At 37.6% G+C, this 72,089-nt stretch overlaps 3 protein-coding genes and 2 pseudogenes across 3 annotated transcripts; 4 read left to right on the forward strand and 1 right to left on the reverse strand.

Moving 5' to 3' along the window:
• Positions 1-8,529: 8,529 nt before the first annotated feature.
• On the forward strand, positions 8,530-9,460 carry LOC112663635 (olfactory receptor 4C46-like; annotated as a pseudogene).
• Positions 9,461-16,245: 6,785 nt separating this feature from the next.
• On the forward strand, positions 16,246-17,178 carry LOC112663115 (olfactory receptor 4C11-like). Its single transcript, XM_025451696.3, has one exon. The coding sequence runs from the start codon at positions 16,246-16,248 to the stop codon at positions 17,176-17,178; it is 933 nt and encodes a 310-aa protein (XP_025307481.1).
• Positions 17,179-26,021: 8,843 nt separating this feature from the next.
• Positions 26,022-26,954, forward strand: LOC112663634 (olfactory receptor 4C11-like). Its single transcript, XM_025452703.1, has one exon. The coding sequence runs from the start codon at positions 26,022-26,024 to the stop codon at positions 26,952-26,954; it is 933 nt and encodes a 310-aa protein (XP_025308488.1).
• A 17,230-nt stretch (positions 26,955-44,184) lies between these two features.
• Positions 44,185-45,114, forward strand: LOC112663633 (olfactory receptor 4C46-like). Its single transcript, XM_025452702.1, has one exon. It carries the CDS (start codon positions 44,185-44,187, stop codon positions 45,112-45,114), a length of 930 nt encoding a protein of 309 aa, XP_025308487.1.
• A 12,967-nt stretch (positions 45,115-58,081) lies between these two features.
• LOC112663114 (olfactory receptor 4P4-like) lies at positions 58,082-59,005 on the reverse strand (annotated as a pseudogene).
• Positions 59,006-72,089: the final 13,084 nt, after the last annotated feature.

Consider the following 72,089-nt stretch of genomic DNA (forward strand, 5'->3'; position numbering starts at 1 on the left):
ACCGTATTTCCTCCTATGTTGAATCAAACAGTTTTACTGAATACAGTGAGCCATCCATCACACACATCTCACCTACACTTACTGCATTCTGAGCTTTGTTTTTCTGTAACAAATAGAGATATCATTGATAATTCATCTTATTGCTTCATTGTCTTTTGCACAAATCTGATTATTCTAGTTACTGCCAATACTTGGGTAAGTCTTTATGGTAGAGTACGTGTGTGTCTGTATGTGTATATGTGTGTACAGTACATTTAAATATGTACATAGTCTTTGTTTTTTAAAAAAATATTTTATTTATTTATTCATGAGACACACACATACACAGAGAGAGAGAAGCAGAGACACAGGCAGAGGGAGAAGCAAGCTCTATGCAGGGACCTTGATGTGGGATTTGATCCCAGGACTCCAGGATCATGCCCTGAGCCAAAGGCAGGCCCTAAACTGCTTAGCCATCCAGGGATCCTCTGTACATAGTCTTTAAAAAGATTGTCTCTGGAGATGCCTGGGTGGCTCAGTGGTTGAGCATTTGCCTTCTGCTTGGGGCATGATCCTGGAGTCCCAGGATCCAGTCCCACGTTGGGCTCCCTGCATGGAGCCTGCTTCTCCCTCTGCCTGTGTCTCTATTTCTCTCTATCTCTCTCTGTGTCCCTCATGAATAAATAAGTAAAATCTTTAAAAAGAAACAAAAGATAATCTCTGATGTTGATGCATTCACAGATTTGAAGATAAGAAACAACAAAATCATGTTTGTTGTCCCAGCTTGGAATCTCAATGGACTCCTACTTACTCAATTTTTAACGATGGATAGTTTAGTGTTTCTCCAATTTCTTTGATCACTGGACTCATTTGGCCAGACTTTTAAACAGATAACAGTATCTGTGCTATGATTTTCTAATATGTTAGGCCATAGTTAAGGAGTATTAAAAAATCTGTATTTTTAACAAGTTCATCTTGTAATTGCTATACATTCAGTGGCACCTCTGAGCATTTGGACTTGGAAACAGCAGGACTGAATAATACCTGATGCTCTTAGAGCACAAAATGGCTATGAGTCAATGAAATCTAAGGAGCCCTACCTGTTCTACTAACTGATGCAAGGGAACTAAATTTGAACTAAGAAAACAGTGTAATAAATGAATATTATCCTTTTGTAAATTTCCTCCACAACATTTTTTTTAAAGATTTTATTTATTTATTCATGGGAGACACAGAAAGAGAGAGAGAGAGAGAGAGAAAGCCAGAGATACAGGCAAAGGTAGAAGCAGGCTCCATGTAGGGAGCCTGATACGGGACTGGATCCTGGTATTCCAGGATCATGCCCTGGGCTGAAGGCAGGCGCTAAACCGCTGAGCCACCCAGGTATCTCAGCATTTACAACATTCTTTCATTCATGTCTTTGCACTAAAGTCTTTCTAGCCAGAGATGTTATTCTGACATACCTAAGAAGGTAAAAGCTGAGAGATTCATTACTCTCAAAGACCAAGAACCAAGGCATATGAAATAGCATTCCTTTCTTTCAATGGCTTTGTACATTTATTTCATTCACAAAATGTCCTAATGGTCTAGCCCAGAAGAACTCAGAGATTCTACTCTTGGATCCTTGGAAAGAGATGACCAAGAATCATTAGAACCTAGACTCTCCCCAGTTTCAGTAGGAGTGAGACCTGTTTATACCATTCTATATCTACCTAATATGATCACATCATTGGCTATCAACCACTGAAGTTTTATAGTTCCTATATCTTTTCAACCTTTCTGTTGCAGAGGAATAGATATGACTTTGATTAGAGCCTTTGTTGATGAAAAAATAATGGCAAACCTTTTCATTTTCCAGATGAATATTCATTTATTTCATAATGGACAACAATAAAAATGTGTCTCTCTATGTCTTCCTACCACTGGTTACATTTCTGTCCTGGGAGTAGTGAAAACATTTTTAAACATGTTTCCTTGTATCACTCAAATTAACATATAAAAATAGTTTTCATGTTCCTCCATATCTCATCCTTAATAAAAGGGACAGTTCAATAACCATGCATTGCAAAGAATATAGATTTTTTTTTAATTTTTATTTATTTATGATAATCACAGAGAGAGAGAGAGAGAGGGGCAGAGACACAGGCAGAGAGAGAAGCAGGCTCCATGCACTGGGAGCCCGACGTGGGATTCCATCCCGGGTCTCCAGGATTGCGCCCTGGGCCAAAGGCAGGCGCCAAACCGCTGTGCCACCCAGGGATCCCAAGAATATAGATTTTAGAAAAATAATTTAGAAATATTACTAAACAAACAACCACAATCCACAAAATATTTCCCTCATAAAGTCAGAACAATACCAGGATGTTCACTCTCACTGCTTATATTTAATAGTTCACTAAATATTTTAGGCTGATACATTGAAAACCACAAGACATTAATGAAAAAGATGAAAGATTACACAAATAAATGGAAAGATATTCTATAGTCATGGATTAGAAAGATTAATATTGTGAAAATGTCTGTAAAACCCAAAGCTATCTATAGATTAAACCAATCATGATCAAAATTCCCATTGGCATTTTTTACAGGAAGAGAAAAAAACTATCCTTAGTCTCTTTGGAACCACAAAATACCCTGAATGACCAAAGCAATCCTGAGAAAGATTACTTGATTTTAAGCTGTATAACAAAGCTATAGTAAACAAACAGTATGATATTGGCATAAAAACAGCACATGGAACAGTGGCACAGAATGAAGAACTCAGACAATTGCATACACATATACACAGTCAACTGATTTTTGACAAGTGTCTAAAGCACACAATAGGGAAAGAACAGTATCTTCAAAAAGTAACTTTGAGAAAACGGTATATCCATGAAAAAGAATAAAATAGGACACGTATCTAACACCAGTCACAAAATTAACTTGGATTGAATCAAAGACTTAAACGTAGGACCTAATACCATAGAACTCCCCAAAGAAAACAGAAGGGGAAGGATTTTTGACATTAGTCTTGTAAATTTTTTCCTGGATTGGATAGAAAGAAAAAAAAGCAGACAAAAAAAAAATCCAAAATGAACAAATGGGACTACACTAAACCAAAGAATTCTGCACAGTAAGGAAATGACATTGAAAGGCAATCTACAGAATGAGAAAATATTCACAAAACTTATAACTGTTAAGAAGTAAAAAATAATAAAAGAGAAAAAATTATATTGAATTTATAGAACTTAATAAAAAGTAAGTAAATAAATAATCCAATTATAATTAGGCAAAAGGCCTAAATAGTCATTTTTTCAAAGAAGACATATAAAGGGAAAAAGATATGCAAAGGTACTCAACATTACTATCAGGGAAATGTAAGTTAAAATCGCAATTGAATGTCACCTCATATCTGTTCAGATTGTTATTTAAAACAAAGACAAAGGTAACAAATGTTAGCAAGAATGTGGCCAAAAGGAAACCCTTATACACTGTTGGTGGAAATGTAAAATGGCAAGGCCATTAGGGAAAACAATATGGTGAGACCAAAAATTTTAAAAATGTACCACCATAGATATGATTAACCAATCCTACTTCTTTTTAAAAATGAAAAGGCAATCCATGGACTAGGAAAAAAAACTATATAAGCACACACAATTAAAAGTCTGCTTCTCCCTCTGCCTATGTCTCTGCCTCTGTGTTTGTGTGTCTCTAATGAATAAATAAATAAAAGCTTTTAAAAAAAGTAAAGTATATTTAAATTCCAGTTAGGTAACATACAGTTTAATATTAGTTTCAGGTGTACAATATTGTGATTCAACGCTTCCATACAACACTCAGAGGTCATCACAAGTGCTCTCCTTAATCCCCATGATTATTTAACCCATCCCCACCACCTCCCTTCTGGTACCATCACATTGTTCTCTATAGTTAGAAGACTGTCTCTATTAAAAGGTTTGCCTCCTTCTTTATCCATTCATCAGTTGATGGATAGTTGGGTTGTTTCCATAATGTTGCTATTGTAGATAATGCTGATGAATGGATACAGAAGATGTGATAGATGTGACATAATTTTATATGTGTGTGTAGTGTGTTATATAAATGTATTATATGTGTATATATGTAAAATATATGTATGGTATATATATGTGTATATATATATATATATATATATATATATGACAGAATATTACTCAGCCTATAAAAGAATGAAATCTTGCCATTTGCAATGACATGGGTGGAGCTAAAGAATCATACTAAGCAAAATAAATCAATTAGAGAAACACAAATGCCATATAATTTCACTCATATGTGTTACTTAAGAAATAAAGCAAACCAGTATGGGGAGGGTGTGAGAAAGAGACAGAGAAGGAGGCAAACCAAGAAACAGTCTTCTAACTATAGAGAACAATGTGATGGTACCAGAAGGAGGGGGGGATGGGTTAAATACTCATGGGGATTAAGAAGAGCAGTTGTGATGACCTCTGAGTGTTGTATGGAAGCATCGAATCACAATATTGTACACTTAAAACTAATATTAAAGAAAATGTGGTTTATGTATACAATGGAATATTACTCAGCCATTAGAAACGACAAATACCCACCATTTGCTTCAACGTGGATGGAACTGGAGGGTATTATGCTGAGTGAAGTAAGTCAATCGGAGAAGGACAAACATTATATGTTCTCATTCATTTGGGGAATATAAATAATAGTGAAAGGGAATATAGGGGAAGGAAGAAGAAATGTGTGGGAAATATCAGAAAGGGAGACAGAACATAAAGACTCCTAACTCTGGGAAACGAACTGGGGATGGTGGAAGGGGAGCAGGGCGGGGGGTGGCAGTGAGTTGGTGACGGGCACTGAGGGGGACACTTGACGGGATGAGCACTGGGTGTTATTCTGTATGTTGGTAAGTTGAACACCAATAAAAATTATTTTATTAAAAAAATAAACTGCATGTTACCTAACTGGAATTTAAACATACTTTATTTTTTACGCTTTTATTTATTTATTCATGAGAGACAGAGAGAGAGAAGCAGAGACATAGGCAGAGGGAGAAGCAGGCTCCATGTAGGAAGCCCAATGTGGGACTCCATCCCGGGACTACAGAATCACACCCTAAGCCAAAGGCAGATGCTCAACCCCTGAACCACCCAGGCATCCCTAAACGTACTTTAAAAAACATACAAATGGCCAATGATAATATGAAAAAAAAATGCTCAAAATTATTAGTCATCAGGGAAAGCAAATTAAAACCACAATAATATATCACCACATACCTCCTCGGATGACTACATGGAAAATAACAATACCAAGTGACAAGAATATGGAACATTTCTTGTGGTTAAAATTAGAACTTTCTGTTTGTGTATTGATATCTCTCTACAATTTTAATGTTGCCTAGTATTCCTTATGAACCAGACCACGATACCAGAAATTGCTAATTGGGTCCCTATTAGAGCTTCTGTTTAATTTCATAGCCCTCTGATGAACATGAAAAACAACTTTTGGAGACAGGGACTTTAATGGCTACCATTCCACTAATATTAATCCCTCACTGCTCTAGCACTGACACAATCACTGACACAATCAATAGCAGGTTTCCAGAAATGTTTTTATATTGTTAGGGAGGTAGACATTCTCTCTGTGAACTGAGTCAACAGGTTAAAAACATCACAGGTCTCCATACCCAAATTATGTCATTTTCTTCTTCACATGATATTTAGCTTTCCGGAAACCAAAAGTTCACAAAAATAAAGGGGATTCTTGCATGGTTGTGTTCCAAGTAAAGGAAATGCAATTCCCTATTCAAAATTGGGTTTTTCTCAACCATGTCTCTTCAGCATACCTGCTTCTAAGACAAAGTCTTTGCATCACAGAAGATGATTCCAGAGAGAGAAAGCAGCAGCTCTAAGCCAAGGTCCTTGAACCTTTTTGGAAACCACTTTTAAATATCCATGCAGTGCCAGAGGAAAATATTGTGGGGGGTTTACATTTCCAGAGCAAGATTCATTATAGTAAAAATGATCCATTTATTTGAAAGTGTTTCCTCCACATTTCTTGCCTCTTGTCTATGGGACCAGAGCCATCTGGAGGTCATTTCATGATAGTGTTTCAAAATAATTCATTCCAAATTCAAATCCCAGATTCTCAATAAGGGATTTTGAGACTTTAGGCTAAAAGGGAAGATTTAGATTAGGAGAAACACCTTCTCAAGGGCCATAGATTTGTTATTGAATTACCTAAATAGTCTGTGTCTGTGTGTCCTGTGTTTCATACTGATAGTTTACTATCCAAGAAGAGGCCAGTTTGAAGATGGAATTATTTCTGAAAACCCCTAAACATCATGGAGATAATCTAATCTATTTAAGGTAATGTTTTCAGTAGCACTGAAGCATCTTAAACATTGGTATTTTCTCTTTTTAAAAAGATTTTATTTATTTATTCATGAGAGACACAGAGAGAAAGAGGCAGAGACATAGGCAGAGGGAGAAGCAGGCTCCATGCAGGAAGCCCTATGTGAGACTTGATCCTGGGATTCCAGGATCATGCCCTGAGCAGAAGGCAGATGCTCAACCGCTGAGCCATCCAGGCATCCCAAACACTGGTATTTTCTATATAGAATAATCATTATGTTTCAACAATTTCCAAACAAAGTAATATTATACCCTCATATCCATTAGTCAAAAGATAGTTGGTAAATGTCATTAACCTAAACTGACAAATGAAAACTTTGAGGCTCGTACAGATTATACAAGTTATGGAACCCAATTTTTGGACACAAGCACTTTCTTTTGACATAAGACACCTCCTTTAACATTCGAGGCTAATCATGAGCATGAAAATCAAATGTAAGTATGCTCCACACACAGTTACACATAAATATGTTTAATAGATGACATAAATCATCAGTCATTTAGTCTAAGCATGACCAGAGACTGTCTTTCCTGAGGTTAACTGCTATGCATAACGAGAGTCTTTCTGGCTTCTTGACAAGTAAAATTAGAGATAATTCTTCCAGAGATTATTGCATGTTTTCTGACTGAACTCAAATTACTAATTCTTCCTATCTCCAGTGGGCATACAGAGTAAAAAAATTAGGTGAAAGCTCTTTGTGTAACCACAGTAATGTGGTGGAGATGTTCATATATGTTTCCTCAATCAATTTTCATAACACCTGAGATGTGGATATTATCATTCTCATGTTAGAGATGAGAAAACAAGAATGTAAGTTGCCAAAAATTATACCCTGGAAAAAGAAGTTGCAAGTGGAAAAGGCAAGATTCCAATCAGTTTCTCTGATTTTCAAACCAATACAGTACACACTTAACCACTGTGGTAGTCATTTTCAACATTGTGCAGGAGACTCTGGAAAACCATGTTTGTAAGAGGATTGTAAAGAGAGGAAATGGGGCTGCATAAAAGGCTAAAGTAAAAGTGCTCTGCAATGAAACTAGCACCCCATTTTCATGAATATTTAGGGATTTCAGTGTGTGTGTGTGTGTGTGTGTGTGTGTGTGTTGATGAAATTGCTTCATATGCATTTGCCTCTGAAATAGCATCAAAGTGATTATGGTCATGTCAAAAGGAGATTACTAGCTCACATTATAAGCAAGGATTAAAAATTTGGAGGAATAAAAGGTCACAAGTAAAATTTATGTAATCTTGTCTCTCCCCATTTTCATCTGCTTGATCTATGGCAGGATTCTTAACTTCTCTACATTTATATCTCTTGCTGTGTAAAAGAAGTATAAAATAATAGTGATAATTATCTCATAGGTTTATAGTGAGGATTCAACAATCACATTTCTGCAAAACCAGAACAACAACCATCCAATATGTTTTAGTTGATATTATCATTATTATTATTCTGAACATCAGTCTCTGCAAATGTTTCTTCATTTGAAAATGGATGAAATAATGCTAACCACACAGGTTATTACCAAGTACATAGGAATCAATCATTAAAAAATACAATTATCAGTTGGCATAATATGTTGGGATTTTGAAAACTTGTATTATCTTATTTTATAATAGCTCCTGGAGACTTTTATTACATTCCCATAAGAAACACCCTATTCCACTTCTTGTCAACTATTAGAAATGGTCTGTGACTGGACTTTCTGTCTCTGGCTGACATCCCCTTACTGAAGCTCAGCCGACATCATCCAAGACACACAAAGGTCTTTCACAGAATTATATCCAAGAGCCACTCATCCTCCAACCCCTTATCATTCTTCCACTCCACTTCCAAAGGGTAAAGAAAGAATTCTAGCTTTCCATTCACAGCTTGGACATCCATTCTTTATCATTCTTTTGAAACTTAGCTTCCAGTATGTATGACTCCTTCAAGATAGTCTCTGTCATCTCAGATGATGAAGTGTGCCCAGACGATCTTCAAGAACTCAGAACTTACTTGCTATCTCACAAAACCTCATGAGAATCCACAACTCATTAGAATTCAGGCTGCTACATTTACTAGATGTGGAAGCTTACTAAATACAAGGTTACATTAACATAAGGGATTTCTTTTTCAAGTCATGTAATTAAGCATAATATGAAAAAATGGAGACTAGGAACAACGTGACAGAATTTGTGCTACTGGGGCTCACAGAGAATCCAAAGATGCAGAAAATCATATTAGTTGTGTTTCTGGTCATCTACATCGTCTCTATGGTAGGAAATGTGCTCACGTGGTCACTATCACTGCCAGCCCATTATCGGGGTCCCCCATGTACTTTTTTCTGGCCTATCTCTCCCTCATTGATGCCTGCTATTCTTTTGTCAATACCCCTACACTCATCATAGAGTCACTCCGTGAAAAGAAGACCATCCCATTCAATGCATGCATAATCCAAATCTTTGGGGAACATTTTTTGGAGGTGCTGATGTCATCCTGCTTACTGTGATGGCCTATGACAGCTATGTAGCTATCTGCAAGCCACTGCACTACATGACCATCATGAATTAGCAGGTATGTGGCCTGCTCATGGCAGTGGAGTGGGTGGGAGGCTTTCTTCATGCAGCCATACAGATCTTCTTTATCATCCCACTACCCTTCTGTGGCCCTAATGTCATAGATCACTTTATATGTGATCTGAATCCTTTGCTCAATCTTGCCTGCACTGATACCCACACTCTCAGATTCTTTGTTGCTGCCAACAGTGGTTTCATCTGTGTCTTAAACCTCCTCCTCCTCCTCATGGTCTCCTATGTGGTCATTCTGCACTCCTTAAGGAACCACAGCTTTGAGGCAAGGTGCAAAGCCCTCTCCATCTGTGTCTCCTACATCACAGTGGTCATCCTATACTTTGTGCCCTGCATATTTGTATACATGAGACCCGCAGCTACTTTATCAATTGATAAAGCTATTACAGTGTTCTATACTACAATAACTCCCATGTTAAATCCTTTAATCTATACCTTGAGAAATGACCAGATGAAAAATGCCATTAGGAAACTGTGTAGTAGGAATGCTAGTGTGGGTGACAAATAAATGTGCCTGGAGCTCAACAATGATTCAACTGAGGCAAAGGTCAAACAGACATGATGGATGATCTCAGCAAGGAATACCTACGACATAAAAAAAAAAAATTACTGCTTTGGATCATTTTTGTACTCAAAAGAGCAGAAATGGGTGCAAGAAAAGGAACAATAATCCTAGCTCAGGATCTTTCTTTGCATATTTGGACAATGCTACCAAGTTGGGGCTTAGTTTTACTAGTTGCATTCATGTATCTGGATTCAAAAGCTTTCACCCATATTTTAAAATTAAAAATATATTGGTATTGAGCAGCAGTCTCTATAACAATCCAAAATGTAGTCATTGAAGGGATCCTGGGTGGCTCAGCAGTTGAGCATCTGCATTTAACTCAAGGCATGATCCCAGTGTCCCGGGATAGAGTCCCACATCAGGCTTCCTGCATGGAGCCTGCTTCTCCCTCCGCCTATGTCTCTGCCTCTCTCTCTGTGTGTCTCTTGAATAAATAAATAAAATCTTTAAAAACAAAACAAAAATAACAAAATGTAGGCATTGCTAATATTCCCATTTTATAGGCAAGGAAAAAAAAGGGGGGGAAGTATCAAAATATTTATACTGAAGATTCACTAATTGGAACCTACCTGATTTCTCAGACCATGATCTTAAATGCTGTGATACAGTGCCAGATAATGATGACAGAAAGATGATTATAATTCTTACAATTTATTGAAAGAGGGATCATGCTGGAAAACATATATTTTATATATATATGTATGTATGTATATTATATTATGTATATTATAATATATCTTAGAATATTATATATAGAAAACATATACAAGTTAAATATTACATACATACATATATTAAATTTCATAATATAATTATTAAAATTGTTATATTTCTATTAATTAATTACCTATAACTAAATTCTAAGGAGATTTAATTAATAACTGTTCAATTTTAATTATCATATTTGTGGATAATATATCCACTGTAATATTGTGCTTCCTAACTACTTTAGGCATATAAAGGAAGGTGAATAAAAATAAAATGTAGAGAAGAAAAATATTCTAGAGTATAGAGAATACTCTTTCTATTTTTATTCAATTCAGAGTTTGAGATTTTGAGCAAGAACTCTTTGAGAAACCACTATTTGTTTTAACTTCTGCTTAAATTCTATAATGAGAAAGAAATTGAAACTGACATTCTCAATGAAAGAGCATATAATTTATATTGATAATCTCCCTATTTTCAGCAAGATTTCCACATATGAATGTGAGCTGTTCATGTTATTTATGTTAATTAGTTTACATTTGGATAACACTTCATGAGGAAAGGTATTTTGAAATATATTTGGCTCCATGTAAACACAAATCAACTTCAGGACAAATATATTCCATTTATTCCATCCATCCCTCACTCAAAATCAACAGAAATGTCTTGAGCCTAAAGAATAATATATCAGACACATTGATGGTTGCTGGTGCTTCAGTGGTAAATGGAGAGGAACCTGGTCTTTCCTTTAAAAAGCTTCTGATCCAGCGAGTCCACCGAGAGGGAAAAGTAAAAAGACAACATCCTGTTTTAAATGATAGAGAAGTGGCAGCTCAAGGTGCTATGAAAACATGTATGACGGACACACAAGAAAGACCCAGGGGTTCAGGAAAGCTTGCAAGAATGAAAGGCCATATGAAATGGAATTTCAAACTGGAAATCAAGTCAGCAGAATGAATACGTACACTTCAGTTGGAGTAGAATCATTCCTAAGAGAGAGAACACATAACAAAGGCCAGGGGGTGAAAATCAGTATGCAGGAATCCTGGTGAATACAGTGTGACTATTGGTATTAATAGATCTATAAGTTCAACATTATTTATTAAACTCTCACTATGTGCCAGGCAGTGTACTACACAATGAACCTATAAAGGGTAAATAGCAGGAACATGAACCTGGAGAGACTGGAATAGGGAAGATGCAGAAGGGTCTTATGATCTTGTTAAAGCCTACTGCACAATATCATGGGGCAAACATTGGAAGGCCTTTTGAACCAGTGAGTGATGCAGCTGGATTCGAGTTTGAGATGATAGGCGTATGAGCTATCAGTGTGAGAAATGGGCTGAAGGGAACAAGAGTAGCAGCAGGATGTTACTGTCATGATGTGGGTGTGAAAGGATGGAGCCTGAACTCTGGTGGTGGCAGTGAGTTTGTTGAAGGTGGTAGGCTCTGCTGAATCTGGCTCCACTTCCTTCACTCCTCCAATGTCCCAGCTGTTGTGTGTCTGGACTTGGAAGAGCTCAGAGCTCAGAGCCCCCACCTTCTCTGCACATTTGCACCAGAACAAAATTATAGGCTATGCCCACCATCCTGGAACACAGCAGCAGCCAATAGACATCAGGCTGGCCCCTTTGCCTTGAGGTGGAGCCAGTCCTGTATCATAGTGTATAACTTCAATTCCTGTGGCATCAAGCTGAGCCAATCCCCAGTTGAGACCATACACTTCTTCCTATGTTGTAGTAGCTTCTCTCAACCCTTCTTGTAAATCACTTTCATGAAAATCCCCATCTCAGAGTCTACATTTGAGAATCCAAACTAACACAGAGACATGGGAGACTTAAAGAAATATTTAAGTATATAAACAGAAGAACTTGACATGGGATGATGATTAGAGAAAGAAGTCAGGAACTTTTCGAAAACCCAGATTCTTCCTTCGATTACTAGGAGGATGAGGGAACAGGGAAGTTGTGTCTGCTTTGCCAGTTGAAGTGACTTTTCTGTCTTAGTCTGAAGGATTAACCCTGCATTGCCTAAGCACATGTAATATGCACCTCCTGAAGCAGCTGACATGAGAGAAGGGGCTGATTTTTCACAATATTCACCCCCAACTCCCTCTATGATCCTGCATCTATATATAACTAGACATGAACCTCAGCAGATTCCTAGAGGTGAAGTACAAAGTGTTTTCCATGAGGAGCAAACTACACACCAAAATAACTACATGTTTTCTAATTTGTAAAGATAGAAATTGGATAATCGCCCAAGAAAAATAAATTCAACCCAACCACATTTCTTGATACGGGTTCACTAAGCAGAGATTCTTCTTTTAATGTTGTGGCTGGGGGAATGAGGAAATGCTAACGGTATTTATGCTTAGTGGCTAAAGCATGAATCAACAGGTGGCCCAGTGTAAGCAAATGAGAAATGTCTGACTTGCTTTGGTTTAACATACAGGGTGATATTTAAAGCATGAAGAGATTGGAATGTTAGAATTCCAATTCTAGAATCCTAAATTTGTCATTTAGGGTTCAGAAGACATACTTTTCATCATGACCAAGAGAAAGAAATTTTCAGGCTAGTGCCAGCCTCCTTGAAAAACTCTCTGATCACTGTTGTCTGTAGGCTAGACCTTTAGTGTTGCTGAACTGGAAAATCCCAATGCAGTGGGAGTTATTTGAACCCAGATAACAGTGGCCAAGTGGTAGCCCTCAAACTCCTTAAAGGCAAGGTGGGCATGCTTGGCCAGACGAATCAAAAAGCAATCAGAATAATTGATACAAGTAGATTTACAGTGTTGGCTCTGTTATGTTGGTGCTCCTAGAAGTGAAATAGAGAGGAAGCCAATACAAGTCTTACTTGATCCATGTTAGCGAAAAAAAGGTCTAGGTTAAGTAAACTGAAGTAAACTTAATCATGAAAGCAGGGATTCATGGCCTTGCAATCAATTCCCCGATGGAACCAGTTTATAGACTCAAAATTCCTTGAATAAAGTAGAGATTGGATCCCCTTTAGGAAGGACCCTGGGACATTGCTAAAAATGTCTATTTTAACCTTCCCCAAATAGAGCTTATGTCTTTCTGTCAGTCAAATTGTGCATTAGAGATAAAAAAGTGAGCAAACCTTTCAGGAACATTCTGGACACTGTGGCCTAAAATGGATTCCAGGTCAACCAAAACAACAGTGTGGACCCATCAGCTAGAGCAGATGCTTACACAGGACAGGTGTTTTTGGAGTTTTAGCTCAAGCCTATATTGCAGTAGGTCGAGTAGGTCACTGAACCCATCCTGTGGTTACTTTCCAATTTCCAGAATACAAGAAGAGTGCTTTTTTCCTGGAAGGTCTTTCCATTTACTCTTGTGTCCCTTTGGCATATTCTTAGCACAGTGGGAACATATGTTCGTGTGCATATGTTAGTACTCCCTCACCTTCTAGTATTATAAGATATTTCTTGTACATTCATCTTGTATATTCTGCCCCTAGACCTAGAATCATACATTTCTTTAAGAAATCTTAATTCATTTTCTTGGACAAAAGTATCAGGAACCATGTCCTGGGTGCTAGATCACTAGATAATCACTTTTTTTTTTTTTTTGTCAGAAGATGTCACTTATGGTCCAAGTAAACACCTTTAATTGCAAGAAGAAATCACCATCTTCCCATAATCTATTCATACATATTGAAGTTTGAGTTCTTTATCACATCAAGCTCATGTATCTTAATTAAAAGGGGAGGAACACTTTAGGGAATGACAATCCCTGGACTCCTATATTTTGCATCATCCCTTTTTAAATACTACTGCAGGAAAGGCAAAAGAGAAGCATTTCCCAGTCAAAGTTCCATGTGAGAGTGACTTTCAGAAAGTGCGGGATGAATCCGGGACCAACTTTGTCTTCTGGCATGGGGAGAACCTGAGCTTCAGGGACATCAAAGAAATCAGAAATCACTTTAGAAATACTTTTTTTTAATTCTCATTTGAGCGAGAATTTAATTCTTCTCTTTCTTGAGCAGAAAATTGGGCAACTGAACATCCTAACCTTTGCATAAGCTCTTGTCAAAACTGGTGAGATCTGTGTTGGGGATTAACTTATGGATTTAATACTTTGAGCAAATTAATATGATCAATGCCACAGTGCACATCTAACACATTGAAAGCATTTGCTGAAGGATAAAAAGTTTAAGGAATTTTCTAGAAGTATTTTACAATTTAAGGTAAGAAGACAAAATAGTAATGCACAGCAAATAGATAAATAGGTAAAGAGATAAGCAAACAGAAATAATATCTATTTGAATGTTTCAGGAAGTGCTCTATGGAGTTGATTTATTTGGAAGAAGTAAGCTTCTCTTTTCAATGGTAACTGAGTACTGAATAGAACCAAACACTATTGGACTGTATCAATAAGATATTCTCTGAATTCTTTCATTCATTTTATGAATAGTTCCTATTAAATATGTATTTTTTTCTAAAAATCTTCAATGAACAAATAAAAATTACCTTCTTTATTATACTTCTTTAGAATACATGCCACTCTTCTATTATTATGTAAACTATACAAACGTCTCAAACTATATTTCTATAAGGTAGGTAGGTAGATGATAGATCAATAGGTAGACTGATAGAATGATTGACAGATAATCTTTTATAATACTTAATTGTTACAAACCACAAACAAATTTTCATTCCTCTTTCTGAAGAGTTGGACAAAGAACATATCTGGCAAACTTTTAAGTGTAGTGAATGGCATTGTGGTTGGAGCTTGAGGTGGTAAAGAGCTTTGAGTCCAGAACTGCCTCTACAGCTGAGTTGCCCACTTTCTCAAACACTTAAACCTTCCGCTGACCCTGGTAATCTTGCTTTTCCTGCAGCCCATGTCAGAAGACAGTTCTTATGAGCCAGTAATATGCCAATATGATTTACAACCCATATAGAAGGATGAGTTATTAAAAGCTTTATTTTTAATGCAGCATAATTATGACATATTTTGAAATACCAAAAGGAATTTATTATGGAGGTCATCCTCCTAACTTTGATTCCAGAATGCTATTTATAATATATATGATTACTATTATATATAATAATATTATATAATATTGTATGATTTTTAAAAGTACAAAATTTTAGGGGTGCATGGATGGCTCTGTGGGTTGAGCATGTGCCTTCAGCTCTGGCCATGAATTCAGGGCCCAGGGATTGAGCACTGCCTCAAGCTCCCTCTTCAGTGAAAAGTCTGCTTTTCCTTCTGCCCCACCCTCCACTACTGCTCTGTTTCTCTTGTTCTATATCTCTCTAAAAAATTAATGCCATCTTTAAAAAAACTAGATTTTTTTATGAGAGAAACTAAACTTAAAACTGTAAAAGACTAGAAATTATTGAGAGTTAAAGTAACAGGAAATAAACTTAGTCAAGGTAACAGGTTAAAGTAAGTTTCACAATGGACTGAACCAATTGACTGAATGTTCATTGCTAAAATATTGATTGTTTTTCTCTTGTCCTCTCTGTCTCTCTCTTTTAGGTTTCACTAAGGAAAACACTATCAAATGTTTCTACATCTTTCCTTGAATGTTCAGAATATTGGCTAGAACCTATTTTATAACTGAACTATCAGGTTGAAGTGGTGTGAATGCACATTATGCAAATCATGATGAGCTTTTCCCATTTTGCAACATGCTACTATAACAGGTCCTTGCTATCAAATAAAAATAGACATTCAGCTCATAAAAATACTGTCTCCTACCAAATCCTCTAAATTTACATTTATTTTGCCTAAATAATCAAATACGCTAATATTACTAATAAATTTGTTTCCATAAGCAACCAAGTGAATAAACTGTGAATAAAATATTATGACTTCCACATTATTCAGAAGAAACCAACAAGGATGGTGGGGATTATCCACTGGTAAGTGGCACTTCCACGGTCAAGCATATGGGTAAAACCTACATATAAGGATATTCATTTCATAGAATGAATGCTTCCTTGCAGATTAATTATTTCTAACCTACATTTTCTCCACTTGCCTGAAATAATGAAGCAAAATATCAGTATTACTGAGTTCATACTGTTAGGATTGACCCAAGATCCTATGAAAAAGAAAGTGGTATTTGTAATCTTCTTCATTTTATATGTGGGAACGCTGGCAGGAAATTTGCTAATTATTGTGACCATCAAGTCTAGCCGGACACTTGGGAGCCCCATGTACTATTTCTTATTTTATTTGTCCCTTGCTGATTCCTGCTTTTCAACTTCCACAGCCCCCAGACTAATTGTGGATTCACTCTCTGCAAAAAATATCATAACTTACAATGAGTGCATGACTCAAGTCTTTGCACTGCATTTCTTTGGCTGCATGGAGATCTTTGTCGTCATCTTCATGGCCGTTGACCGCTATGTGGCAATCTGTAAGCCCTTACGTTACCTAAACATCATGAACTGGCAGGTCTGCACCATCCTAATTGTTCTGGCATGGATTGGATCTTTTATCCATTCTATAGCCCAGATTATCCTGGCTTTGAGATTGCCCTTCTGTGGACCCAATTTGATTGATCATTACTGCTGTGATTTGCAGCCCTTGCTGAAACTTGCTTGCATGGACACTTATGTGATCAACCTACTGTTGGTGTCTAATAGCGGGGCCATTTGCTCAAGCAGTTTTGTGATTCTGATGATCTCCTACATTGTCATCTTGCATTCCCTGCGAAACCACAGTGCGGAAGGGAGGAAAAAAGCTCTCTCTACTTGCACTTCTCACATCATCGTAGTAGTCTTATGCTTTGGTCCATGCATATTCATATATACACGGCCTCCAACCACCTTCTTCATGGACAAGATGGTAACTGTATTTTATACTATTGGGACACCTTTTCTCAACCCACTGATTTATGCACTAAGGAATGCAGAAGTGAAAAATGCCATGAAAAAGCTATGGCATATCAAAATTACCTCAGAAAGCAGAAGATGAATTGAAGACTTTGGTTGATTTCTTAATCAACCTAATTACTCAGGATGTCTCTTTGCATATTTGTTTTTCTTTTTTTAACTTTTATTTATTTATGATAGGCACACAGTGAGAGAGAGAGAGGCAGAGACACAGGCAGAGGGAGAAGCAGGCTCCATGCACCGGGAGCCTGACGTGGGATTCGATCCCAGATATCCAGGACCGCGCCCTGGGCCAAAGGCAGGCGCCAAACCACTGCGCCACCCAGGGATCCCTCTCTTTGCATATTTGGACAGTGCTACCAAATTGGGGCTTAGTTTTACTAGTTTCATCTTAATGTTTAAAAAATTAAAAATATATTGGTATTGAGCAGCAGTCTCTATAACAATCCAAAATGTAGACATTGCTATTATCCTCATTTTATAGATGAGGAAATGGAAAGGGAGAAGTATCATAAAATTATACTGAGGGTCACATCAGAATCTTCATGATTTCTCAGACCACACTCTTAAACGTTGTGATACAGTGCCAGACAATGATAACAGAAAGAAGATTATAATAGCTACCATTTATTGAACTAGGTATTATGCTGGACCACATATAATATCTATCTATCATCTATCTATCTATCATCTATCTATCTATCTATCTATCTATCTATCTATCATCTATTTATCATCTATCTATTACAATATGTATATGGGTTATGTATTATAATATATATTAGTATATATATTAGAATACTATCTATGGCATACATATCCATGTTAAATTATTTTATATGTGTACTCTATATCATATATAGAGTTAGATATAATTTTATTTCTATTAATTCATTACCTACAACTAAATTCTAAGGAGGTTTCATTAATAACATTGCACAATCTTAATTATCATAGTTGAGGATAATATGTCCACTCTAATATTCTGGTATGTAACTACTTTAGGACATAAAAGTGATGTCCATTAACCACTAAGAGGTAGGTGAAGAATATAATACCTTGTTTAATTTCTTTCTTGTAGTCTTCAGGATCATTTTATTGCTCATGTCACTCATCTTATGTTGAAAAGCCATTAGACAATTTGATGACCCAGGACACCTGGGTGACTTAGTGATTGAGCATTTGCCTTGGCTCAGAGCATGATCCTCAGGTCCCAGGATGGAGTCCTACATTGGACATTCCGCATGGAGCCTGCTTCTCCCTCCCTTTGTCTCTGCCTCTGTCTCTCATGAATAAATAAATAAAATCTTTAAAAGAGAAGAAAATCCATGACTCAAATCAAAGATTATTTTAAAGTCAGACATGAATCTCTACTTTTTAATATACATTTATACTCCATAAAGATCTTGCCTGCTACCTAGGATAGTTTCTCCAAGTAGAAAAATGACTAATGCATGATAAATGTTGTATAAAAAATAAAAGTATAAAGGAAGGTGAGTAAAGTCAAAATATAGAGCAAAAATATTGAGGTGTAGGGAATAGTCTTCCTATTCTGTTTGATTTGAACTTTGAGAATTCTAGCTAGATGTGTTCAACAATTAGTTGAAAATTAGTTTTAACTCCTTCTTACACTGTGTAACGAGAAAGAAATTGAAGCTGACATTCTCAGCTTGATTCAAGAAACTGAAATTGAACCTGTTGTCAGCAAGATTACATCATATGAATGTGAATTGTCCATGTTATTTTTCTCTGTTAATTAGTTTAATTTGTGGTAAGATTTCATTATGAAAGGATATTTTTAAAAATATGTGCCTCCATCTACACACAAAACAATTTCAGGATAAATATATTCCATTTATCCCATCCATCTGTCGCTCATTATCAATAGCAATGTCTTCAGCCCAAAGAATAATATATCAGAAACACCGATGGTTGTGGGGCTTCAGTGGTAAAGAGAGGGGAACCTGGTCTTGTTTTCACAGAGATTTACATCCACTGAGAGAAACCCAGAGGAAAACAGAAAATGACAACACCCTGGTATAAAGGATAAGGTAGTGGCAGCATGAAGTACGAGGAAAGGATGAATTAGGGACATACAAGAAAGGTTCAAGAAATGTTCCAAGAGGAAAGGACATACAAAATGGAACTTGAAACTGGAAATCAAGTCAGCAGAGTGAATATGTACACTTCAGTTGGAGTAGAAGCATTCCTGGGAGAAAGAATACATTACAAAGGCCAGGGAATGAAAATCAGTATGCAGGAATCTTGGTGAATTGAGTGTGACTATGGGTGTTAATTCATTATACATTCAACAATTATTCATGGAAATCTCACTATGTGCCAGGCAGTGTGCTACACAATGAACCTATAAAGGGTAAATAGCAGGACATGAACCTGGAGAGACTGGAATAGGGAAGATGCAGAAGGGTCTCATGATCATGTTAAAGCCTACTGCACAATATCATGGGGCAAACACTGGAAGGCCTTTTGAACCAGTGAGTGATGCAGCTGGATTCGAGTTTGAGATGATAGCTGTATGGGTTATCAGTGTGGGAAATGGATTGAAGGGAACAAGAGTGGCAGCAGGATGTTACTGTCATGATGTGGGTGTGAAAGGATGGAGCCTGAACTCTGGTGCTGCCAGTGAGGATGTTGAAGGTGGTAGGCACTGCTGAGTCTGGATCTACTACCTTCACTCCTCCAATGTCCCAGCTGTTGTGTGTCTGGACTTGGAAGAGCTCAGAGCTCAGAACCCCTACCTTCTCTGTACATTTGCACCAGAACAAAATTATAGGTTATGCCCACCATCCTGGAACACAGCAGCAGCCAACGACATCAAGCTGGTCCCTTTACCTCGAGGTAGAGCCAGTCCTGTATCACAGTGTACACCTTAGATTCCTGTGGCATCAGCTGGAGCCAATCCCTGGTTGGGACGACACACTTCTTCCTATGTTGTAGTAGCTTCCCCCAACCCTTCTTGTAAATCACTTTCATGAAAATCCCCATCTCAGAGTCTACATTTGGGAACCCAAACTAATACAAAGACATGGGAGACTTTAATATTTAAGTATATAAACAGAAGAACTTGACATGGGATGATGATTAGAGAAAGAAGTCAGGAATGAAAACCCAGATTCTTCCTTAAATTTTTGCTAGAAGGTTAGAATAAGGAACATGAGTCTTTTTTGACATCCGAAGTGGCTTCTCCTTCTTAGACTAAAGGATTAACACTGCATTGCCTGATTAAATGTAAGGTTCCCCTTCTAAGACAGGTGTCTAACTGAAGAGGCTGATTTTCCTCATGACTTAACCCCCCCACCATCCTCTTTGATCCTACACCTTTGGATTCCCAAAATCCCCAGCAGTAAGGTACAAACTGTAACTCATGAATACAGTACACTCAAAATAACCGAGTGCTTTCTAATTTGTAAAGACAGAAATTGGATAATCATGGAAGAAACATAAAGTTCCATCCAGCCAAATTTCTTGATATGGGTTCACTAAGCAGAGATTCTTGATTTAATATTGTAGTTGTGGGACTGAGGAAAAGCTAATGGTATTTCTGCTTGGTGGTGAAAGCATTATTCTAAAGGGGGTCCAGTGTAAGCAAATGATAAGTGTCAGACCTGCCTTGGTTTAATATAGAGGGAAGGTATAAGGGCATGAGGTGATTGCAATGTTAGAATGGATTTATCATGTAAGGGAGGATCCAGAAGACATACTTTTCATCATGAACAGCAGAAATAAATTTTCAGGCTGGTGCCAGCATCCTTGAAAAACTCTCTGATCACTGTTGTCTATAGGCTAGAACTTTACAGTTGCTAAACTGGAAAATCCTAATGCAATTGGAGTTATTTCATGGGGGATAACAGTGACCAAGTGGTAGCACTCAAGCTCCTTAAATGCAATGTTGGCATCCTTTCCATAAAGGGAGGTTCCAGAATGCATAATATGAAGAGATATACTTTGCAACTGGCAGTATCCCCATCTTGGTTCTTTGACATGTGGACTGAGGGTTATTATGGTGAAAAGACAAATGGAAGCATCTATAATTGCCTCTACCTAGGAAAACAGTAAACTAAAAGCAAATGTGCATCCCTGGAGGAATCCTAGGGATTAGCACCCCGATCAAAGACTTGAAAGATACAGAGGTAGTGATTCCCACAATATACATATTCAACTCACTTATTTGGCCTTCATAAGAGATAGATGGATCTTGGAGAATGACAGTGGATACTTATAACTTAACCAGGTGGAGACTCCAAGAATTGCAACTGCTGTACCAGATGTGGTTTGTTGCTTGAGTAAATTAACATATTCTCTGGTACCTGGTATGCAGGACATGATTTGGCATTTTTTAAAAATATTTTATTTATTTATTCATGAGAGACACAGAGAGAGAGGCAGAGACTTAAGCAGAGGGAGAAGCTGGCTCCCTGTAGGGAGCCCGATATGGAACTCAATCCCAGGACCCCAAGATGATAACCAGAGCTGAAGGCAGATGCACAACTACGGAGCCACTAAGGCATCCCTGGCAAGCATTTCTCTCCCTTTCAATAAGGTCTACCAGAGGCACTTTGATTTCAGCTAAAAGGCCAGCAATATACCCTTCACTTCCCTCCCTCAGGGTGTGTCAACTCTCCACTACTGTTATAATTCAGTTTATAGAGACCTCTATTGTCTTTTACTCTACAAGATAACAATACTGGTCCATTATATTGATGACAAAACATTGATTGGATCTGGAGATCAAAGTGCAATGTAAACACTGATTGGATCTAGAGATTAAGGTGTAGAGATCTAGATTTATTGGTAGGGTATTTCTATGTCAGAGGATGCAAAATAAAAACAATTTAAACTCAGGTAACTGAAACTTAGTGAAATTTCCATGGTCCAAGGGGTATAAAGCTTATAAAGACAGTTCTTCTGAAGGAAAAAATTAAGATGGAAACAGAGAGGGAGACAAACCTAAGGGATTCCTAAGTATATTGAACAACAAGTATAGAGGTTGCTGGCAGTATGTGAGTCAAGGCATGGGGTAAGTGGGTAATGGGCATTAGGGAGGGCATTTGATTTAATGATCAGTGGGTGTTTTACACAATAATTTTATTCCAAAATTAATAATACACTATATGCTAACTTGAATTTAAATAAAATGAAAACAAATATCCCCTAAAAGGGGATCCCTGGGTGGCGCAGCGGTTTGGCGCCTGCCTTTGGCCCAGGGCGCGATCCTGGAGACCCGGGATCGAATCCCACATCGGGCTCCCTGCATGGAGCCTGCTTCTCCCTCTGCCTGTGTCTCTGCCGCTCTCTCTCTCTCTCTCTCTCTCTGTGACTATCATGAATAAATAAATAAAATCTTAAAAAAAAAACAATTATTCAAATATCCCCTAAAAATCCCCTAAAAGAAAGTGCATCTTGGTCTATCTATTACTTCTAAAATCAAAACATGTACAATACCCAGTAGGTATCTTGGATTGGGAAGGCAAAAGGTTCTTCATTTGGATATTTTACTCTGGTCTACTTATAGACTCAAAAAGCTGCTAGTTTGAGTGGAGCTCAGAAAAAAGAAATATCTCTGTCTCCTGTCCATTCTGTGGTATAAGCTACTATTCCACATGAGTGCTATGATTCAACACATCTAATCATGCTTGATATGTCAATGGTAGAAAGGGATGTTGCTAGAGTCTTTGGCAGTCCTCCATGTATGAACTGCAGGGCAGGCCCTTAAGATTTTGGAGCAAATTCCTGACGTCCTCTATAGGCAACTACTAGCCTTTTGAGAAATGGCTCTTGCCTGCTACTGGGCCTTGGTAGAGACTAAACACTTAACCAGGGCTGAAGGTGGCACTAAACTTCTGAGCCACCAGGGCTACCCAGAAACTCTTCTTAATGTGAGACTTGTCAATTGTCTCTGGTTTATTAGTTATTTATATAAGCGGTTATATCAATAACAACTTGTGGATTTTTTAAACAATGAGGTACATTTCAATTCAGTGTCATTGATTGTGTTACTCAATATTTTTTTTCCAGTTTTTGGCACTGGGTGATGGAAGGGCTTTCCATTGGCTCTTGTGTCCCTTTGTAATATTCTCATTACACTGTGAGTGACTGTGCATGTGTGTGTATGTGTTAGCATCCTTATCTTCTAGCATTACAAGGTACTCCAATTCATCTTGCACAAACCTAGAATCAGCCATTTCCTTAAGAAGTATTAATTCACTTTCTTGAATAATGATATCAGATACCAAGTCCTGGACTCTAGACCACTAGTGGTGATCACAGGTTTTTCATTCTATTCAAAAGATATTATTTATGACCGTATTAAACACCTTTAATTGCAAGAAGAGATCACCTTTTCCCCATAATCTATTAATACATATTGAATTTTAAGTTCTGTATCACACCTAGTTCATGTGCTTTAATTAAAAGAGAAGGGACTCTTTAGGGAATGACTTTCCCCAGACTCCTATATTATGCATCATTCCTGTTTAAATACTGCTGCAGGAAAGGCAAAGGAGAAGCATTTCCCAGTAAAAATTCCAAATGAGAAAGGATTTCAGAAGATGTGGGATGAAATCAAGACCAACTTTATCTTTGGCATGCAGGCAAGAACCTGAGCCTCAGTGACAGCAAAGAGCTCAAACAGAATTTTAGAACACTTTTTTTCTTTTTTAATTCTCATGTGAGTGAGAAATTCTTTTCTTTCTTGAGAAGAAAAGAGGATGACTGAACATCCTAACCTTTGGATAAGCTCTTATCAAAACTGGTAAGATTTGTGTTGAGGATTAACTTACTTGTATTTAATAGAGAAAATTTATCTGATCAATGCTACAGTGCACACCTAACACTTTTTTACATGTTAAATTTGTGAAAAGATAGAAGGTTTAGAGAATTTTCTAGAAGTGTTTTACAATCTAAGGTGAAGAGTTGGAATAAAAGAAATGGACATCAGCTCCTGGTGGAGAGATAATCAAATAGAAATAATACCTATTTGAGTGTCCCAGAAAATATTCCACGGAGATGATGATTCTACTTTGGAAGGAGTAGGAGCCTTTTTCTTTGGTAACTGAGTATTGAATAGGATGGAAGAGTGTTGGATTGTATCAAATTCTCCTAAAATTTTCATTCATTTTATGAATACTTATTATTAAATATGTACTTCTTTCTAGATGCTTAAAATCAACAGTGAACAAATAAAAATCACTTTATTTTGCTTCTTTCATGTATGCCACTCTTCCATTATTATGTGAACTATATAAATGTCTCGAACTATAATTCTATCAGGTAGATAGGTAGATAGGTAGACAGATGATAGATCAATAGGTGGACTGATAGAACGATAGATAGATAATCCTTTTATAATACTTAATTGTTAGATACCATGAACAAGATTTCATTCCTCTTTACTGGATTTGGACAAAGAACGGATTTGTCATCTCTTGAAACTACAGCGGAACCTGTAGTGAATGGCAGTGTTGTTGGGGCATGAGGTGGTAAAGTCCCTGAGTCCAGAATTGGCTCTACAGCTGACTCACCCACTTTATCAAACACTTAAACTTTCATGTGGCCCTGGGAATCTTGCTTTTCCTGCAGCCCGTGTCAGAAGACAGTTTGTATGAACTAGTAATATGCCAAGGAGATTAATAAACAATCAAGGATTAGGTTTTTAAAAGCTTTATTTTTAATGCAGCATGACTATGGCATATTTGAACTCCCAAATGAAATATATTATGGAGAAGGTCATTCTCCTAACTTCTATTCCAAGAAAGCAACATATAAATAAATGAATATATATATATATACAAATACATTGATATGTATGTATATAATTTACTATTATATCTAATAATTTAATACAATAATATAGAATTTTAAAAGTACAAGGTTTTAGGGGTTCCAAGTAGCTCTCTTGGTTAAACATCTGCTTATGCCCCAGATATGATCTCAGGGTCTGGGAATCGAACACTGTATCAAACTCCCTACTCAGGAAAAAGGCTATACTTCATTCCTCTGCTCCTCCCTCCACTGCAGTCATGTTTATTCTCTCTCTTTTTCTGTCAGTGATCTCTCCAAAAAAGTAATATATTTTTTAAATTAAAACAAAAGTAAAATGTTTTATGATAGACACTGAGGAGGGCACTTGACGGGATGAGCGCTGGGTGTTACACTATATGTTGGCAAATTGAACTCCAATAAAAAAATATACCAAAAAAAAAAAGAAACTGAATTTAGAATTGTAAAAATACAGAAATTATTAAGAATTAGTAACAGTGAACTAAACTCAGTTGAGGTAGTAACAGATTAAAAAATACGTTTCACAATGGACTGACCAATTGACTGAATATTCACTGCTAAAATATTGTTTATCTCTTGTCCTCTCTGCCTCTCTCTCTCTCGTTCTCTCTTTTAGGTTTCATTAAGAAAACACTATCAAATGTTTCTACATCATTCCTTGAATGTTCAGAATATTTACTGTAAGATACTTTATAACTAAACTACCATGTTGAAAAAGTATGAAAGCGCATTATGTAAATTATGATGAGTTTTCCCCATTTTGTAGACTTGTATCCAAATAGGTCCTTGCTAGAAACTAAAAAAAACACATTCAGCTCAAAAAGATGCCTTCTCTTACCGAATCCTGTAAATTAATGTTTATTATGCCTAAATAATCGGGTCGCTATAGTTATTGATATATTTCTTGTTTCATAAGCAACCAAGATAATAAATTGCAAATAAATGTTGTGGTTTCCACTTTATTCAGAAGAAAACAAATGAATGGTGGGGACTATACACTGGTAGTGGTATTTCCATGATCAAACATATGGATTAAACCTCCAAATACAGAGTATTCATTTCACAGAACGTTTCCTTACAGGTTAATTATTTCTAACCTGCATTTTCTCCACTTTGCCTGAAATAATGCAGCAAAATAACAGTACTACTGAGTTCATACTGTTAGGATTGACCCAAGATCCTATGAAAAAGAAAATGGTATTTGTAATATTTTTCATTTTTTATTTGGGAACTGTGGTTGGGAATTTGCTTATTGTTGTGACCATCAAGACCAGCCGGACACTTGGGAGCCCCATGTACTATTTCTTATTTTATTTGTCCCTTGCTGATTCCTGCTTTTCAACTTCCACAGCCCCCAGACTAATTGTGGATTCACTCTCTGCAAAAAATATCATAACTTACAATGAATGCATGACTCAAGTCTTTGCACTACATTTCTTTGGTTGCATGGAGGTTTTAGTCCTTATCCTTATGGCCTTTGACCGGTATGTGGCCATCTGTAAGCCCTTACATTACCCAACCATCATGAGCCGGCGGGTCTGCACCATCCTAATTGTTCTGGCATGGATTGGATCTTTTATCCATTCTATAGCCCAGATTATCCTGGCTTTGAGGTTGCCCTTCTGTGGACCGAGTTTGATTGATCATTACTGCTGTGATTTGCAGCCCTTGCTGAAACTTGCTTGCATGGACACTTATGTGATCAACCTACTGTTGGTGTCTAATAGTGGGGCCATTTGCTCAAGCAGTTTTGTGATTCTGATGATCTCCTACATTGTCATCTTGCATTCCCTGCGAAACCACAGTGCGGAAGGGAGGAAAAAAGCTCTCTCTACTTGTACTTCTCACATCATTGTAGTAATCATATTCTTTGGTCCCTGTATATTCATTTATACACGTCCCCCAACCACTTTCCCCATGGACAAGATGGTGGCCGTATTTTATACTATTGGGACACCTTTTCTCAACCCACTCATCTACACATTGAGGAATGCAGAAGTGAAAAATGCCATGAAAAAGCTATGGCATATCAAGATTACCTCAGAAAGCAGAAGATGAATTGAGGACTTTGGTTGATTACTTAATCTGTACAGATATCAAATATGATACTGTGTATCCTGATTTACCCAACACACTCTAATATATCACACCAGATTTCCTTACTTTTTTCAGTACTTCTGCCCTTAAACTAGTAGCTTCCCTTATATTGCCAGCTTGGTTCTTTCTTCTATTGAGAGCTCACTTTTGATGTTGCTGATTGGGAAATACTGCTCAAAACTCTGTCTATACTCTGGTATATTAATAAGAAAGATATTTATATAATCACAACTGTTCAAAAATGATCATCCATAAATAAAATATTTTATGACTTGTAATTACCTCTATAGCATGTTTCAAATAAGGTATCCTACAGTCTTTTCAACACATTCAGAGCAATGGAACTATTTTTTTGTGTTAGAAATTCCTTACATTATATCATTAGTTTGTCTTTATTTTTTTATTTTTTTTAAAGATTTTATTTACTTATTCATGAGAGACAGAGAGAGAGAGAGAGAGAGAGAGACAAAGACACAGGTAGAGAGAGAAGCAGGCTCTATGCAGGGAGCCTGATGTGGGACTCGATCCTGGGACTCCAAAGGCAGGCACTAAACCACTGAGCCACCCAGGGATCCCCCATTAGTTTATCTTTAAAAGTTCTACACAAGTGAACCAAAGGCCTACAGATGTGTGTGTGTGTGTGTGTGTGTATACATATATATATATATATATATGTATACACACACACCTTAAATATAATATATAATATATATAAATTCTTTATATCTATCTATCTCTCTATCTATATACACATAGTTTTCTTATTGTTTCTTTTGGCTATTAACATAATTGATACATTATGTATGGGATTTTTAAAGTGTTTTATTTCAAAGATATTGAGATATCCAGCTAATCTGTGTGATTGGTATATAAGTGCTATACCAAGAGAATTCTGTAATCAAAAGAGGGAAGGAGGCAAAATAATCTAGGCTGGCAAGACTAAATAAGAATTTAAAATACACCATAGATACAACATATTTTCTGAGATCGAAGTACAGAAAAGTAAAACCTAGTTTGAAGGGAAAAAAATGAGGAAGATGGCGGAGGAGTAGGGGCCTCAATTCACCTGGCCCCACCAACTTCCAAAGATAACTTTCAAACTATCCTGGACACCTACAAATCTGACCTGAGATTTTAAAGAGAGAATAGCCTGTACCCTACAGATAGAAAGGTTTTGGCTTCTAACAAAGTAGGAGGGTGGAAAAAAGTAAAATCAATCCAGTGGAGGAGGGGCCCTATGAGGAGCCGGTCTAAGGCAGCAGAGGGAGCCTCGGGGACAGGAAATCCCAGCCCTGGAGAAGGGGGAAATTTAAAATTCTGCACCGGATTCTTCCGGGATGGAAAGGCGCTTAGCAGGGAACTCGGGCAGGATCGAAGGAGGGGCAATGGAACCCCCAGGTTCCCGGGGTCAGAGGGGCACAGAGGAGGTGCACCCCAGGGGAGAGCATGCCACACACCCCAGGCCAAGTGCGGTAAAGGGCTGGAGGGCGCCGGGGGACCTCGGAGAGAAGCCAATAGGTCAGGAGGCGGCTCCCTGTGGAGGGGACTGCACCCTCTGCCTTCTGGTGCAGGGACCCCAGGAGCACGATTCCAGCAGCCCAGGCCCTGGATCCCAGGGCACCAGGGGGCACAGCCCAGGATCCTGCGCTCCCCCGGGACAGGCCGAGGCCAGGAAGGTCCAGGACAGTGAGGACGTTCATGCCGCGGTTGGACCCGGAGCTGTGCAGCTCAGCACCCCCCAACCCCCGGAGCATCCAGGCCCTTGTGGACTGGGAGCTGTGGTGGTTACTGCGGGAGCTGACTTCAGGGCTGGAGAGCTGGCCCCCATCAGTGTGGTTGTTCTTCCTGGTGTTACTCTGTGCCTGGTACAGAGTGGGGCTGCCAGAGAAAAGGGGCATCACAGGATAAACAGCTCCCACTGAGCCTGGAACCCATTGGGGGGAGGGCAGCTCCCCCAGATGCACACACCTGAGAATCAGCACAGCAGGCCCCTCCCCTTCTGGTCCTCCAGAAGACCAGCTGGAAGGACAGGGGAAGAGCAAGTTCTTGACCAAGCAGCACTGGAAAGCTCCAGGGGAAGTCAAGGGATTTACAGTATATAGAACTAGAGGGCATCCCTCCTTTTGTTTTTTCCTTTTTCCAGTACAACTCGTTTGTATATCAGACTGTAAATTTCCAATTTTTTTTTTTACTTTTCCGACCTTAGCTACAATATTTTACCATTTTTAAGTTTCTTCCTTTTTGACTTTCATATTTAAACCATTAAGACCATTTTCATAGGTCTTAGATATATTTTCCACTTCTAGATTTCCTTCAACAAGTTGTTGAGTACAACTTAATTTTGGGAGATATACAAGATATGTTTTTTTGTTTTGTTTTGTGTTTTTTGTTTTCTCTGCCTCATTTTGTTCTACAATGGTGGAAGTTATTTACCTTCTAAAACATGACCAGGGGGATCCCTGGGTGGCGCAGCGGTTTGGCGCCTGCCTTTGGCCCAGGGCGCAATCCTGGAGACCCGGGATCGAATCCCACATCGGGCTTCCGGTGCATGGAGCCTGCTTCTCCCTCTGCCTATGTCTCTGCCTCTCTCTCTCTCTCTCTGTGACTATCATAAAAAAAAAAAAAAAAAAAAAAAAATTTAAAACATGACCAGAATGCATCCAGAACCAAGTGGTATACCATGCTGGATCATTCTGTGAGATTCCTCATTCCCATTCTGCCCCCCTCTTTTATCTCACCGATGCTTTGGTGGTCAGTTTTGGGGCTTTCTACAAGTATTTCCTGTTTATATAAATTTGGGACTGAGTAGATTCTAACATACAGAACTTAATATACAGAGAAACAAGAGGATCACCCTCTAGGACCCCTCAGGTAGACTACATTCTCCCTCCACTACACCTTCGTCACCACCACCATCTCCCAGTCCCCCTCTCCCTTATTCCTCTCTTTTTTTTTCTTTCATTTTTCTCTTTGTTCTTTTCTCTTCTTTTTTCTTCTTTTTCTTTGGGATCCTTGGCCTTTTATTTTTTACTATTTTTTAAAAAAATTTGCTTGTCATTTTACTGTTCCTTTTGTTTTATTTCATTCTGATCTATGTTCTAAATTTCTAGTCTCTGACCTCGGCAAAATCATCTAGGATGAAATTTACTTAGGTTGTAGTTGATATTCTTGGCTCAGCCCATTCATACAGCCATTCTCCACCGAGCAAAATGACTAGAAGGAAGAAATTCCCACAAAAGAAAAAAATCAGAGACTGTTCTCTCTGCCACAGAGTTACAGAATTTGGGTTACAATTCGATGTCAGAAAGCCATTTCAGAAGCACAATTATAAAGCTACTGGTCACTGGAAAAAAGCATAAAGGATTCAAGAGACTTCATGACTGCAGAATTTAGATCTAATCAGGCTGAAATTAGAAATCAATTAAATGAGATGCAATCCAAACTGGAGGTCCTAACAACCAGAGTTAATGAGTTGGAAGAAAAGTGCATGACATAGAAGACAAGTTGATGGCAAGGAAGGAAGCTGAGGACAAAAGAGGAAAACAAAAGACCATCAGGAAAGGTTAAGGGAAATAAATGATAGCCCCAGAAGAAAAAATCTACATATAATTGGGGTTCCAGAGAGTGCTGAGAGGGCCAGAGGGCCAGAAAACATATCATAGCTGAGAACTTCCCTAAGTTGGGGAGGGAAGCAGGCGTTCAGATCTAGGAGATAGAGAGGTCCCCCATAAAATCAATAAAAACTGTTCCACACCTCAACATTTAATCGTGAAACTTGGAAATTCCAAAGATAAAGAGAAAATCTTTAAAGAAGCAAGAGAGAAGTGATCTCTAACTTATATGGGGGGAAAGATTAACAGCAGACCTCTCTACAGAGACCTGGCAGGCCAGAAAGGGCTGGCAGGATATATTCGGGGTCCTAAATGAGAAGAACCTGCAGCCATGAATACTTTATCCAGCAAGGCTCTCATTCAGAATAGAAGGAGAGATACAGAGCTTCCAAGATAGGCAGAAATTAAAAGAATATGTGACCACCAAACCTATTTCAGCTGTGCAAGAAATAAGAAGGGGGACCCTGTAAAAAAAGAGGACACAAAGAAATAATCCACAAAAACAGGGACTGAATAGGTATTATGATGACACTAAATTCATATCTTTATATAGTAACTCTGAACGTGAAAGGGCTAAATGATCCTATCACAAAGACGCAGGGTTTCAGACTGGATAAAAAAGCAAGACCCATTTATTTGCTGTCTACAAGAGACTCATTTTAGACCAAAGGACGCCAACAGCCAAAAAAGGAAAGGTTGGAAAAACATTTAACATTCAAATGGTCTTCAAAAGAAAGCTGGGGTAGCAATCATCATATCAGATAAATTAAAGTTTATCCCAATGACTGGGACACTATATCATACTTAAAGGCTCTAAATAAATAAACTGATAGATGATGGATAGATAGATAGATCGATCGAAAAAAGGAGGGGGAAAATGCGTATTATTTCACATAAATTTGGGTTCTATTGATGGATTGAAAGGAAGTACCAGAAACATCCATAAAAGCTCATTTGGCTTGTCTCTATTTAATTAAGTTAGAGAGAACCTACTTTAGCAGTAGGAAGCCACTGTCTTGGGCAGCCCGGGTGGCTCAGAGGTTTAGCGCCACCTTCAGCCCAAGGACTGATCCTGCAGACCCAGGAGCATCAAGATCAAGTCCCAAGTCAGGCTCCCTGCATGAAGCCTGCTTCTCTCTCTCTCCCTCTCTCTCTCTCTCTCTCTCTGTATCTCATGAATAAATAAGATAAAATCTTAAAAAAAGGAAGCCACTTTCTTTCCTGTTTGTCCTTTCTCAATAAATAGTGTCTATTCACAAGTTAGAGTTGCCAATAGAATATTGATGCTCACAGTGACCAGAAGGATTAAAAGCCATGCCTTGAATATGGGCATGCCAGGTGTAATATAATGAATTTTTAAAATTAATTGATTTCTGTGGATACACAACTACTAAATCAATGGGATATGTGCACCCAGATGTTTATACAAGCTTTACCTGCAATAGTCATTTGCAATGACAAGGAAAGAGCTAGAGAGTATTACGCTAAGTGAAGCAACTCATAGAAATATGATTTCACTTATGTGGAATTTAGAAACAAAACAAATAACTATCAGGAAAAAAAGAGAGAGGGGTCAAATAAAGAAATAGACTCTTAAATATAGAGAATAAACTGATGGTTGCCAGAGGGGAGGTGGGTAGGAGGATGGGTTAAATAGATGATGGGAAATAGGAATACACTTGTGATGAGCTGAGTGTTGATGTAAGGGTTGAATTACTAAATTGTACACCTGGAACTTTTATTACATTGAATGTTAACTAAATGGAATTTAAATATCCATTTTGAAATAAATAAATAAATAAACTCCTTGATTTCAGTGTATTCAAAGGTACCACATGCTAGTAACTGTTACAAGAATGCAGGTTTAATTCTTCATTTCATTATTTACCTGGAAAACCTTTTCAATACCAATATTTTCTTCCTGTCAAGGATTATTTTAAAATAAGTTCATTAAAATATCACATTTTCACTGTTCTCACTACTTTTTGCTTTCTGGAATATAATGAAGCTTAGTGCCTGCATTAGTGTTCCAAAGATGGCATATCGACATACAAAAATATATATATTTCAGTTGTAAAATGTTATTTTGATATACATATAATGTGAAAACATCACCACAATCTAACTAAGTAGCATTCTATTTTTCTCTATATAATTACCATTGTGCATTTGTCTGTGTGTGTGTGTGTGTGTGTAAGATTTTATTTAAGATCTATCCTTTTTGTTATTTCAAGTATGCATTATGGCGTTGTTAACTATAGTGACCATGCTATATATTAGATCTCTAAAATTTATTCATTCTACATAATTGAAATTCTTACCTGTCAAGGCCACAGAAGAGTACTCCCAAAAATATTTGGAGAGGAAAAACAGTTGTATAAAAAATAGATATCAGAATTTTCTTCATCAATTAACTGGTTTTAACTGTGTATTTTGTATTCTGCCAGAGGGGATAGGATGAAGATTTTATATTATGATAAGGAAAAAAACATTGACTTGGGAATAAGTTTGTTCTAGGTTCAACATAGAGCTTAGCAAAGTACTTCTTTATATATAAATGGAGAATATCCAAGCCTAACATTTGTTTACACAGAAGAATATGATCAGTTAGAGGACATATATAAATCCCAGGGTAGCTTTTCATTAAAATCGTAGAACAAAAATAAAAAAAATCAAAACCATAGGAAACGCACTCTTGGTTTACAGTGTGTCCTTAACAGTGGTGCAAACCTCATCATCTCTTAACATAAGATCCAGTGCTGATCAACCTACAATGTTTAAAAATCAGTTGTGAAAATGTAGATCAATATAGAAAAAGATCCTTCAAAGCAGCTCCTATAAAGTTTCTCCTGAGAATCTTCTGGAAAAAAAAATTCCATAAACTATCCCTGTGCATTTTTCTCTTTCCCTTTCCCTATTCTTTGTCTCTCCCTCTCTCTCCCAAAATATCATACTGCACTCACCTTTATTGTACTCACCTTTCTTCTTGTGATGATATGAGATGATAAAATGCCTACATGATGGGATGAAGTGAGGTAAATGAGGTAGGCATTGTGAGGTAGTGTTAGCTACTCTTGACCTTACAAGACATCAAATGAGGATCATTTGCTTCTGAACCATGCTTGACAGCAGGTAACTGACCCCATGGAACATGAACCATGAGTAAAGGGGACTATTGTATTATTGTCCTTGTTTTGCAAATAAGGAAACTTGAGTCCAAGATTGCACAAGTACTAAGAGGGAGGTCTACCTCTAAACCATTGATTTCAGCCATATGATTTGTAAGTGCCTATTTTTTCATTACACCTAGATACTATCTTCAAAATACAAATAAAGGCTTAAAACTGTCATCAATTGCACTCAAGATTTTCCTGAATGTACTGTCTTAAAAATAACCACCAACAAAATTATTACGGAAGAATTTAAAAATTTAAATTATGAGATCAAATTTTTATAAAATGAAGATTTATGGACATTAAAATTATTTTCTCTGTATCTTATATATATTATAAACAATATATATGTCAAAGTAATCTTTCAGGCATTTCTTTTTACTTTCTGTGTCTGTACCATGTAACAGCAAACAGATGTGATGCACCTCTGACTCTCCTGTGAATCTTGCATCCAAAGGAGCTTTCAGGAAAACATTGTTGGGAATACCATGAATTAAAGCATGAAGGGGTCCTGAGGGGGGAACCTCCCACAGGTATCTTATAGTAGCCAATGTGCTTGTGATTATAATTTGAAAAATAAAGTCTGTATTAGTAGAGGGGTCATATAGATGCTCTTGAGTCTTACTTGATATATTTCTTTTTTTTTTTTTTTAAGATTTATTTATTTGAGGAAGAGAGCAAGGGGAGGATCAGAAGGAGAAAGAGAGAGAAAGAGAATCCGGAAGCAGACTCCCCACTGACCATGGAGGACAAGGTGGACTGAATCCCAGGACCCAGAGATCATGACCTAAGCTGAAATCAAGAGTTGGATGCTTAACCGCCTGAGACACTCAGGCACCCCTTGATTTGTCCCTGGAAGGTTATTGCCTAAATGATTCAATATTTTTATAATGTTATAGTACTGATGTAATGTGGATATCTATTTTCTCTCTCTCCTCTTCTAGAATAATTTCCTCAAAGACTGGAGATATATATGTACATATAATTTTTTAATTGTTCACATCATCTGAGTTAAATATACAAAGAGATTATAGAAGATTATTAATATCTTACCCATCAACATAGAGTCATTGCCATTAGCATGAAGATTTTGAAATTATTCTCAATAGTTACATCCATTGGAAACTTTGAAATCCTATACATTGTTTTGTGTTACTAGGTATCATCTAATAGTAGGGTATCAGTTAGAATTTGGAAAATGCCATGATGCACAATTAGTTATTTTCCTTATTTTAGTTTTGTTTTTGTTTTACATTGTTTGAGTAAATCCAATTGAGTGAATTGTAGTCTTTTGTTCATAGCAGCAATCCACATGGGTTCATACTAGATCCATGTAAGTCTAATTTTACTTTATATTTTTTTATTCATTGTTCATTTGTACTTCTGCTTGCCACTTTTGTGCACCTACTGTATTCAGCTGTACTCAATTCCACTAGCCCAGGACATTGTATATTCCTTGTGATTTTCCTACAACTATCCACATCTTGAATATAACCTCTTCCAATACTATCCTCAAATTATGGCATTTGGTTCTGTCTTCTTGTGGCATGACCCTTTCTCATGGATGCATTTAATAATCTAGCCTTCAAATACATAAGTTTAGATAATTCATATGAAGAAAAATATGAATGTACCTTGACACTGGAAGATTTCAACCTTCCTCTTTCAATTATTGATGCATAAGGAAGGCAGTAAGTATAGAGGGTATAAAAGATCTGAACAATAGAACTTAAAAGTATATGGATATATACATCATATATATTATATATAGTATATATAATATATAACTATACATCTAACAAGGATATATAGATGGAATATACATAAAATTATTTTGTATGCACAGATGGGATATACATATAATAATTATATTAGATTATCTTTAAAAGCTTCACCATATTTAAAGATGTGACATTCTACAAAACTCTGAGTACAATAAAAGGTATAAGTAGATATACATATAGGTAAATATGAACGTAAGTACACAGACAAGCACAATATTGGAAATTAAAACTATACTTTGCAAAATATCTAGTTTGTTAAGAAATAAATCACACTGGAAATTTAAGAATCTACCTATACTTGAAATATAAGGAACATACTGTCTGCCAAAGTCTATAGGATATAGGAATAGTGGTACTTTTGAAGAAAATTATAACTTAAATATTTTAGAAAATATTAGAAAATTGGATATTTTGAATATTTTAATATTTTAGAAAATTAGAAAAGAGAAAATCTGAAAAAGAATATATCATTAGAAGACAGGAGCCCATCAAAAAGTAATATGGAGAACACATAGGCAAATCAAAGTGAAAATTAAAAAGAAAAATACAAAAGAAATAATAAATTTTGACATTGAATCTTTGAAAAGCCTTTCAAAATAGTTGAAGTTTTAACAATATGGATCAATATAAAAGAAAAAGATATAGTATTTAGTGAAGAATAACATAACTATTGGTAAAAATGGAAAGGAGAAATATAAAACATTATCAACAACCAAATGCCAATAATTTTAAAGGATAAACAGAAAAACATGTTTCTACAAAAAAATTATAACAAAACTAACCGGAGAAGAAATACAGAAGATAACTAGTCTATAACTAGTAAAACTAGAGTTAAACAAAAATAATCCAGTAAAGGAATACCAGTCTCAAATGGATTTATAAGATTTTACCATAGTTTTTCAAAATAGATTATTCCACTCTCTTACAGTTTCTCATAAATGAGTAAAAATGAAACTATCATTAATTCATTTTGCAAGGCTATGGTTACAAGGAAATACAATTAATCTTTGATCCTTTTCCTTCTGAGGTTCACTATAAAAATCTTAATAATATATTAAATTAACTTTATAAAAAGTCAATGTTCCATCACCAAGTTTTATCCCAGATATTCTTTAATAGTTTATTATTAGAAACTTGAAAAATATGTCATCAAGCTGGAAATTAAAAGTGAAAAAACAAGTATATATTTCAATAGATGTAGAAACAGCATGTGATAAACTTACAAGTTCATCATAAAAATGTTGTGGGGGCCATGAATAAGGGGGCCATTAAAACTTTAATGGGGGCCATTAAAACTCAAAAATATATTAATACAAAGGAGCTTGCCTAATACTAAAAATAATATTTCTTAAAAATCCTACATAAAATGTTATTTTAGAGGGATGAAGTTAGATACATTCTCTTTAACAACAAGAATGAGACAAAATGCTCATTTCTATCACCATTCTATTCAACACTGTAATGCAGCACAGTGAGACAAAAATCCGATCTGTATGGCCACCTGGGTGGCTCAGTGGTTGAGTGTCTGCCTTTGACTCAAGTCGTGATCTTGGGGTCCTGGGATTGAGTCCTGCAGCAGGCAGAAAGCCTGGTTCTCCCTCTGCCTGTGTCTCTGCCTCTCTCTCTCCATGAGTTTTGCTGAATTGATTGAGTTTTCCTTTCACAAATGAGTTCTCTGTAGCATGAGATACTGTTTGATAGCATTATACCCACAGTCGACCTTCTCTGAACACTGGAGTCAATCCTCTCAAACCCCGCTCTTGCTCTATCTACAATTTTATGCACTCTTCTAAATCTTTTGTTGTCATTCCAACAATCTTCACAGCATCATCACCAGGAGTAGATTCCATCTCAAGAACCACTTTCTTTGCTCCCCCATAAAAAGCAACTCCTCACATGTTGAAATTTGATTATGAGATTGCAGCAATTCAGTCACATCCTCATCCTCCACTTCGGATTCTGGTTCTCTTGCTATTTCCACCGCATCTGCAATTATTTCCTCCACTGAAGTCTGGAACCCCTCAAAGTCATTCATGAGAGTTTAAATCAACTACTTTCCAACTCTTATTAATGTCAGTATTTTGATCTCTTCCCGTGAATTACAAATGTTCTTAATGGCATCTAGAATGGTGGATCTTTTTCAGAAGGTTTCAGTTTACTTTTCCCAGATCCATCAAGGAATCACCATCTATAGTAGTTATAGCCTTACAAAATGTATTTCTTAAATAATAAGATTTCAAAATCAAAACCAATCCTTGCCCATATAATATAACAGATGTACATTAGCATGAAAATGTGAATCTCTTTGAATATCTCCATCAGAGCTTTTGGGTGACCAGGTGCATTGTTAATGAACAGTCATATTTGGAAAGGCATCTTTTTTTTCTGAGCATCAGACCCAAGAGTGGGTTTCAAATATTCAGTAAACCATGTTGTACACAGATGTGCAACATGCCATGCAGCATTTGTCGTTCTACTTATGGAACATAAACAGAATAGATTTAGCATAATACTTAAGGGTCCCAGCATTTTCAGAATGGCAAATGAACATTTTCTTTATCCATTCTCCATTGATGGATAGTAAGGTTATTTTCATACCTTAGATTTTATAAATAATTCTGCAATGGAAGAATGAAAGACTTTCTGTGAAAAACCACAAAATACTTTTGAGGGTAATTAAAGAAGACCTAATTAAATAGAAACACAGTTCATATTCATGGCTTAGAAGACTACGATAAAATAAGATGGCAATATTCCTCAAGTGATCTACAGATTTCATGCAACCTTTACAAAGATATCAATAGCCCTTTTTGTCAAATGGAAAGTTAATCCTAAAATTTAAAAGCATTGTATGGGCTCCAGAAATAAAATAATACATGTTCTACACAAAGTCTTTCAGAAAATGGAGAGAATACTACACAATTAATATATGAGGTTGGTATTGCCTAGATGCCAAATTCATATTACAAGAAAAAAAAAATGACAAACATCCGTTATGAACTCATTCTCAAAGATCTTAAACAAAATACCAGTCAACCAAATCCATCGATGCTGCTTTAAAAATAATAATTAACCATGATGATGTAGAATTTATGCTAGGAATAAAAGGTTGATATAACATTTAAAAATCCATGTAATTCACTAAGTTAACAGAATGAAGAATTAAAAGGTCATTTCAAGTTGATATAAACATCATTGGATAAATTTCTATTGATTTTTATGATTAAAAAAAGACTTTAACAGGGGCACCTGGGTGGCTCAGTCATTTAAATGTCTGTCTTTGGCTTAGGTCATGATCCCAGAGTCCTGAGATTGAGCCCTGCATTGGGCTCCCTGCTCAGTACAGAAGCCACCTTCTCCCTCCACCCCTCACCTCACTCTCATGCTCTCTCTCTTACTCTGTCTCTCAAATAAATAAAATCTAAAAAAGAAGATCTTAACAAATGAAGAAAAGAATTTTTTCAGCTTGATAAGAAGCATATCTATAAAACCTACAAGTATTATATTATTTAAGAGTAAATTCTTTTTTTAGGATTGGAACAAATCAACCATGTCCACCCATCATTTCTTTTCTGCATTGTCCCTTATATTCTAGTCACTGCAGTAAGATGAGAAAAAGAAGTAAAGACATGCAGATTGGAAAAGAAGAAGCAATTTGTCAAAATAGATTTATGTTAAGATGACCTGATTATGTAGGCAGAAAATGTTAAGTGCCTACAAAAATTCTAATGGACCTAATTAGTTCATTTAGTAAGGTCACAAGATGCAGTGTAAAGATAAAATACCATACATACTTCTATAATTGCAACAATTAGAAATTAAGATTAGAAACAATATTATGTAGAATATTATTTTAGAACATAAAATTTTGAGGAGTGCCTGAGTGGCTCCATTGGTTGAGTGTCCAACTCTTGGTTTTGGCTCAGGTCATGATCTTGTGGTTGTGAGATCTAGCCCTCTGTCAGGCTCCTTGCTCAGCAAAGAGTTGGCCTGAGATTCTCAGTCTCTCCCTATATCCCCTCAACTTGTGCTTTCTCTCTGAAATACTAAAATAAATAAGTAAAATATTTAAAACAAAATTGAGGAATATTTTTTTAATTTTTTTTAGAGAAAGAGAGTAAGTGTGGGTGGAGGGTAGAGGGAACAGGAGAGAGAGAATCTCAAGCTCAAGATCCTGAGATCATGACCCAAGCCAAAATCAAGAGTCAGATACTCAACTCAACAACTGAGTCACCCAGGTTTCCAGGAATAAATTGTAAACTCATTCATGTATATTCAAGAAATATATATGAAAACTAGAAAGCACTGCAGAGAAAAATAAAGTACAAAATTGAAGAAATATACCTTGACATTGGGGTTAAAAGACTCCAATTTTACCATATTATTTCATGTTTTCAATACAATTTAAATAACAATCTCAAGAATATTTTAAAAGAAATCAACAATTCTATCTGAAATGTTTGTAGAAATATACAAATTTATTGAAATCTAGAAGGTAAAATCATTAAAAAAAAACCCCACAACATAGTTTGAATGCTTAATCTACTTAAATTCAAGAATTGCTATAAAGCTCCCATTATCAATGCTCTGTGGTATTGTCATAAGGATAAACCCTCAGACCTCAAAACAAATAAAACACCCAGAAATAAGCCTGAGTATATGAATTTTTAAAAAGATATCAAGTAATTCAATGAGAAAAGTATAGACTTTTCCACAAATTATACCGGATCAATTGGGATATCCATAGAGGGAAAAAAAAAAAAAAAGGAATCTAAAACCACAACCTCACCTCACACCACACTCAAAATTAACTCAAAATGAGTCAGAGGCCAAAATGTTCAAGCTAAATCCACAGAAATTCCAGAAGAATTCTTTTTGAACTTGGAGGTCAACCAATATTTAATATTTGTTAGATATAAAACAATAATCATGAACTATAAGAAAAGATTAAAAATTGCAATTCATCAAAGTTTTAAAATTCAGTGCTTATCAGGTAACACCATTTATAAAAGAAGAGGCAATCCGTGGAGTAGCTGAAAATTTTGTATATATGCGTATCATATATGTGATAAAGACCTGAATTGTATGTAAAGAACATTTATAATTTAGTAACCAGGAAACCAGAACCCTTATTTTTAAATTATGTGAAGGACTCAAACAAAAGTACACAAAAGAAGGTATACAAATGGCCAATAATAAGATTTAAAAAAAATCAACATCATACGTCATCAAAGAAAGCAAATTAAAACCACAATAATGCATCATCACATGGCCCCTAGAATGACTCAAAGGAAATAACTAACAGTACCAAGTGACAAAGATGTGGAACAACTGGGAGTCTTCTTGTGTTTTGATCTCTCTCCACAATTTTAATGTTGCCTAGTACTCTGTACTGACCAAACCATGAATCCCAAAGAAAACTGAGAGCCTTTTAGAATTTCTATTTACTTCCTGCCTCCTGATGAATATGGAAAAATAAAAAAACAGCTTTTGGAGGGAAGAAGTATAAAATGACTACCATTGATTTCATGCCCTCACTGCTTTAGCTCTCAAGCAATCAGTAGCAGGTTCCAGAAAAGTTTTATTATTGCTAAGAAGGCAGAAGTTCTCTCTGTGACATGAGTCAACAGGTAACTACATTAGAGATCCCACACTGGAATCATGCCATTTTTCTATTTACCTTTAGCTTTCTTAAAAACTCAGGTTCACATAGAAAAAGGTGATTCTTACATGCTTGGGTTCAAAGTACATGGAATGCAATTCCCTATTCAAAATTTCATGTTTGTCTAACATGTCTCTTTAGCATGGTTTCTAAGACAAAGTCTTTCCATCAGAGGAGATAATTAATTCCTGGGAGAGAAAGTAGCAGCTATAAGACAAGGTCCTTGAACCTTTATGGAAACCTCTTTAAATATCCATGCAGTGTAAGGTGAAAATGATTTTTGTTGACCACATTTCCAGAGGAAGATTCATTATGGTTAGAATAAGCCATTTGAAGGTGTTTCCTCCACATTTCTTGCTTTTTTGCCTATGGGACCAGAGCCATCTGTAGATGATTTCTCCATAGTGTTTCAAAAGAATCCATTTTAAATTCAAATCCCAAGTGTTCTGTAAAAAGTTTTTGAGGACATAGGCTAGAAGAGAAGCTTCTGACTTATAAAAACACTTTCTTAAAAACTGTTGATTTGATATCAAATTACTTGAAGAATTTCTGAGTGTGTCGTAGCTTTCCTATTGAAAGTTACTATCTAAGAAGAGATCAGTTAGAAGATGGGATTATTTCTGAACACCCCAAAGCATCATTAAGGTCTTCTAAGTCTGTATGGTAAGTTTTCAATATTGCTGATTATCTTGAAGATTGTTACTTCCCCTATATTTTAATCATTGCTTCAGTCCCTTCAAACATAGTAATGCAGTATTCCATCCTCACCTCATTTCTTCAAAAGATACTTGGTAAATATCATCTATCTAAACTGACACATGAAAACATTTGAAAATCATGGAACTGAAACCAATTGTAGGACTCCACTCTTCATCACCAGACAGCATGCTTTTGCAATGAGGTGTGTTTTAATAATCTAGACTCATAATGAGAGTGAAAACAAAATGTAAATATATTTCTCACATAAAAAAGACACAAGTATGAATAATAAATGCCACTGATCCATCATTTCTTTAGTCTAAGCATGAAAGGTTAATTCTTTCTGATAACAAAAGCTATGGCTAATTGAGTCCCTATGGCTTATTTATTCATTGATTTTTTTAAAAAGATTTTATTTATTTATTCATGAAAGACACAGTGAGAGTCAGAGACATTGACAGGGGACAGTGAAGCTCCTTTCAGGGACTCTGATGCATGACTCGATCCCAAGACCCCAGGATCACTCCCTGAGCTGAAGGCAGACACTCAGCCACTGAGCCCACCAGGCATCCCTGCCTTCTTGAAAAGTAAAATTAAAATGATTCTTCCTAAACATCTTGCACAGTTAAATTATCGAATAATTAACACTCAAAATGTCAATCATTCGTATATCTTAGGTGCATACACAGTTAAAAAGGTGATGAAAGTCCTCTGTGTGTACAACATGGTGGTGATATATTCAAATATGTTTCCTTAATCAATTTGCATCAAAAGCTTTGAAGTGGATATTATTAATCTTGCTTTACAGATGAGGAAACAAGGATGAAATGTGCTAGAAATGCACTCCAGATAAAAGAAGATGCAGGTGGAAAAATGAGAATTCTAACCTTGTCTTCTTGATTTTCAGACCAAATAGTTAACAACAGTGGAAACCTTTTTTAACATTTTACAGATGGTTTTCTTTGGAGATGGAATGTAGTAGGGAGAACTGGGTCTGAGAGAGAGAGAAGTCAAGGTAAAAAGACCTTTCAATGAGTACAGTACCACATTTTATTTGATAATTGACACTTCAAACATGTCAGTGTATGTGTATGTGTGTGTCTGCTAATGTAATTGTGTTATACACATTTGCCTCTACAGGAGTAATAAGACCATTATAACTATTACAGTCATATAAAGGTTACTAGTTCAACATTGCAAGTTATAGCAATAAAGAATTCGGAGGAAAATTTTTAAGTATAATTAGAACGAATCTTGGCTCTGACATTAATTAGCATCTTGATCTTGGCAGGGTAACAATAGTGGGAATTATCTTACAGGTTTGTGGTGGGGATTAAATCAGCAAATGTGTACAGAAACACTCAAGGCCACTAAATATTCAATTTTAATAAATACTGTTGCTGTTATTATTACCACCAACATAAGTCTCTAAGACTGATCCACAATTCAAAATGGATAATATAATACCAGATACACAGGATGTTTTCAGTATTAAATGGGATCCTTTACAGAGTACTTGCTACTATACCATGAGCATAACAATCAATTGTGTTCTATGTTGCAATTATATATTTAGCAACTATAATGTTATGGTATTTAAACAATAAGCATTATAACTTATTTTTATAGTAGCTTTTGTATACTTTCTTTACATACCCACCTCCAATGCCCTATTACTCCTATGTCAACTATTATAAATAATCTCCTAACTGGAGTTTCTATCTCTGGCTTCCATCCCCTTACTGAACTTCACCCTACTTCACCCAAGACACATGAAGATCTTCATTAAAATTATAGCTCTATTCCTCTTCCTCAAATTTATCTTCACTTTTCTACCTATCTTCTCAATGTCTCACCATGGTGCCCCATTTCCTAACGACAAAGGGAAAATATGTTAACCTTGCATCCTTAGCCTTTACATCATAACCTACCTCCCTTTATCTACTTCCCTGTCACTTGTGTACACTACACTACTTCATGTTAGGCTTAGTCACCTCAGATGATGAAGTATACACTGAAGATCTCCAGCCTGTGTATTTCCTTATGTCTATACTCAACAGAAATTTCACCCAGGAGATAATTTAAGTAATCTTCAAGGACAAAGAACTTATGTTCTATCTCAAAAAAACTTATGGAGAATAAACAACTCAGTAGAATCTAGGCTGTTATTATTTACTAGATGAAGAAGCTTAATAAATTCAAGTTTGCAATAACAAAAGGGATTTCTTTTTCAGGTGATGTAATTAAGTATAATATGAAATAATGGGGAATAGAAACAATGTGACAGAGTTTGTTCTACTGGGGCTCACAGAGAATCCAAAGATGCAGAAAATCGTTTTTGTTGTGTTTTTGATCATCTACATCATCTCTGTGGTAGGAAATGTGCTCACCGTGGCAGCTATCACCACCAGCCCATTATTGGGGTCCCCCATGTACTTTTTCCTGGCCTATCTTTCCTTCATTGATGCCTGCTATTCTTCTGTCAATAACCCTAAACTGATTGTAGATTCACTCCGTGAAAAGAAGACCACCACATTCAATGCATGTATAACCCAAATCTTTGGGGAACATTTTTTTGGAGGTGCTGATGTCATCCTGCTTACTGTGATGGCCTATGACCGCTATGTGGCCATCTGCAAGCCACTGCACTACATGACCATCATGAATCGGCAGGTGTGTGGCTTGCTCATGGCAGTGGTGTGGGTGGGAGGCTTTCTTCATGCAGCCATACAGATCCTCTTTATCATCCCTCTACCCTTCTGTGGCCCTAACGTCATAGATCACTTTATGTGTGATCTGAATCCTATGCTCAATCTTGCCTGCACTGATACCCACACTCTTGGGTTCTTTGTTGCTGCCAACAGTGGTTTCATCTGTGCCTTAAACTTCCTCCTCCTCATGGTCTCCTATGTGGTCATTCTGCGCTCCCTAAGGAACCACAGCTTGGAGGCGAAGCGCAAAGCCCTCTCCACCTGTGTCTCCCACATCACAGTGGTCGTCCTATTCTTTGTGCCCTGCATATTTGTGTACATGAGACCCGCAGCTACTTTACCTATTGATAAAGCAGTTGCAGTTTTCTACACTATGATAACACCCATGTTAAATCCCTTAATCTATGCCTTGAGAAATGATCAGATGCAAAAAGCCATTAGGAAATTGTGCAGTAGAAAAGTTATTTCAGATGAGAAATAAATATGCCTGAAGTTCAACATTGATTCAATGGAAAGAAAAAGATCAAAAGGACATTGGCATTTGCCAGTAGATTATCTCAGCAAGGAATACTTACAAGTAAAAAAAACAAAAACAAAACAAAGCAAAAAACTAAACTGCTATGAATAATAGATCCTGCACTGAGTGGAGCAGAAAAATGTGCAAGAAAGAGTAAACCCAACTACAGACTATGCTACAAACCTTATACATATTTTAACCATCTATAAATTCTAATGTTTTATTAATAATTCTGCTCATTTTTATAAACCGGGCTTGATGAATACAAGTTGCTTAATAAATCATGGTAAAAAATAAATATGGGGTCATAGAAACAAAGAGTTTTTTGACCTATGAGGGATAATTAAGATTACCCCAAGTTTCCAAATTTCCCTTTAGATGTCAAGTCATTTTGTATTGCTCATATCACCCATCTTATGCTGCTAAACTATCAGATAGAATGAGGGTCCAAATAAATCAACATCTAATTATTTGAGAAGAATTCCTATTTATTAAATAGAGTCACACTCTACAGAGTACTTAACTACTTATTAAAAATTTTTTGATAAGACAGTGTGTCTGATGTGCAATAAATATTGAATGAGTAAATAGTGGTATAAAGGAAGATGAATAAAGGCAAGAAATTGTAGAGCAAAGAAATAGTACTGGACACAAGGGACTTTTTTCCTACTCTTATCTGATTAAGACTTTTGAGAATTCTAGGTAGATCTCCTCGAGAAACCACAATTTGTTTTAACTTCTGCTTAAACTGTGTAATGAGAAAGAAATTGAAATGGAGATTCTCAGTGAAGGAGCAAACAGCTTACCTTGATATTCACCATGCTCTCAACAAGATTTCCTCATCTTATGAATGTGAGCTGTTCATGTCATTGTACTCTGTTAATTAGTTTACTTGTAACATTTCATTATGAAAAGCTGTGTTTAAAAATATGTGTGTGGTTCCATCTACATGCAAAACAACTTGAGAATAAATATATTCCATTTATTTATATTTGATAATGTATCCCTCTCTCATTCATCAATAGAAGTTTCTTAAGTCCAAAGAATATATCAAAGACATTGATGGTTGCTGGGCCTTCAATGATGAATTGAGAGGAACCTGGTCTTGCCTTCACAGAGCTTAGAACCCACAGAGAAAGACCCAGAGAGGAGCAGAAAGGGACAACATCCTGTTAATAAATGGTAAGGTAGTGGCAGCACAGGGTGCTAGGAAAGCATGTTTGGGGGACACACAGCAAAGATCGGGAGTCAGGAAGATTTCCTAGATGAAAAGACATCAAAAATGGATGAAGGGGAATCATCAGAGTGAAAAGGCCTATGTTAGGCTGAGAGTATTTTTGGGAAAAGATGTATAACAAACGCCAGGGGGTGAAAAAGTGTATGCAGAAAACCTAATTAATTCAATATGGTTATAGCTATTCACTCAATAACTAATTATTGAACAACTCCTGTGTATTGGGTTCTAAGCTGGACACTGAGTTTGTAAAAGTCTGCGTAGTAAAATACGAAAATGGAAAATTAGTGACAGGGAAGATCAAGAAGAGTCTCGTGATTGTGTTTAAGCTGAATGCTAAGGACCATGGAGAGAACATTGAAAAGTTCTTCCCCATCCTTTCATGGCCTATACCTTATTTCTTTTTGCACTGAAATGTACCCCACTGTCTGATGTTGCACTTTATCTATCCTAACCTATTGAAGGACATCTTGGCTGCTTCCAACTGTTTTGACAATTATCAATAAAGCTGCTGTTAAACATCCATGAGCAGGTTTTTATATGGGTATAAGTTTTCATCTCCTTTGGGTCAATGCCAAGGAGTGAGATTGCTGGATTATACAGTAAGGACATGTTTAGTTTTGTGAGAAACTGAAAAAACATGTTCCCAAATGGCCAACCATTTTGCTTTCCCACCAGCAATAAATAAGAGTTCCTGTTGCTTCACATCCTCACCAGCATTTGTTGGTGACAGTGTCCCATATTTTGTCCATCCTAACAGGTGTATCATGGTAAAACATCATTTGAGTCATTTGCTTATCCAAAATGTGCATATTGATTAATAAAAAAGGTTCATGAACTTGAAGCAAATTGGTCAAAACCTCACAATTGAAATGTGACAGGTTCAGAATCTCTGCTGTGTTTGACCTAATATACACATATTTAGTCCCATCATCATATTAAGGTCAACTTATGTTGAATTCTACATACAGTACTGTTCTTCATAAAGTTAGATTTATTCCGAGGGCAATGGGTCATTACATACAGTTTCTGAAGAGTGAGCAATGGAATCAGAATTGTCTATTAAATTGTTTCTTTATTTCTTCAGGTCCAAAGACTCACATTTTACAGATAGACTCCTTATAGTTCAGTTTAAAATGTGAATGCCAGATTCCTGGGTGGGAAGGAGTAACATAGCAGACACATGCTCACACATGATAAGCTAGCAATTATGGAAAACAGAATCATCTCTGATAAGTCTGGAGACCTACTAAGGGAAGAAGAACTTGAGGGAATGATATTAAAAATAGGGCATAACACAGCTGAGGTGAATGACAAGAACCACCTTGACCTGATAATTGTCATTTCTGGGTACAGGATGAAACTCAGGATCCATGTTTTATGAGAGCTTTGGTCAGAGAGCTAGGGAATCTCAAGGACACATCTGTTTTTCTCTCATTTGTGAAATAGTGAAGCCACATAATATAACAGGAGAGAAATAGACTTCTAAAAACAATACAGTGTTCAATTTTATTCTTTTCTTCATGTAACATAGTGTTTTAGAGGTTTATCACATTGCATTATCAGTAGTTCATTCCTTTTAGTAAGAATAGTATTCCACTGTACGGCTCTCCCACATTTTGTATACTTATTCACTAGCTGATGGACGTTTCAATTGTGTCCAGGTAATGGCCATAGTGAATGAAGCTGATGTGACTACTCATGTACAAGCTTTAGTGAGGACATATATTACCATTTATCTCAGATTGATACCTGAGCATGGAATTGCTGAGTTATATGTTAAATGTATGTTAGCATTTTAAAAAATTGCCAAACTGTTTCCAAAAGTGGTGGTGCTCTATTACATGTCCACCAGCAATGTATGAGAGTTCCCATGTCCCCATAACCTCACCAAAAGTTCGCATTGTCAGTCTTTTTAAATTTAGCATATACTTGTTCAAAATATTCTCTTATGACTCATACTTTCTGTAGAATCTGTGGAAATGGTATTCTATTCATTTTGGATACAATCTTTATCAGTTTGTTTTTTGGTTGCACATCTTACTGAATTGGCTAGGTCTTTCAGTAAAATATTGAATAATGTTAATTAGAACTGGTGATACTAAGTGTCACTTCTTCCAGATTCCAAAAGAATGACTTTTGGTATATCACAATTCAATATGTTATTGGTTCTAAAAATTTATAGGCAATAATTTATGCATTGTTACAACTATGGTCTTTTTTTTTTTTTCAAAATTTTATTTAACTTTCAGTTAGCATACAGCAAAATATTAGAGTTAGGTGCGGAATTGTTTTTCTTTATTTTATTTAATTTGTTTGTTTCAAATGTTTATTTAAATTCCAGGTAGTTAATATGCAGTATAATGTTAGTTTCTTTTTTTTTTTTTAGTTTTTTTAATTTTTTTAAATTTTTATTTATTTATGATAGTCACAGAGAGAGAAATAGAGAGAGGCAGAGACATAGGCAGAGGGAGAAGCAGGCTCCATGCACAGGGAGCCCGATGTGGGATTCGATCTCGGGTCTCCAGGATCGCGCCCTGGGCCAAAGGCAGGCGCCAAACTGCTGCGCCACTCAGGGATCCCATATAATGTTAGTTTCTGGTGTAGAATTTAATGATCCAATACTGACATATAACACCTAGTGCATTGGCTAGGATAAAGTGTAGTTATAATTAGGTGGTAACAAATCAACTCTTGATGTAATAATGTATTTTTTGTCTTAACACAAGCTAGGAATTTACCTCTAAGTGTTGGTATACATTTTTGATAAATACTATTTGTTATAATTTTAAAATTATTCTCTACTTTCCAATATGATTTATTTCCATTACCTTTTACCTTTAAAAAGCTCTTAAAGTAACATATACTTGAGCTTAAAAGTTACATTTTTATTACTGTTTTGTACTTTAACTGCATTGTCATTAGATAAGTTGCTCTACAGATAATTTGACATTTGTCAAGAATAGTTTTGTGGGGGGAGGGGCAAGATGACAGACGAGTAGGGTCCCCAAGTCATTTCTCCCCACCAACTTACCTAGATAACTTTCAAATCATCCTGAAAACCTCCGAATTAGGTCTGAAATTTAAAGAGAGAACAGCTGGAATGCTACAGTGAGAAGAGTTTGTGCTTCTATCAAGTACAACTTGTTTTTGGCCACTCTGCACTGAGCGAATATACTAGAAGGAAAAACTCACCTCAAAAAAGACTCAGAAACAGTCCTCTTTCCCACAAAGTTACAAAATTTGGATTACAATTCAATGTCAGAAAGCCAATTCAGAAGCACAATTATAAAGCTACTGGTGGCTCTAGAAAAAAAGCATAAAGGATTCAAGAGACTTCATAACTGCAGAATTTAGATCTAATGAGGCCAAAATTAAAAAATCAATTAAATGAGATGCAATCCAAACTGGAGTTCTTAACGACTTGTGTTAATGAGGTAGAAGAATGAGTAAGTGACATAGAAGACAAGTTTATGGCAAGGAGGGAAGCTGAGGAAAAAAGAGAAACCAATTAAAAGATCATGAGGATAGGTTAAGGGAAATAAATGACAGCCTCAGAAGGAAAAATCTACGTTTAATTGGAGTTCCTGAGGGTGCTGAAAGGAACAGAAGTCCAGAATATTTATTTGAATAAATCACAGCTGAGAACGTCCCAAACTTGGGAGGGGAAACAGGCATTCAGATCCAGGAGACAGAGAGATACCTCCCTAAAATCAATTAAAACTACTCGACACCTCGACATTTAATAGTGAAACTTGCAAATTCCAAGGATAAAGAGAAGATCCTTAAAGCAGCAAGAGACAAGAAATCCCTGACTTTTATGGGGAGGAGTATTAGGGTAACAGCAGACCTCTCCACAGAGAACTGGCAGGCCAGAAAGGGATGCCAGGATATATTCAGGGTCCTAAATGAGAAGAACATGCAGCCAAGAATACTTTATCCAGCAAGGCTCTCATCAGAATAGAAGGAGAGATAAAGAGCTTCCAAGATAGGCAGAAACTGAAAGAATATGTGACCACAAAACTGGCTCTACAAGAAATATTAAGGGGGACTCTGTAAAAGAAAGAGGAAGTCCAAGGAAGCAATCCACAAAAACAGGGACTGAATAGGTATTATGATGACACTAAATTCATATATTTCAATAGTAACTCTGAATGTGAACTCTGAATTCATATATTTCAATAGTAACTCTGAACGGGCTTAATGATCCCATCAAAAAGTGCAGGCTTGCCTACTGGATAAAAAAGCAAGACCCATCTATCTGCTGTCTACAAGAGACTCATTTTAGACATAAGGACACCTACAGCCTGAAAATAAAATGTTGGAGAATCATTTACCATTCAAATGGTCCTCAAAAAGTAGGGGTAGCCATCCTTATATCAGATAAATTAAAGTTTATCTCAAAGACTGTAGTGAGAGATGAAGAGAGAGACTATATCATACTTAAAGGATTTATCCAACAAGAGGACCTAACAATCATCAATATTTATTCCCTGAATGTGGGAGCTGCCAAATATATCAATCAATTAATAACCAAAGTTAAGACATACTCAGATAATAATACACTTATACTTGGTGACTTGAATGTAGCACTTTCTATAATCGACAGATCTTCTAAGCACAACATCTCCAAAGCAACAAGAGCTTTAAATGATACACTGGACCAGATGGATTTCACAGATATTTATAGAACTTTACATCCAAACTCAACTGAATACACATTCTTCTCGAGTGCACATGTAACTTTCTCCAGAATAGACCACATACTGGGTCACAAATCAGATCTTAATTGATACCAAAAGATTGGGATCATCCCCTGTATATTAACAGGCCATAATGCTTTGAAAATAGAACTAAATCACAAGAAGAAGTTTGGAAGGATTTCAAACACGTAGAGGTTAAGGACCATCCTGCTAAAAGATGAAAGGGTCAACCAGAAAATTAGGGAAGAATTTAAAAGATTCATGGAAACTAATGAGAATGAAGATACAACCATTCAAAATCTTTGGGATGCAGCAAAAGCAGTCCTGAGGGGGAAATACATCGCAATAAAGCATACATCCAAAAACTGGAAAGGACTCAAGTAAAAAAGTTAACCTTGCACCTACAGGAGCTGGAGAAAAAATGGCAAATAGATTCTACACCCAGCAGAAGAAGAGAGTTAATAAAGACTCGAGCAGAACTCAATGAAATAGAGACAGAAGAACTGTGGAACAGATTAACAAAACCAGGAGTTGATTATTTGAAAGAATTGATAAGATAGATAAACAATTAGCCAGCCTTATTATAAAGAAGAGAGAAAAGACTCAAATTAATAAAATCATGAATGAGAAAGGAGAGATCACCACCAATACCAAGGAAATAAAAACGATCTTAAAAACTTATTATGAGCAGCTTTACGCCAATAAATTAGGCAATCTAGAAGAAATGGACGCATTTCTGGAAAACCACAAACTACCAAAACTGGAACAGGAAGAAATAGAAAACCTGAAAAGGGTGATAACCAGGGAGGAATTGGAAGCAGTCATCAAAAACCTCACAAGACACAAAAGTCCAGGGCCAGATGGCTTCCCTGGGGAATTCTATCAAACGTTTAAAGAAGAAACAATACCTATTCTACTAAAGCTGTTCCAAAAGATACAAAGACATGGAGTACTTCCAAACTCGTTCTATGAGGCCAACATCACCTTAATTCCAAAACCAGACAAAGACTCCACCAAAAAGGAGAATTATAGAGCAATATCCCTGATGAACACAGATGTAAAAATTCTTGACAGGATACAAGCCAATAGGATCCAAAAATACATTACGAAGATTATTCTCCATGACCAAGTGGGATTTATCCCTGGGATGGAAGGCTGATTCAACATGCATAGAGCAATCAATGTGATTGATCATATCAACAAGAGAAAAAACAAGGACCATATGATACTCTCAATAGATGCAGAGAAAGCATTTGACAAAATACAGCATCCATTCCTGACCAAAACTCTTCAGAGTGCAGGGATAGAGGGAACATTCCTCAGAATCTTAAAAGCCATCTACAAAAAGCCCACAGCAAATATCATTCTCAATGAGGAAGCACTGGGAGCCTTTCCTCTAAGATCAGGAACAAGACAGGGATGTCCACTCTCACCACTGCTATTCAACATAGTGCTGGAAGTCCTAGCCTCAGCAATCAGGCAACAAAAAGAAAGAAAAGGCATTCAAATTGGCAGAGAAGGGATCAAACTCTCCCTCTTTGCAGATGACATGATACTGTTGTAAAACCCAAAAGACTCCACCCCAAGATTGCTAGAACTCATACAGCAATTTGGTAGCGTGGCAGGTTACAAAATCATTGCCCAGAAGTCAGTGGCATTTCTATACACTAACAATGAGATGGAAGAAAGAGAAATTAAGGAGTCAATCCCATTTACATTTGCACCCAAAAGCATAAGATACCTAGGAATAAACCTAACCAAAGAGGCAAAGGATCTATACCCTAAAAACTATAGAACACTTCTGAAAGAAATTGAGGAAGACACAAAGAGATGGAAAAATATTCCATGCTCATGGATTGGCAGAATTAATATTGTGAAAATGTCAATGTTACCTAGGGCAATTCACACGTTTCATGCAATCCCTATCAAAATAGCATGGACTTTCTTCAGAGAGTTAGAACAAATTATTTTAAGATTTGTGTGGAATCAGAAAAGACCCCAAATAGCCAGGGGAATTTTAAAAAAGAAAACCATATCTGGGGGCATCACAATGCCAGATTTCAGGTTGAACTACAAAGCTGTGTTCATCATGACAGTGTGGTACTGGCACAAAAACAGACACATAGATCAATGGAACAGAATAGAGAATGCAGAAGTGGACCCTGAACTTTATGGTCAACTAATATTCAATAAAGGAGGAAAGACTATCCATTGGAAGAAAGACAGTCTCTTCAATAAATGGTGCTGGGAAAATTGGACCTCCACATGGAGAAGAATGAATCTAGACCACTCTCTTTCACCATACACAAAGATAAACTCAAAATGGATGAAAGATCTAAATGTGAGACAAGAATCCATCAAAATCCTAGAGGAGAACACAGGCAACACCCTTTTTGAACTTGGCCACAGTAACTTCTTGCAAGATACATCCATGAAGACAAGAGAAAAGCAAAAATGAACTATTGGGACTTCATCAAGATAAAAAGCTTCTGCACAGCAAAAGAAACAGTCAACAAAACTAAAAGACAACCTACAGAATGGGAGAAGATATTTGCAAATGACATATCAGATAAAGGGCTAGTTTCCAAGATCTATAAAGAACTTCTTAAACTCAACACCAAAGAAACAAACAATCCAACCATGAAATGGGCAAAAGACATGAACAGAAATCTCACAGAGGAAGACATAGACATGGCCAACAAGCACATGAGAAAATGCTCCACATCACTTGCCATCAGGGAAATACAAATCAAAACCAGAATGAGATACCACCTCACACCAGTGAGAATGGGGAAAATTAGCAAGACAGGAAACAACAAATGTTGGAGAGGTTGTGGAGAAAGGGGAACCCTCTTGCACTGGTGGTGTGAATCCAGACTGGTACAGCCACCCTGGAAAAACTGTGTGGAGGTTCCTCAAAGAGCCTCAGTGTCCATCAAAATATGAATGGATAAAGAAGATGTGGTCTATGTATACAATGGAATATTACTCAGCTGTTAGAAATGACATATACCCACTATTTTCTTCGACATGGAGGGACCCAGAGGGTATTGTTTTGAGTGAAGTAAGTCAATCGAAAAAAGACAAACAATATATGGTCTCATTCATTTGGGGAGTATAAAAATTAGTCAAAGGGAATAAATAGAAAGGTGATAAAATGAGTGAAAATATCAGTGAGGGTGACATGAGAGACACCGAACTCTGGGAAATGAACAAGGGTTAGTGGAAGGGGAAGTGGCAGGGGGTTGGGGTGACTGGGTGACAGGCACTGATGGGGCACTTGGCGGGATGAGCACTGGGTGTTATGCTATATGTTTGCAAATTGAACTCCAATTTAAAAAAAAGAAAAAATGAATTTGTGGCACAAAATAGGTTGAATTACTTTAAATTACTCATATTCACTCACCAGCTGATAAGTGTAGTTTTTTTTTATATCTATCTATCTATCTATCTATCTATCTATCTATCTATACTTTGCTACTTATTATTTTGGATCAAATCCTCTATGTCCTTCTACATGCATACACATTCAGATTTGTAAAAGTTTCAGGGTTGCAAATTCTATCAACAATGATTTTAGGAATTGATTATGGCTCTTGCTTTAAAGTCTGTTTTGTTTTATATGTAATATTAACAAAAATAATATGATATATATGTATTTCAAATACTATTTCATTGTGACTGCTTTATCTTTTTCATGCTTTTAGTTTCTTTTTTTTATCTTTCTTTTTTTAATAATAAATTTATTTTTTATTGGTGTTCAATTTGCCAACATACAGAATAACACCCAGTGCTCATCCCCTCAAGCGCCCCCCTCAGTGCCCATCACCCATTCACCCCCACCCCCTGCCCTCCTCCCCTTCCACCACCCCTAGTTCATTTCCCAGAGTTAGGAGTCTTCATGTTCTGTCTCCCTTTCTGATATTTCCTACCCATTTCTTCTCCCTTCCCTTCTATTCCCTTTCACATGCTTTTAGGTTCAATTTTTCTTTGCCCTAGGGGTTAAGTGCATTTTTTGTCAAAAGCATGTATTTGAAAAATAGTCACCAAAAGACGTGTTACAAAATGTTCAAAGCAGCTCTGCTCATAATATCCTTAAATAGGAAAAGGTCTGAATGTCTAGCAACAAGAGAATGGATCACCTGTCACATATCCATGCAGTGAGATACTACAGATCAATGAAAACAATCATAAAATAGATAAAGCATGAAGAATGAATCTCATGAACATAACAATGAGAAAATAGACACTGAGGAGTATAATCTGCATTAGTATTTTTCTACAAAATCAAACACTAGGTAAATTTCATCAACTTTATAGATAAAGATAGTGATTACTTTCTGAAGGTGGTGATTTTAAAGAACTATGAAGAGGACTTCTAGTGTACTGGTAATTTGTGACTCATTTTTTTTTAAGATTTCATTTATTTATTCATGAGAGAGAGAGAGGCAGAGACACAGCCAGAGGGAGAGGGAGAAGCAGACTCCATGCAGAGAGACTGATGTGGGATTTGATCCCGGGACCCCAGGATCACGCCTCAGGCCGAGGGCAGGCACCAAACCACTGAGCCACCCAAGGATCCCCAATTTGTGACTTCTAATCTGATTGCCAATTACATGGTATTGCTCATTTTATGGATCTACCCATTCTACACATGAAGATGATCTTTCTTCTAGTAATGAAGTTGGTCATTTTAAGCACATGCCCTTTCAATCTTTAGACTGACAAATGTTTTGTGATGGTCTTTCAAAAGATAAAATCAAACCTTGCAATATTCTTGTTTCTTTATTAGTAGCTGCTGAGAAGGTAGTTTGTCCAATTTTTCATTGCTATAAAAACTCTACTTCATGTTTTCTCCCTCATCATTTTTTCCCTGCTATTCATGCTTCTTTGCACAGTGCCTCCAGAATGATTGCACTTCTTGCATCACATGTGCCTAATCTGAAACTCTTTCAGGGGCACCTTGGTGGCTCAGTTGGTTGAGCATCTGCCCTCAGCTCAGATCATGATCTCAGGGTCCCAGGATCAAGTCCAGTGTCTGGCATCCTGCTCAGTGGAGAACCAGCTTCTCTCCCTCTCCCTCTGTTTCTTCTCCCCCTATTTTCAGTCCTGTGTGTTCTCATGCTCTCTCTCATGTAAATAAATAAAATTTTAATAACAAATGAAACTCTTCCAGGATTGTGACAAACTTCTTCTCATAAAATTCCACTATCCAGTCCCTTCTCTGTCATAATTGCTTTGTTTCTTAAGAGATCATATCGTTGAAACTATGAAACACGAGCAAAAGACCTGATATTACAGTTGAAAGATTTTAGGGTATTACCTGTTTACACTAGAAATCTTTTTCAGAAGATGCTTCATTTAGTTACAAGATGATTTCATCCAGGTATTGTGCTGCAATGCATTTGTTTTTAATTAATACATCTTATTTTTTTAGAGCAGTTTTACATTCATCACAATATACAGTAGAAACTACAGAGATACCCACCTGTCCCTTTCACTGGGACAGCCTCTCCCCCAGAGTGCTACATGTGTTACAGTCAAATGAACCTACACTGACACATCATTATTACCCAAAATCCAGTTTACATCAGGCTTCACTGTTGCTGCTGTACATTCTGTGAGGTCTGACATGTATAATGACAATTTCCAAAATGCAGTGACATACAGAAGTTTCACTACCCTAAAAATCCTCTACGTTCCACCTATTCATGCCTCTCCTATCTTTAATCCTTGGCATCCACGGATGGATCTTTTTGCTCTTTCCATAGTTTTGCCTTTTCCAGAATGTCATACATAGATTGCCCCCAACTTACAATGATTTGACTTGTACTTTTCACTTTACAACTGGGCAAAAGTGATGCATAAGTGTAGTAGAAATTGTATTTTGAGTTTTGGATTTGGATCTTTTTCTGGGTTAGTGATATGCAGTATAATACTCTTTTGTGATGCTAGGCAGGGACAGTGACACCCATGTGCAGGATGCCTGGGAGGCTCTGGTTGAGCATCAGACTTTGGATCAGGGTGTGATCCCAGGATCCAGGATCGAGGCCCACATCAGGTTCCCTTCAGGGAGCCTGCTTCTCCCTCTGCCTGTGTTTCTTCCTCTCTCTGTGTCTCTCATGAATAAATAAGCAAACTCTTTAAAAATAAATCCATGTGCAACCAAAATGCATTAGTTTTTTCATTTGCTTTGTGGTGAAATCACATCTTATTCTCTCTCTCTCTCTCTCACTCTCTCTCTCTGTCTTTTTTTATTGTAGTAGGAAAAGTTTTGGTTGTGATTCCAAATACTAACCATTTACTTACCAATTTTAGGCTGGTAGGAGCAAGCATTAAGATTATGGGAAATGATATTAAACTCTGGCCTATAGGTGGAATCAGCATTCTGATAGGTTCTCACCCTATCTTCACTGTTTATGATTATTGATTTCAGTTGGGCATCAAGAGAGTTGACCCCGAAGAACCATCTTAAAACAGATTCTACTCTAAATATTTGTTTGCACAACTGATTTCTGTATGAACTAGAGGATGTATATATGAATGTTCTATCACAAATTTAGATTAATTCATTTAGTTTTAGATCATAAACTTTTTATTAGATTACAACTTCTGAACTAACAAAGAATATCTATTATTGTGTGGTCTGGCCTCTAAGTATTTTAATAAAATTATCATCAAAATATATTCTTTTATAATTCACTAATTAATATACCATTGGTTTATGTCCATTGACTCAATTGTTTCTTCATGAAGATTACAGTACCTCTAACATCTTAGTACTCCACAAGCCTAAGTTTCCAGTTAATTTTGGAATGCAAGAATTAGTATTTCTTCCATGATTACTTTAAACCTGTAGTCCTATTGCCCCCTTCATTCTGCTTGCAAGACTGATGATATACAAAACCTGTGAGATAGTCCCTGATATTTTCATTCACATCTCCCTCTTCTCTTTCCCAGAGTTGCTTAACCAATAAACTTCTTCAAATTACTTTCATGCTTCCTTTGAAAATACTGATGGACACCAAACTTTCCTCATGGCTTTTTTCATCTCTGAATTTCTCAGAGAATAGATTAAGGAATTGAACAAAGGAGCAATGATGGTGTAAAACATAGCAAATATTTTGTCCTCAGGAAAAGTAATAAGTGGCCTAAGGTACATAAAGACTACAGGCCCAAAATATAGATGACCACAGTAATATGAGACCAACAGGTAGAGAGAGCTTTGCGTCTTCCTTCAGCTGAGAGATTTCTTAAAGTGAACAATACCATAAGAAACAGATAAGACAATAAAGGTAACTAATGTGACCATTCCTGAAAGGGCAATCACAAGGACACTAGTGATGTAAGTATCAGTACAGGCCACTTTAAGCAAAGGAAAAATATCACAAAAGTAGTGATCAATTTCATTAGGACCACAGAAGGGCAAACCAATTGCAGTAGAAAATAAAGGAAAGGCATGAATGGCCCCACCAGCCCAAGCAGCTAAGACTAGGAGATTGCATCTTGTCCTGTTCATGATAATCACGTAGTGGAGAGGTTTGCAGATGGCAGCATAGCGATCAAAGGCCATGGCGGTGAGAATGAAGATCTCAATGCCTCCAAAGAAGTGCATTGTAAAGACCTGTAACATGCAATTGTCATAGGAGATGGTTTTCCTTTCCACTAGCAAGTCACCAATTAACTTGGGTGTAACTGTAGAGGTGTAGCAGATGTCTATTAAGGATAAGTGTATAAGGAAATAGTACATTGGTTGGTGAAAAAGAGGGCTGCATCGAATGGAGATAAGGATCAGAAGATTTCCTGCCAACAGAGCAACATAACAGAGTAAGAAAATGACAAAACAAAATATCTGTATGCTCTGGTCATTTGAAAGTCCTAGAAGTATGAATTCGGAGATGTTTCTCTGGCTTGTCATATATTTACTTTGGCGTATGCTTCCACAGGGACTTAGGTTTCTGAAAGAAAGAACACATAACCAAAGGTGAAAATTAACTATATAAACACAATAACGTAAAATTTATTAAAACTAATATTGACATAAAGATTAATTTTTCTTGATTTATTGAATTAAGCTGATTCTCTTTATTTTGTCTTTTATAAATCTAGCATGACATAATTTCATAATGGCAATCATGAGAATAATTACATATTTTATTCACTGTTACTAGTACTTTTTAAAAAATTTAAATATTATTTTGATAATACATTTTATGACTATTAATGACATATTTAGATAAAAGACCTGCTAATTATATGAGTTAGTCTTAAACAAGAAAAGATTTTGTCCATATTTTCCAGTTCTTATACCTTACAAATAAAATAAATGATCCTCCTTTAAAATTACCTGAGAAAATATTCTTAATGTTCTGGGAATGAATCCTGAAGAAATGCACATTTGTTTAAAGATCCAGTTTGAACTACTGAACTTTGATTTCTGTAGAGCATACTATATTTTCCTACATGGTCAAATATTGTCAATGGATCATCTTAAACCAATGGAATTTCACTTACATTAAAAGGCAAAGTATTTGAAAACAAGACAGCAAAAGAAAGAATATCAATTAATGACTGAAATTTTTAGAAATATTCAGGAAGCCCATTAATTTGTCAAATTTTTATTTTATGAGTTAAATACAATTTAAAAAATACATAGGATCATTGAAGTTTGTGATAGCAATTGATCAAGGAAAGATAAGATTTTGAATTGCCCAAATATATTTGAATTATGCATGAGTCATGGCTCTTACTGAAAATTTCATTCTTTAGTTACAATGTGAAAAATCAAATGCCAATTAAAGGAAATAAAGGTGAAAGCAACTTGAAGACAAACTTTGTGGTAAGTAGCACTTGGTAGTATTTGTTGCAATAATGACTAAATGTAATATTCAGGAAATCACATCTTTGTAACATTTATCTTAAGACATTTAATCGGGGCAAAATGAGTGTAGGATAATGAAAAAACATCTAGAAAAACTATTTTACCCACTAAGGAGGAAATATCTGATCCTAGTGGGTTTGCAAGAACTAACACATCTTCTACCTTAGTCTGATTCTGAAGTGACAGACTTATCTGACCATCAGGTGTTTATTTTAAAAATAAGAAATGTGGGCACCTGTGTGGCTCAATCCATTGAGCAGCTGCCTTTGGCTCGGGTCTTCATCCTGGGGTCCGGGGATCAAGTCCCAAGGTGGGCTCCCTACTTGGCTAGGAGTCTGCTTCTCCCTCTACTACTTCCCCCTCCTCATGCTCTCTCACATGCTCTCCCTCTCTCAAACAAAATTAAAAAAAAAGAATAAAAAATTGTAAATCATGTTGCAATATTATTTAGCAACCATCATCTGGAGTGACTCACAAATTTAATATCAATGTTATTGATAGGCGTTAAGAAGATTTTACAAGGCAAATAATTGACAGCTATGACATTTTTAGAATGGTCTCTACCTTACCACATCAATTCTATTTTAAATTACTACTCGCAATTCTAACCTCATAAAAGTAGACATTTTCAATTTGTTCCTACTTTGCTTTCAGAATCCTAACAAGGCTTCCTATCCTCCATTATATAAAAAATAAAATAATTACATCACTACTTATATCATAGAGTGTTCAGCAATTAACAGTAACTAAAGAATCTGAGAAGTTTTAGGAGCATGAGGATCATTGACTTATCTTCTGTTCATTACACCTGGTACTGGTATGTGTTCATGAGTTAGAAACAATGTTAATTCTTAAGATATACCTAATTACTATAACAAACTGATTTATATGTAAGTAATTTTTCTCTGAGCCTAAAAAGAAGAGACATTAAGAGAATCCTAGTAATTTCTCTGATTTGAAAAGGAATACACTGTATATATTAAAAGACAGGAATTCTGATTCTTCCTCAATCTGGGGCTATCTATCATCCTAACTGATAGGAATGTCATAAAGGAGAGCATGAAAGAACTCTTTTGGTTCCTCATCTGAGCAGAAAGGAATATGCAAGACAACGGGTTAACAGACAACCCATCTGTCTTTTGAGTATTTATGTTAGTAAAGAGGTAGGGAATATTTAATATACACACATATTATAGAATTCTCTGATTTTAAAACATTTGAAATAATTTGCCTTCAGTTTTACAAAGACAAATATTCCTAATCAAGATTCCTGCTTGTTGGGACACCTGCGTGGCTCAGCAGTTGAGCATTCTGCCTTTGGCTCAGGTCCTTATTTCGGTCCGAGATTGAGTTCCCAATTGAGCTCCCTGAGAGGACTGTGCTTCTCCCTCTGCTTGTTTCTGCCTCTCTCTCTGTGTGTGTGTGTCTCTTATGAATAAATAAATAAATCTTAGAAGAAGAAAAAAAAAAAAACACGATCCTGCTTGTCTTCCTAATCATCATTAGGATTTTATCTCCAATAGCTCAAAACCTCATCCTGTATTCTGAGGGACCTTGCTCTGTGATCAGTGCTGTTTGTAGAGGTAAAGGGGAAGAGGAAAGAGTCAGTTGATGAGAATTATTGTCATAAAACAATATAGTGATACTGAGGAATCCTCCAATGAGAAAAGTGAAGTCACAGTTGGTGAGGTAAGAACTTCAGGGAACCATGAACAAAAGATTGAAACAATAGCAACACAGAAAGGTGCAAAACATTGAGACATCTCAAATAAACTGGCCAATGTGATCCATGAGTGAATTGCTTAATCTCTTTGGGCCTCATGGTACTCATTTCACAATTAAGATACCATTACAAAATTCAGAATTTTAATGAGGGATACATGAGGTAATATGAAATAGCCAGTGACATGTATCGTTTAAAGCTGTCATTTTTCTTTTACCGTCTTTCCTCTTTGAATGACTAGTTTAAGACCACAGATCGTCATGCGTGCACACACAACCAATGGAAAAATAAAGGAAATTAAAAAGAACATTCATAACATGGATTTAGCAAGTATGATCATGATAAACTCCCATTTCAGCAATCTGTTACTGAAAGTGTGTTAATGTCATAATCAATTGGTTATTGTAGCATTTTTCTTGACACTAATCACTAGTCTAATTTTTTTCCTCTACAAAAAGCTATTCAAAGGATTACTTTGGTTTTTGGTATTGTTGAATACAAATTATGTATGTCTTTTGAATTACAGTATTCATAAAGAAGTTCTTATATTTGAATAAAAGTTTCTACCACACATTCAAACTTTCTTAGTGTAACAGAAGGTGGGATGCTATAAATTTACCGTAGTTGGCTCAAATGAAACTACTCTATTTTAGGATGGCAGATGTTTTGAAATAATAAGAAATTATTTGTCATTGTACATATTCAAGCATAAAGTCTGTTTCTTAATAATAATAATACAGAGGACTGCCTGTAAGCAAGATTCGGGGTCACAATGAAATTCAATGTCAATTTGAACATGTTTCAACTAACTCTACTGTTTTGCTCTCCAAAAAGGGGAATTTTGCTTAAAGCTAATGTCCCATTAAAACTGAAGTAAGCTAAAACATTTGTATAGTAATCAAATTGTCATATGCTGCAGGAGAAGTTGTAGCCTTTAGGATGAATTTATATACAATAATTGTAAAGAACACACAATTAGCCTAGCACACGTGGGGTGGTACCCTTCCCAAACCAAGGTGACAAGGGGTAATCCATTAACCATAAGATCTCAATGTCTGTCCGGTTAGTTTGGGGCTGCATTCAGTCCTCAGATATTCACTCTGCCACTTTGTCTCTAGTCAAAACCTGGAATAAAAGAAGGCAATTGCAAAGCCATAATTCAAACACATTCAGATTAATTCTCTACAAATACTTTGAAAGTTTCAACATGTCTTAAACCTTCTAGTTTACAAGGGAAGTGGACTTTAAGTATTCACTTAAACTCAGTGATGAGAGAAGTGGATCTTCATCCCACAGGAAAGAAGGCTGGGAATTTTTAGAGTTGATTTAACTCCTTAAAAATAGCTCAGAAGAAAAAAATAAGCAAAATGTGTTTTTATATGCCTGCAAAAGCTAACACAAGTACTTAGGTTTTAGGAATCATCCACTTATTTTATGCCTATGCCTAAAGACAATTCATTCAGAGGGACAAATGAATGAAATGAAATCATATGGCTTAAGTTCTCCAACTTTGTTCTTTTTTAAAGTTGTGGGACCCAGTTTAAGGCCCTTTCATTTCCATATAAGTTTTAAATCAATTTTGAACATTTTTAAAGATGTGCATATAATTTTGTTTTTGAAAATGCTTGACTCTGGAGGTTCCTTTGGGGAGAATTCACATCTTAATAACGTTGAGTCATCTGTCCATGAACACAGTGTATTTTCTGCGTTAAGGTGTTTATATTCTCTTAACAAATATTTGGCTTTCAGAGAAAATGTATGCCTTATATCTTGCTATAGTCATCCTTAATTATTTTATAATTTTATAAGATTATGATATTACAAACGGGATTTTTAAAATATAATTTTTATTTGTTAGTTACTAGTATATGCTATGTAATTAATTTTTAAATATTGATATTGTCAGGTTTAATCAGATCGGTAGTGAAATGGAATAGAAAGGCCAGGCAAAAGTTGGTCGAAACAGGCTTTTAATGGGACACGCTCTCAGGTGAGGTTCCACAGCCCACAGGGGAGGGGGAGAGCGAGAGAGCAAGGAAGTTGCGGGCCAGGGAAGTCGCGCCCAAGCAAACTTCAGGGGGTCTATAAAGAGTTTTCGGTGGGAAGATGGGAGCAGGGCAGCATTCCGATTAGGGCAAGGGTTACAGGTCTTTGTGTGCTAAAGTAGGGCAGCAAAGTGGTGTTAGTGGGAAGATGGGGGTAGGGCGGCGTTCCAGTTAGGGCAAGGGTTACAGGTCTTTGTTAAGTTAGGGTAGGGCATCAAGGTGGCCTTTTTGGGAAGTTGCTGGCCTGGGGTCGGCCGTTTTTGAGGTCCCCAGTCTTGCCAGCCCAACATTCCGATCTTTTTGTTATGTTATAATTGGGCAAAGATTCAGATCTTGCTGCTTCCTGCTGATATAGGGCTTAGTGGGGCCTGTCGGAGGTGGGCAGGCGAGTGTAGGGGTGTAAAAGAAGTTGATTGACTGATACCCGAGATATTTTGCAGATTCATTCCTTGATGAATCGGAGAAAGCAGGGGCCACCATTAATAGTATGCCAATGATTAGGAGTGGTCTTAGAGAGGGGGGAGCCATGTGGTTAGTGGGGTCTGCCACCATTGGGGTGTAGATGGGTTGAGAGGGTGATATTGTTTTTGGAGAGACTCACGAACTTTGGCGAGGATGTGGAGATTGGTTTCAACTACACCTGTTTCGTTGATATGGTAGCAGCAATCTTCATTGAAAGACATACAAGTTCCTCCTTTCTCGGCTGTGAGGAGGTCCAAAGCACTTCGGTTCTGAAGAGCTACCTGGGCCACCGAGGTTATTTGGCATTGTAGGGAAGCAAAAGACTCTGCCAAAGCCTCTATAGCCATTTGAAGCCTCTCAGATAGGTCCTTGGAGGAATCTACAGAGTGGATTAAGGCCCCCGTATCCAACCTTGTGGCCACCAGGGTTGAGGCCAGAGAGACCCTGACAACCAGTGGGAGAAAGATCACTCGTTTCTGCTTTTCCAGGGAGCTGATGAGGAGGGCTACTTCTGCCTGACTATAGATAGTTAATCATGGAACTAGTGAGACAGGCAGACAAGAGCAAGGCAGAGGTATTGGGAAATTTAGATAGGGTGCCGCTGGACCAAAAGAAATGGCCAATAGGAGCATGAGGAGAGGTGACGTTTGACCAGGTAATGTTGCAAAGGGATGAGTTAGGGATGGAATAACGGAAGGGCAATTGATGGTTGAGAGGGTCAGGAAATAGGGGAACATTAGTGAGAGAGAGATGAGGCACTGGAGGTGTGGGTGAATGCACTGGGGAGGGGAATGGCCATAAGGGGAGTTTTGCCTAAAGCGGCACAGATAAAACAGTGGGACAGATTGCCCATGCAGGAATTGCTGGCAAGGGAAGGGCCTTGTTGGATAAGTTTTATCCAGAAGGGGCCCTGGTCCTGAGCTGGGCTAGCCTGTAGGTGGGTTCTCCTGGAGTAGGGGTGACTGAATCCACATGGGCCCGCAGGAGGGCTCTTAGAAGAATTAGGTAAGGTAGGTAAGATAGGAGAAGAGGAGGTGATGATGGAAGATTTTAAGTGAACAGGAAGGGCCGCCCCATAGAGAAGCTCAAAGGGACTTAGAACCTATGGTCCTCTAGGGGTAGCTCTGAGTCTTGTTAAAGCCAGTGGGAGGAGGGTTGTCCAGAACAGGCGGGTTTCAAGGGTAAGTTTGGTGAGATGTTCCTTGAGAAGGACGTTTGCACACTCTAACTTACCCGAAGACTGGGGGTGATATGGGATATGGAGTTTCCAGGTAATATTTGGGCTCCCGGAAACCTGCTGGGTGAGGCTGGAGATGGAAGCCAGGCCGTTGTCAAATTGTAGGATCTGCAGGAGGCTGAATCTCGGAATGATGTGTTCGATAAGTATGGTGGCCACCACATCTACCATCTCCCAAGCTGTGGGGAAAGCCTCTATCCACCCTGTAAAGGTGTCCACTAAGGTTAATAGGTAGCAAAAGGATTTATGGCACAGCATGTGGGAAAAGTCAATCTGCCAGTCCTTGCCAGATTGGTAGCCATGATTGGAGCTGGTGATTGGGTCCTGGCCTGCGAATTCCCCCTTGAGCATTTACAGTGGAGCAGGTTTTGCAAGACTAATGCACCTCTCCAATTACCTTTCAGAAATGTGGATAGTGGAAAAGGGGTTCTGGGAATTGGTGTAAGGCCTTGGGACCAATGTGTAGGGATTGATGTATGTCTGAAATGATCATAGGCGCTAAGTGGTTTGGAAGAGCGAGTTTCTTTTGAATGAAGATCCGGTCTTTTCCCCCGGCTATTCTTCCCATCTTTTTTAGTGTCTGAGTTTCCTTGTCTGTGTAAAAGTGGGAATGTGGTGTGTTGAGGAAGAGGAGGGGAGCTGGTGAGGAGCCTAAGGCAGTGGCTCGGGCAATTGAGTCGGCTTTGTTGTTGGCCCGGGACACCAGGTCTTTGGAGGATTGATGTCTGTGACAGTGGACAATGGCTACTTCAGTGGGAAGGCTGAGGGCCTCTAGTAGTTTTGAAATGAGGGGCCCATAGATTATGGGGGTTCCCTTGGTTGTAAGAAACCTTTGTTCTTGCCAGAGGACAGAATGTGTATGTGTGAAGAGGGAGGCATATTTGGAGTCAGTGTATATGGTAACTCATTGCCCTTTGGACAGGTGAAGAGCCCTGGTGAGAGCTCTAAGTTCTGCCTTCCGAGAGCTTGTCCCAAGGGGGAGGGAACTGCCTCCAGGATGGCATGGAGGGTAACAATGGCCTATGCTGCATGTCTCTGGCCACAAAGAGGATTTGGTCAGGGTTAGGGAGGGGCTGATTTGAAAGTCCTGGATGTGGGGGAGTCAGCTCTTCCAGGAGATGAGAGCAGGAATGGGATGGTTCAGGGTTAGTAGAGGAGGGAAGTAGGAGGGTAGCAGGATTTAAACGAGGAGAAGTTGATAGATAGATGTCAGGATTTTCGATGAAGAGGAGGGGAGTAGAAAGAGTGGGTGAGGGAGAAAGACGAATGGTGGCCTTGAGGTTGTATAGGATATCCTGGCCGAGGAGAGGAGCTGGGCAGGAAGGAATTATAAGGAAGGAGTGTGGGGAGGAGAACCCATCCAGGCTGCAGAGAGGAGTGGGGTAGTCCATGGAATAGAGGAGGTACCATCAATTCCCATCACCACTACTGGAGAGGGAACGCTGGTCCCCGAGTAGGAAGGCAGAATGGAGTCAGTAGCCCCTGTGTCCAACAGGAAAGTGATGGACTTACCCACTACCTGGAACAGGACCCTGGGCTCAGGCTGAGTTAGGTGTCCAAGTCTGGGCCCCTTCAGTCATCGTCCAATCTGAGTAATTGGAAGGATGGACTTCCCGGGTGTGGGTTTCCTCTGTATGGAGGCGCCGAGGATCCCTTGAGACCAGGGCAGGCGGATTTCCAGTATCCCATCATTCGACATTGAGGGCATGGCTGCATTGGCGATTGGGACATTGACAGGCCAGTGTCCCTCGGTGCCGCATCCAAAGCAAGCCCCAGGTGGGGTGCAGTTGGATCCCCCTTTCTGTGGGCTCCCGGAGCCCACCAGCCCCAGAGCTGCCAGCAAGGCTTGGGTCTGGAGTTGGACCTTCTGCTGGAACCAGGCCTGCCTCTTAAGTTTAGCCACTTCCTCTCGAGTGTTAAAGACTTTAAATGCCATTTTCACCAGGTCAGGAATGGGAGTTTGAGGACCCTCCTCAGTCTTCTTTAATATTTTTACAGATATCGGAGGAGGACTGAGTGATAAAATGGGTTGCCAGGACAGTAGCCCCGGCTGGGGAGACAGGCTCCAGGCAAGTGTACTGGGTTAAGGCCTCAGTGAGCCTAATAAGGAAAACTGCAGGCATCCGCGGCCCTCCTGGCCAGCCTGATAATCCCATCCGGGATCCACGGGTGGGAACTGAGCACTGATGGGCATAGCAGCTTCAGTTAAATGGACCTGGTCAGCGTGTTCTCAGGCAGCAGCCTTCCCTCTCCACTGGTGTAAGGGTGGTGGTCTGGACAACATGCAAATCATGCCAAGTCAAGTCCTATGCCTGGGCCAAATATTGGAATGCCTTGATATAGTTTCCTGCGATAGCAGACCAAGAGCCCAGCCGCTTTTTAATTTGGGAAATGTCTTGGAGAGAGAAAGGAGCATGGCCCTGAACAACCCCTTCAGCTCCTGCCATCTCTCGCAGGGGGCAGGCCAGGTTAGGGGTGGAGGAGACCTTGTGGGATCTGGTGCGCTGGAGATCAGAGGGAGGTATAGGCTGAAGGTCGGGGGTCAGAAATGGGTAAAGAGGTATGTGGTTGGGAGACAGGAGGAGAAGGAGAGGGGGCAAGGGATTCCGGATAGGGAGGGGGGAGGGCTGGTAGCCACCTAGTAGGTGGATGGGCCAAGGTCTCAGGAGACTCCGAGGGAGGGGCAGGGGGAAAGGATTCTGGGGCTTTTAGAGCTGAGGGAATAGGTGGAAGGGAGGGAGGGAGCAGTGCCGGTGCCAAAGGACCTGAGTGGTAGAGCATTGGGAGCAGAGGGAGGAGCGAGAGCAGAGGTCCCAGAAAGCCTGCGCTGTGGGACCTCGGTCCACTTGCCCTGGTTAGAGATTGTCCAGGTCCATGAGAATTGGGTAGTCAAAAGTACCCTCAGGGGGCCATTGAGACTGATTGTCTAGGCGATATTGGGGCCAGGCCACTGTACAGTAATGAATGAGGTGGCGCCTTTTCAGGTCCTGGGAAAGGCCCAGAGTTTTGAAATTGGCCAATAAAATGGAGTTTTTACCCAACAGAGTAAAAAACCAACAGAGTTTCGGGGTCAAATTTGGATTGGGCAGTTCCCATGATTCCCGCTGGGTAACCCAGAGACTGAAAACAGGCGTCCCCGTTTGCAGCTCAGGGTCACGGACAGAAACGGAGATCACCGTGAGGATGACGGCGTCTCCTGATCCCCAGGGACCCGTGGAGAGCCACCTGGTGCCTCGGTGGAGGTGCCCTGGCGCGGCCAGGGCTTCAGGCAGGACCACCCAGAGGGAGACACGGAATGGGGGACTTACCCGGTGTTTCCAGATACTGGGTTCAGTTAAGGTCCTGGTGGTGAGAGGAGAGAGGCTCCCCACCAGCGTGGGGCCTCGATCTCCTGGGTCTCAGCTGAGGTCTTGGTGGCGAGAGGAGAGAGGCCCTCTCCTGGAGCGATCCTTAAATCTCCTCCCGGGTTTCGGCACCAAATGTCAGGTTTAATCGGATCGGTAGTGTAATGGAATAGAGAGGCCAGGCAAAAGTTGGTCGAAACAGGCTTTTAATAGGACACCCTCTCGGTGGAGGTTCCACAGCCTGCAGGGGAGGGAGAGAGCAAGAGAGCAGGGAAGTCTAGGGCCGAGGAAGTCATGCCCAAGCAAACTGCTGGGGGGTCTATAAAGAGTTTTCAGCGGGAAGATGGGAGCAGGCCAGCATTCCGATTAGGGCAAGGGTTACAGGTCTTTGTGTGCTAAGTTAGGGTAGGGTGGCAAGCGGCCTTATTGAGAGGTTGCTGGCTTGGGTTTGGCCGTTTTGAGGTCCCCAGGCTCGCCAGCCCAACAGATATTATATCCTGCAATCATGCTAAATTCACATTAAAATGTAGAAGAACTAAAACTGTCCACAATGACAGTGAAGTGATTGAAAGGTCTAAGGAAGGTTCAGAGAAGCTAGTACAATTGATAAGTCTCAAAGATGTGTTAGACTAGTACATTCAGTGCAGAACATTTGCTTCTGTTCTTTTTAAAAGAGTTTGTATAAAATGAATATTACTGTTTTCTTTAAAGTTTGAAGCTATGAAGCTATGAAGTTTGAAGCTATGTGGACAGGGCGTAGAGAGACAAAACAATATACTAAGTTTCTTTGAGAAATACAAACTATTGAGAGTATCTTATTTTATTTTACATATTTATTTATTATGTATTTGATTGGGAGAGGGAGAGAGAGAATCCCAAGCAGTTCCACACTTGTAAGCCTGATATCGTGACCTGAGTTGAAATCAAGACTTGGATGCTTAATCAACTGAGCCACTCAGGTGCCCCAAATATCTATTATTTTTTAATGTGCTTGGGTAATTAATACTAAAGGATTTGCCCACCTATCTAAATTGTTGAATATATTGATATTGTTATGATCACTATATTCCTTTATTATACATCTAAAATCTGTAGAATGTGTAGTGATACTGCCTCTATCATGAAAAATAAGTGTTTAGTGATCAATGGTCTACAAATATCCTAGAAAGTATATCTCGAAATATAGAAGTAAATTAAGACCAAATATGAAAATAGGACATATTAGATTATAAATTTATTTACTAGTTATAATAGGAATGAAGTCAAGGATATAGCTAGCAGCCTTAAATAGAGAATTAAAAAAAGAAAATATATGGGATGGAAACTATCTCTTCTCCCTTCTCCCTTCTGGATCTAATGTAGATCTCCCTTGGCTGATCTAATAATTAAATTGACACAGAACAGATTAAAAAGAAATTTAATTTTGTACATATAGGAATCCCAATTAAAATCCCTGAGAGTCAGGCAATTAAAATTTGTGCAGTCTTGAGCTCAGGAGAAGGGATTGGGCTCTAGAGCTTCAAAGGCAAAGAAGACAATTCACAAGAAGATAGAAGAGCAAAACTTTGGTAAACAGATGTTTGTCCTGCCAATCAGATAAGTCTTTCTGATGTAAAAATCTGTGTCTATTGTTAGCTCTCTTCCTGATACAGCCCTCTACCTAAATTATCTTAGGCACTTCAAGGAGAGGTAAAACAACTCTACCTGAGTCTGTTGGACTTTGCTTGCCTTCAGCTCAAAATAGGCTACATGCTAAAGGGGCATATTCTGGGGTCACATATTCTGTTCCCCTTCAAAAACAAAAGTTGGTCCTCTAAAGAGATGAATAAAACCAAGAAAAACTTATCAAGATCAATAGAGAGAATAAAAAGAGAGAGAAAGAAAAACAAATTACCAGTATCAGGACTGGAACTCTATATTGCTAGTGAAGTGCAAAATTGTACAAAAACATTGAAATATAGTTTGATAGTATCTACTTAAGCTACAATAAGACATTTTCCATCAATTCTAGGTTCAGATATTTGTTTAGAAATCCATGATATTGCATGACTAGTCCAAGTATCACCAGTTAAATATAGAGTTAGCATCATTAGATATGGAGTTATACCTGGTCTTAAGAGAAACAATGTGTCACATGACCTTATGGCTCAGACTTTTTTTTTTTTTGCCAGATTTTGTTTGTAATAAATTTCAAAGTGCAGATGACCAATTATACTCAAATAGAGATGAGTCCTTGTAATTAAAATCAGCTTACAGAGCCATTTCAGAGTCAGTTCCAAAACCTCTAAGGCCAGACTTCTTGCAACCTGGATGGGGCACATGGGGCAGGAATCTTAGCAAACAGGACAGATCACGTGTTCTGCAGAGTCTAAGGTGCCAAGACCCAACTTGAAATTAGCCTACAAATTCTGTGTGAAACCTCTCAAGTTAGATTGAGACCTCAACTCAATTTTTTTTTTTTTTTATGATTTGGGTGATTTGAATGGAGAGCCTGTGACAAGCAAATTTGAATAAACAATAAGAAGCAGTTTGATAAACAACGAATTACAAAGAGAGTGCTCCTGAAAAGTCTTAATACAGTTAGCAAAGATTTTGCAGTTGAAAGAAAAGGAATATGTTTAAGTAAAACATGGTGTATTGCCCGTCCCTATGTTTTAGGTATAGTTGTGATATGGACATATCATTAGAAATTTGTTAAATCATAAATTTATCATAGAATTTATAATTTCTGAAAGCCCAGAAATAAATGATACCAGTGAAAGAAACCATTACATTAAGTTTAAAATTTGGGATATAAAATAGTAACAAGTGTTTGGCAATCCAATCCAAAAGACCTCGCACATGGGATAGACCCTGGCAGAACTCGAGGATGGTTATTGAATGGGTCAGGCCATTGTGCAGGCCAAATAGTGGCTTCCAAGATTCTTCTTTCCTTCTAAGGAAAACATAACATTAATACACACCCCTGTTCCTCAGAAACAAGTACCACTCAAGCCCAAACTTGACTTCAGGACAAAATCAAGAACATCATCTCCATTTCCTCATCAATAGGTGGCCCCAGCTAAGCCGGAAACCAGACATCTGTGCTTCTTTTTAAAGTTACTAGTAAGAACAACAGTTACTGCTGCTCGTGGACAGGTAGGCAGCATAGTTTTTGAAAACTTGAAACTTGAAACTCAGAGAGATTAGATACCCTTTCCTAGCCCTACTGCTTAACACGTCTGGGTAAGATACTTAAATCTTCTAAAATCCTAATAAAATAACAAAATGCGAGCACTTATAGAATCCTTACTACTGTTAAACCCAAAAA

Source organism: Canis lupus, chromosome 18 (assembly GCF_003254725.2).
Source record: "Canis lupus dingo isolate Sandy chromosome 18, ASM325472v2, whole genome shotgun sequence".
Lineage (NCBI taxonomy): Eukaryota > Metazoa > Chordata > Mammalia > Carnivora > Canidae > Canis > Canis lupus.

What these genes read in the sequence shown, in the direction of transcription:
- LOC112663633 (XM_025452702.1), top strand. Translation starts at nt 44,185, where the DNA reads ATGGGGAATAGAAACAATGTGACAGAGTTTGTTCTACTGGGGCTCACA.
- LOC112663634 (XM_025452703.1), top strand. Translation starts at nt 26,022, where the DNA reads ATGCAGCAAAATAACAGTACTACTGAGTTCATACTGTTAGGATTGACC.
- LOC112663115 (XM_025451696.3), top strand. Translation starts at nt 16,246, where the DNA reads ATGAAGCAAAATATCAGTATTACTGAGTTCATACTGTTAGGATTGACC.